The sequence below is a fragment of the Triticum dicoccoides genome, chromosome 3A (assembly GCF_002162155.2).
Source record: "Triticum dicoccoides isolate Atlit2015 ecotype Zavitan chromosome 3A, WEW_v2.0, whole genome shotgun sequence".
In the NCBI taxonomy this organism is placed as follows: domain Eukaryota; kingdom Viridiplantae; phylum Streptophyta; class Magnoliopsida; order Poales; family Poaceae; genus Triticum; species Triticum dicoccoides.
Window position 1 is genome coordinate 595,620,269 of NC_041384.1, and position 71,166 is coordinate 595,691,434.

The 71,166-nt window shown below is 45.8% G+C and overlaps 1 protein-coding gene across 3 annotated transcripts; it reads left to right on the plus strand.

Moving 5' to 3' along the window:
- The first annotated feature begins 32,028 nt into the window (after positions 1–32,028).
- LOC119269439 (GDSL esterase/lipase At3g26430-like) lies at positions 32,029–37,763 on the plus strand. 3 transcript variants are annotated; one of them, XM_037551265.1, is made up of 4 exons: positions 32,029–32,606; positions 35,376–35,430; positions 35,516–35,685; positions 37,013–37,763. In XM_037551265.1, the coding sequence occupies exons 1-4, from the start codon at positions 32,523–32,525 to the stop codon at positions 37,064–37,066; spliced, it is 363 nt and encodes a 120-aa protein (XP_037407162.1). In that variant the 5' UTR covers positions 32,029–32,522; the 3' UTR covers positions 37,067–37,763. The 3 variants fall into 3 exon arrangements, with proteins under 3 accessions (XP_037407162.1, XP_037407163.1, XP_037407164.1); XM_037551266.1 differs by having other exon boundaries at positions 32,029–32,585; XM_037551267.1 differs by lacking the exon at positions 37,013–37,763 and adding an exon at positions 36,523–36,736.
- The last annotated feature ends 33,403 nt before the right edge of the window (positions 37,764–71,166 follow it).

The following is a 71,166-nucleotide window of genomic DNA, read 5'->3' on the forward strand; positions in this document are numbered from 1 at the left end:
CGCCGCTGCCGACCCTCGGCCCGCACCCTCCCCCACTCCACCGTCGCCGACGACCCACCGCACCCTCTCCCCAGCACCCTCCCCGGCCCGCTCCATCGTCACAAATGAATGCAACTAAAATTGCAAAAAAAACAAATTTGATTATATTTTCAAATAAAAATTTTGATGATATTTTCAAATAATAAATTTGATGATATTTTTTCATATTCATAAACATTTTCAAATAACAAATTTGATGATATTTTTTAAAAAATTATTACTGTTTTTATAAAAAAATATTACTGTCATGATTTAAACAAGTTTGAACATATTTAAACACAAATAAATATCAAACAGCATTTTAAATGCATAAAAACAAAAATTGGGGAGCCTCGGAATCGAACCCAGGACCTCCTAGTGTGTGTGCTGCGTGCTGACCAGTCGGGCTAGTGGGCGTGTTCTGATGGAGATAGGGTTAGGTGGAATATAACCTGACCAGTCGGGCTAGTAATTGAAACAAAATTCTAATGGCGCACCAGGTGAAGGTGCGCCATTAGAATCGGCGTACTTATGGCGCACTAGGGGGAGGTGCGCCATTGCTAACCCTCCCCCACTCCACCTATTCCCCTCGCACTGTGGCCTCCCTCCCTCCCTTGCCAGATCCCGCACTCGACCCCAACCCTACGCCGCCGCCCCCTTGCTCCGCCCCCTCCGTCCGCCACGCCTGCACACCGTCGGCGACGCCGCCGCCACTGTGGTCTTGCGCTGCCCCTGCCGCCGCTGCCGGCCCTCCACCGCGGCGCGCCCAGCCGGCCGAACCCTCCGCGGCCCCCGCCTCCCCTAGCGCGGCCATCGTGCGTCACCGCGGCCACTGACCACCCCGTGCTCCGTCGTCGTGCCTAGGAGCTGCACCAAGCTCTGCTACGCCGTCTTGGAGGATTCGTTCGAGCTCCACCTCAACTCCGGTCTCCGCTCCACCTCAACTCCGGCCCTACCCCAACACGGCCCGGATCGCCGACTCCTCCAGCTTCCCCCAGTACACTGCCTCCCTCAAGTGTACGCGCATCCTTCCCCCAGTACTCCTCTTCTGCGATTGGAAATGCTTTCCGTTACGAGCCTGCTAGGGATCCTGCAAGCCACTTTGGTGCTGAAATGTGACATTGCCATGGCTGATTGTTCTGAATGGTTCACCCACAACCAATGGGCATGTTTAAATGCAATGCAAGTGCAAATTTGAAACTTTAAAGGAACTGCACTTTTTTGCAAGAGAGAGATAGCACCTTTTTTACATGTCTCATTGTAGTTGCTTGAAATTTTAATACAATTAGCCTGAAATAACAGGTAAGTTGCCCCCTATGGGTTTACTCTTTTCGCAAACAGCACGATCCACGGCTCATACATGCATGAACTATTTTTTATGGCTATATACTTGAAGTCTTGAAGTACATATGGCGTAGTTTCTTTTTCAAGTTCTTACAGGAAATTGTGTCTTTTTCCCAACTGCTTATCTATGTGTGAAAGGAGCTAAACTAAGTTTTTACAACTATCCCCAGTCACTTAGGGTCTGTTTGGATAGTGTCCACACTGAATCGTGTCTGGCTTGGAGCCTCCCTAAACTGTGCCTGGACAGTGTTTGGTTGCTGTCCTGGCACTGTTTCCATGCCTCGTTAAGCGGAGAGGGGTGTGCAAGTTTTGTCACCTGTTTTTTGTTACATATACTTCGGGTGCTGTTGGGGGCTTCCTGCTCAATGATTTTGCAGGTACCCCGAGAGGCCCTTGAGTTTGCCGGAATGTCGATTAACTTCCGTTCCGGCAAATTCGGGTACTCCATATGTCCTATTTTCAGCAAAGGTCATGCTGAAATTTTTCGTGAATTTTAGCATGACTTTGCTAAAAATAGGGCATATGGGGTACTTGCGACTAATGCATGGGCCGGGGTATCTTAGTACTTAATCTGTAGATTTCCAAAATTGTTCCTTGGCAATTATTGGAAACTAGTTGTATTCCTCTATCTGAGATATTCTGTGTACATGCAATATATATCCAATCAGTGGGAGAAAAAGCCACGAGAAAGTAGAGCTGGACATGTAAGATGCAATCTACTAATGCTTCATTATCACCCTGTTATGCTCAGCCCAACACTCCCAGTCAAGATTGGTGATAGATAGATATCATTCCCATCTTTTGTTACAAGCTAAATTATGTTCCTTGACTCCAAAACCCTTAGTTAGACCATCTGCTACTTGATTAAGTACTAATATACCCCGGCGCTAAATGATGAAAGCTTAGGCTTTTAGGGTGCCTTAGCGTCGACAAACCCTAAATGATTAAACCTTGGCTTTTAGGGTGCCTCGATGTCGATAAAAACCTAAATGATGAAAGCTTAGGCTTTTAGGGTGCCTCGGTGTCGACATAGGTGGCAATAGAGCCAAGTGATTAGGCCCAACCTAGGGTGCCTCGGCATCGATAAACCCTAAATGATGAAAACTTAACTTGGCTGCCCCGGATGCCTCGATGTCGATGAGAACCTAAATGATGTACGCTTAGGCTTTTAGGGTGCCTCGGCATCAACAAACCCTAAATGATGAAAGCTTAGGCTTTTAGGGTGCCTCGGTGTCGACAAACCCTAGATGTTGAGACCATGATCTTGTTCCTTGACAATAACCAACTTTTTGACCAAACTTTTTTCCTATTTAGAGCGAAACATGGCCCACAACGATGAGGCCGGTGGTTCGGGCGGCAAGCAATTCTGGGAGCTGTCCCAGGATATGTCGTCATCATCATCGGACGACGAAAGTCTCCCGGCGAAGTGTGACTGGTGCCACGACGATCGAGGTTTGTGCGACATGCCTCACCTGGACGATGATCGACGCTTCAGCATTAAGCTCGAGGAGACCTTCGAAGTTGAAACAGTACACAACGACGACAAGTGTTATTTTCATAATTAAGCATGACTTCAACTATTTCAACATGTAATTTTCATCTTTTACAATTCGAGTATAGCTTATCCCATGCCATGCAAGACACTATGTCTTGGAGAGGATGGATTTTGAAGACCATGAAATTTCTGAAACAAAGAAAATTCACCTAAGGACTCATCATGATGTGGACTTTGAAGTAAATCTATATAATTCTGAGAGCGTAACCCATTTTGGTTGCAAAAATTGGGAAGCATTTTGCAAGATGTATGGTTTTGATGAGGGTATGCTTATCACCATGGATCTTGGTAATCCTGACATCAACCAAGACAATATGGACATTTGGGTCCTTGTTGATACGCCTCCAGTTCTACCGCTATGTGAGTTTCTCAAACATAGTTATTAGCTAATTTATATTGTTTATTTCAAAATAGTTGACAGATTATTTCCATTGACAGCTTATTTTTATTGTTCAAAGAATGTGCGGGAGATGGTAGACAAAACCCACTACACCGATGGCTCCAAATTAACAACTTACAAGGAGAAAAATCATTTGGTCGGATTTTGTACTGACATTGAGAATTACAATATCTACAATCAAACTCCTCAACATTATGGTAAATATGTGCCACTAGTGCATGTGTTCAACTACGGTAACTACCATGGAGATACCCTGGTAAGATTTTTACTATTACGACATCCGTGCATCTTTTGCATACTTCTAAAACTAGTACATCATTGCTAACTATGAAGTTATTACTATGTTTTTCAACAGATAATCCCAGAGAATTGTGTGCCTCATATGATGTATCTGAAAGGTAGTGTTAATGTTTTGAACATACAGCCAGGTCGTCCTACGAATCTCAACTGTCCATACGAGATTTCTAAAAGAAGTGGAGACATGAAAATCAAAGGATGGAAAAAATGTATGGACAGTCGTAAGGAGCTTCTTGGAAGCAAAAGGAAGCGAAGCGCAAGAATTGGAGACAGGATGTTCTCCATTCTCCATAATGGAGAGTCAGGGTCTATATTGTTTTATGCTATTTTAGCTTAAATAGGGTATTTAGGTCCTGCGTAATACTGATGATCATGTGCTAAGAACAATTAAGTAGGGTTGGTTCGAAGACTATCAAGATGATGATCGTATGACTTGTTATGAATAACGAGTAAAAGTTGTATGATGATGATTAGTAGGACTTGTTAGGATTAGTATTACTTCCGACAAACTCGATACTCGCGGTCTTGAGACTTGTAATGTTTTATCTTTGTTCGGTCTTTTGAATTCGGAGACTAATATGATGAATTGTATTCGGAGACTAATCTTCTATTGTATTCGATGAATCTGATGTTGCTGTGTGCTGTTGTCTATATTCTGTCCAATAATATATTTTATATTCTGTCTAACAATATATTTTGTAACCTGCGCAAAAATCAGAAAAAGAAAAAAAAACAAATATTCATACTAATGGCGCATCACCACCAGGTGCGCCATTAGTATGCCAAAGGATACTAATGGCGCATCAATAGAGAATGCGCCATTAGTATGACAAAGCCATGCTTACGTATGGCCCCCCGGGAGGCACACTAATGGCGCATGTTGTTACATACTAATGGCGCACTAGTTGGTGCGCCATTAGTATACCAGATACTAATGGCGCACCTGTGGTGCGCCATTAGTAAGATATACTAGTGGCGTGCTACTAATGGTGCACTGGTAATGCGCCATTAGTAGGCAAAACCAGTGCGCCATTAGTAGGCCTTTTCCTAGTAGTGTGTGCTTCAAAATAGCAACATGATCTTCATGATAGAGAGTTTCTTATTTTTGTCACTTTCATATACTAGTGGGAATTTTTAATTATAGAACTTGGCTTGTATATTCCAATGATGGGCTTCCTCAAAGTGCCCTAGGTCTTTGTGAGCAAGCAAGTTGGATGCACATCCACTTAGTTTCTTTTGATGAGCTTTCTTATATTTATAGCTCTAGTGCATCTGTTGCATGGCAATCCCTACTCCTCGCATTGGCATCAATTGATGGGCATCTCCATAGCCCGTTCATTAGCCACATCAATGTGAGACTTTATTTTTTTGTCTTCTCACATAACCCCCCATCATCATATGCTATTCCACCTATAGTGCTATATCCATGGCTTGCGCTCATGTATTGCGTAAGGGTTGAAAAGGCTGAAGCGCGTTAAAAAGTATGAACCAATTGCTCGGCTTGTCATCGGGGTTATGCATGATGGGAGCATTTTGTGTGAAGAAAATGAAGCAAGACCAAACTATATAATTTTGTAGGGATAAGCTTTCTTTGGCTATGTTATTTTGATAAGATATAACTGCTTGGTTAGCATGCTTGAAGTTTTACTATTTTTATGTCAATATTAAACTTTTATCTTGAATCGTTTGGATCTGAACATTCATGCCACGATAAAGAGATTACGTTGAAAATTATGTTGGGTAGCATTCCACATCAAAAATTCTGTTTTATCATTTACCTACTTGAGGACGAGCAAGAATTAAGCTTGGGGATGCTTGATACTCTCCAACGTATCTATAATTTTTTATTGTTCCATGCTATTATATTATCCATCAAGGATGTTTTATATGCATTTATATGCTATTTTATATGATTTTTGGGACTAACCTATTAACCTAGAGCCCAGTGCCAGTTTCTATTTTCCTTGTTTTGAAAACCAAACGGAGTCCAATTGACCTGAAATTTCGCGGAGATTATTTTTGGACCAAAAGAAGCCCACGGAGTATCAGAGATGCGCCAGAAGAGTTCCGAGGCACCCACGAGGGTGGGGGCGCGCCCTACCCCCTAGGCGCACCCCCTACCTCGTGGCCGCCTCGGGGACCCCCTGACTTGTTCCCGACTCCAACACCTCTTATATATACCCAAACTTCCAGAAAGAAACCTAGATCGGGAGTTCCGCCACTGCAAGCCTCCGTAGCCACCGAAAACCAATCTAGACCCGTTCCGGCACCCTGCCGGAGGGGGGAATCCCTCTCCGATGGCCATCTTCATCATCCCGGCGCTCTCCATGACAAGGAGGGAGTAGTTCACCCTCGGGGCTGAGGGTATGTACCAGTAGCTATGTGTTTGATCTCTCTCTCTCTCTCTCTCTCTCTCGTGTTCTTGATTCGACATGATCTTGATGTATCGCGAGCTTTGCTATTATAGTTGGATCTTATGATGTTTCTCCCCCTCTACTCTCTTGTAATGGATTGAGTTTTCCCTTTGAAGTTATCTTATCGGATTGAGTCTTTAAGGATTTCAGAACACTTGATGTATGTCTTGCATGTGCTTATCTGTGGTGACAATGGGATATTCACGTGATCTACTTGATGTATGTTTTGGTGATCAACTTGCGGTTCAGCGACCTTGTGAACTTATGCATAGGGGACACGTTTTCGTCTTGACTCTCCGGTAGGAACTTTGGGGTACTCTTTGAAGTTCTTTGTGTTGGTTGAATAGATGAATCTGAGATTGTGTGATGCATATCGTATAATCATACCCACGGATACTTGAGGTGACATTGGAGTATGTAGGTGACATTAGGGTTTTGGTTGATTTGTGTATTAAGGTGTTATTCTTGTACTAACTCTAGGATAGATTGAACGAAAAGAATAGCTTCGTGTTATTTTACTATGGACTCTTGAATAGATCGATCAGAAAGGATAACGTTGAGGTGTTCGTGGTTTCGTACCCTACAATAATCTCTTCGTTTGTTCTCCGCTATTAGTGACTTTGGAGTGACTCTTTGTTGCATGTTGAGGGATTGTTATATGACCCAATTATGTTATTATTGTTGAGAGAACTTGTAGTAGTGAAAGTATGAACCCTAGGCCTTGTTTCCTAGCATTGCAATACCATTTACGCTCACTTTTATCGCTTGTTACCTTGCCGTTTTTATAATTTCAGATTATGAAAACCTATATCTACCATCCATATTGCACTTGTATCACCATCTCTTCGCTGAACTAGTGCACCTATACAATTTACCATTGTATTGGGTGTGTTGGGGACACAAGAGACTCTTTGTTATTTGGTTGCAGGGTTGCTTGAGAGAGACCATCTTCATCCTACGCCTCCCACGGATTGATAAACCTTAGGTCATCCACTTGAGGGAAATTTGCTACTGTCCTACAAACCTCTGCACTTGGAGGCCCAACAACGTCTACAAGAAGAAGGTTGTGTAGTAGACATCGAGCTCTTTTCTGGCACCGTTGTCGGGGAGGTGAGTGCTTGAAGGTATATCTTTAGATCTTGCAATCGAATCTTTTAGTTTCTTGTTTTATCGTTTAGTCTATAAAAGAGAACTACAAAAAAATGGAATTAAGGTTGCCTCATATGCTTCATCTTTTTAATGCTTTCGTGAAAATAAGGATTCCGATAATTGTGCCAAAGTGTTAGAAGAAGAATTTATTAAAATGTTTGGAACTAAATCTTTGGATGATGAGCATGATTGCAATGTTGTTAGTATGCATTTTTTGAATACCCATGATGCTAATGATATGCAAAGCCACAAGCTTGGGGATGCTATGTTTGATGAAGATGATATTTTTTGTCCCCCAAGTTTTGATGAGCAAATTTATTATGATGACAACAAGCCTCCTATTTATGATGATTACATTGATGAAAGTGGGTTTGGAAGAGTGTCAACTTTAGGAAGTAATGATCCCACTATTTTGGAGGGTGTTGAATCTTATTGTGATAACTATGAAAGTGGATTTGGAGAGGTCATGTCTTTATTTAGTGATGAATCCACTATTTCGGAAGAGGTTCCAATTGATTATGAGAACAAAGTTGCTATCTATGATGAATATTGTGATGACATGTATGATATAAAGAACAATGATAACCATGAAACTTGTCATCTTGATTTTAATTTTCAATTGTATTATGCCTCACATGATAGTTATTTTGTTGAGTTTGCTCCCACTACTATTCATGAAAAAAAATAAGGATAGAATTCTATAAGAACATTGTTATCAAGAGTGAATCGATGAACGGAAACAAGATCTTTGGATGTTTGAGGAACATGCAAGACATTTGTCAAATGTAAATTTTTCACGGGGTTTTCAACAATTGAACTACCAATGTGTGTGATATCCATACCAAAACCGGTTGCCGTGCGAATTTGGTCGCCCCCATTGTACATTTCCTGCATCGTTAACTTCTCTAGTTCATCTGTGATGTGGTTTGTTGCTGCACTATCGGCATACCAATTTGTGTCCACATCATAGGAGACGACATGCACCACTTTTTCTTCTGGCTCGTTCTCCTCATAGCACCACCAGTAGACCCAAGCACCTCCTGGATGATGTTTGTAGCATATTTGACACTCAGGGTAATTATGCTGCTGCTCACGCACCTGCTATTGCTGTTTCTACTGTCGAGGGCGTCCTCTGAAGCCGCTACCTCCATTGGAAGACAAGGGCTAACGGTCACCACGGCCACGCCCCCTTCCTCCTTGCTCGCGGGATCTGCCGCGGGACTGTCCACGGCCTTTGTAGACCGCATTAGCAGATGAGTGGAACCCGCCTGAAGCTGAGTCACCTAGCATCTCCATCCTTTGATCAAAGGCAGAGATCTGAGCGAAGAGACCATCGACGATGATGGTGTTCTTGACAACACCGATCGCCGCCACCAAGGAGTCATATTCGCGGTCTAGTCCGGCCAAGATGTAGTCCACCATCTCCGGATCAGAGATGGGACGACCGACAGCAGCTAGTTCATCCCCGAGGCTCTTGATCTTCACCATATATGCCGAGCTTGACATGCTGACCTTCTTGGTGTTGGTGATGGAGATTCTCAGATTGGTAATCCGAGATTGTGACTGCGAGGCGAAGAGGTTTGTCACCGTCGTCCAGAGCTCAAAGGTGGAGTCCTTCCCGACGACATGCGCAAGGATATCTGGCGACATGGAATTCAGAAGATAAGACAAGACCTGCTGGTCTTTGGCCATCCAGGGCCCGTACAGAGGATTCAGCTCTAGGGCCATGGTCTTGTCCGCCTTTGTGACCTCCACCATCCTGGGAGGAGCGTCGTCTGAGTTGTCGAGGAGTCCAGTCACTTGCGCATCTCGCAGGGCTGGGAGCACCTGAGTCTTCCAGATGATAAAGTTTCCTCTTGCGAGCTTCTCGGATGGCGGCGAACCGAGGTTGAGGGCGACGCCAGCAGAGGAAGCCATAGAGACGATGGTATGTGGTTTCTAGGGTTTTGGTTTGTGTCTAGATGTATGAAAAGAGGTGGCTCTGATGACCATGAAAGATAATGAGCGATCCCTACTCCCTCGATGGGGAGCGGCGTCATATATATTAGCGATCGGGCAGGATCCTGCCTTGGCATACAAGAAGATACAAGAGTTTGAGGGGGATACGAAGAAGGAAGGTTGGTTGAGATTACAGATATTTTCTCTAACAACGAGCACCACCATCACCTCCACCCCGCAGCTTGGCCTTCCTCTTCTCCTTCGAAATCGCCTCCCTCTGCCTAATCTTCCTCCCCGTGGGAGCTGCTACTCCCTACCTATCATGGAATTGTCACAGCAGATGTCCTAGGTGTCAGGACTTAGTTGCGAGGCCAACGCATCTATGTGGTAGCTTGAGAGGGGTTGAGCAGGACGAGAGACGTGATGTTTTACCCAGGTTTGGCCCCTCACGCTGGAGGTAAAAGCCTACATCCTGCTTCATTGATATTGATGATGATGATCACGGTTACAGGAGTGCTCTATCTCGAGAGCTATTGTCTAGACCTAACTTGTCCAACTTGTGGAACTTGTCCCTTTTGGGGAGCACTGCCCCTCCTTATATATGTTGAAGGGGTGGGTTACATGTGGAGTCCTATTAGGATTAGGACTAGTCTTCCTTCTAATACAAACCGGATACAAGTCCAGGTCTTAACTCCTTGTAAGATAAATGTTCCTCATGCCTTTCCTCTTAAACCGGACCACCACTAACATAAACCGGCCTGCTGGGCCTTGGGTCTTGTCATCCATCTGGAACACGCGCCGGGTCACCAATGAGTCTTCAGGCTCATTGTTACGACATATCTCTCTCAAGGTAGTTTTGGTGATTGATGACAACATGTTTGCGGACTAATCTTGTGCTTTGAATTATTCACAGATTCTCCCCTCGCACGAGGTGCCTTCTTCCCCTTGGAGTGTATTTCAAGACGGTGTAGCTCTTTCGTTTCTTTCTCGGTGGACTAGTTGCCTAGAGGGCACCGTACTATCAAGAGGGGGTCTGCTGGGATTTTGCATGGGTGGAATCATCACATACACATCAGCTTCTCACCCTCCGAGCTTTTCCTGTCCATTGAAGAGATCTCTCCTCTCTTCCTTGTCCTGTTTGGGTCTAAGCGGCAGTACCGCGCACCCAGCGGTAGTACCGCTGAGAAGCCACAAGTGGCAGTACCGCTCCGCAGCGGTAGTACCGCCGTGGCTCCACAGCAGTAGTACCGATGGGGGCCTGGCACCTCCGCCTGGTCCTCAGCTTCTTTGAGAGATACCTTCTCCCTCTCTCTCTCACCCCAGCAATAGTACCGCACTGCCTGCGGTACTACGGCCGAAGGGTCACAAGCGGCAGTACCGCTCCACAATGGTACTACCGCCCTTGACCCCACTGTCGTAGTACCGTTGGGCAGTCTGGCTCCTACCGCCTCGATTCGAGAGGTCTTTTTCTCGTGTCGGGTTTTGCGGCACTAGTGACGGTTGTAGTGGCGGTAGTACCGTTCCAGGAGCGGTAGTACCGCCCTACCATCGCGGTAGTACCGCATTTGGGTCCGTTCCCTACTTGTCTCCCTAGAGCGGCAGTACCGCTGGCTGTCGCAGCAGTACCATTGTCCTGGCGGTAGTACCGCCCCATCTCAGTGGTAGTACCGCCCTGTGCGGGGCTGGTTGGTGGGGGGCAACGGGATTGTTGCCCCCACTATAAAAGGGAGTCCCCTTCTTCCTTCTCACCTACCTCTTCTCTTCCCAAGCTCCATTTATTGCTCAAGCTCCATTAAATACTCCAAGCTTCATTTTTGCCCGATCTATCTCTCTAGCCAATCAAACTTGTTGATTTGCTCGGGAGTGGTCGAGAAGGCTCCGATCTACACTTCCACCAAGGGATTTTCGATTCCCCCACTCATCCCTAGCGGATCTTGTACTCTTTGGTGTTTGAGCACCCTAGACGGTTGAGGTCACCTTGGAGCCATATTCCATTGTGGTGAAGCTTCGTGGTCTTGTTGGGAGCCTCCGATTAAGTTGTGGAGATTGCCCCAACCTTGTTTGTAAAGGTTCGGTCGCTGCCTTCAAGGGCACCAATAGTGGAATCACGGCATCTCACATTGTGTGAGGGCGTGAGGAGAATACGGTGGCCCTAGTGGCTTCTTGGGGAGCATTGTGCCTCCACACCGCTCCAACGGAGACGTACTTCCCTTCAAAAGGAAGGAACTTCGGTAACACATCCTCATCTTCACCAGATCCACTCTTGGTTATCTCTTACCTTTACTTGTACAAGCTCTTTAGTGTTTCTACCCTTACTTGCTTGTATGCTTGTTGTTATTGCATCATATAGGTTTCTCACCTAGTTGCACATCTAGACAACCTACTTTGATGCAAAGTTTAATTTGGTAAAGAAAAGCTAAAAATTGGTAGTTGCCTATTCACCCCCCCCTCTAGTCAACCATATCGATCCTTTCAATTGGTATCAGAGCCTCGTCTCTTTTTAAGGACTTTACCGTCCAAAGAGTATGGTTAATACCGTAGACGGTGTGGAGGAACACTCCGGTGTGAATCCGATATCGTCTACGGGAGATGGGGGGACTTCGGTCTCTCGTGAGGAGTTCAATGTGGCCTTGGAGACATTGAAAACCTCCATGACGACCGAAGTTGAAAGCATGTTTACTAAATTTCTTGAGGGGCTTAAACTATCCACCGCACCGTTGAAAGTGGGTGATTCCGCCAACAAGGTGTCGGATGCTATCCCCGACAAGGGGGAAGCTAGTAGTGAAAAGGCTCCTTCTTCTAGTGGCAAGAATGGCACCGGCATATTTGCCCATGTGGAACCACCACTTGTTTATGGTGGATCGGTTCCTTCCACTCATTTGAATCATGCCGGTCCTCCCCCTAAGATTGTGAAAAATGAGGATTTTGATTCTTGGGTTTACCGCTTTAAACGTCATTTAAATCATGTGAACACTAACCTTTGGAGAATCATTGAAGAAGGTTTCTATCCACATGATCCAAGCAACTTCACTCCTCGAGAAGCCGCGGACAATCAATTCAATGAGAATGCTCTCTTCATCATTCAAGATGCAATTCCACCCGAAGACCTACCTCATCTTCGTCCCTTCGCCTTGGCCAAAGATGCATGGCATTGTGTCGTGTCTCTCTACCGGGGAAGCGCAAGCATTCAACGCTCCAACTATGAAGTGGTACAAGATGAGGCCGATGAGTTTGCAATGAAGGAAGATGAAGAACCTCGTGAGCTTTATCGGAGAGTAACCAAACTCGCGGTCTCACTATGAGATCACGGGAGCAAGGACATGGATGACAATTGGATCAAGCGCAAATTCCTCAAGGCAATGATGCCCTACCACAAGGCCATGTCCTCCGTCATTCGTCAAAGACCGGATTTCCACACTTTGACCTCAAGCGAAGTGTTGGATGAGTTTGTGGCCATGAACATTTTGGACAAGACCGCCGACAATGCGGTGCTCCATCCTCAACGGGCAAAGAAGCCTAACCTTGCATTGAAGGCCAAGCTCGCCATGGAAGAAGAAGAAGAGGAAGAAGAGGAGAGCAACCCCGAAGATATGAAGTATGCATATCATGAACACATGGCACTTGCTTCAAGGCAATTTTGGAGCAAGAAAAACTCGAGGCCCAACTTTAGCAAAAACAACTCGAGTGGCACAAGGGGCAAGCAACGTGTAAGGACTTGCTACAATTGCGGCAACGCGAGTCATTTCGTTGCGGAATGCCCGTATGAGAAGAGGGAAGACAATGGTGGCAAACTCATCCGAAAGGACAAGGCCAAGTCGTTCCCCAACAAGAACTACTTCACCAAGAAGACTCCTCCCAAGGCTTTGGTTGTGCAATAAGAGTACAATGAGGATGATGACGATGATGAAGATGATGGGTCAGTTTCCATGGCCTCCGTTGCCATTGCAACAACGTCACGGGTGTCGCTCTTCGACTCACCCAACGAGAGCATCACCGCCAAGTGCCTCATGGCTAAAGCCACCAACAAGGTAACCTCCAACATCAATACTACCATCATTAATCATCCTTCCCAAATGGATAGCATTAATGAACTTGAGGGAGCTAATGTGGAGGCTAACGAGTTTGAGGCCTTTATGGGCAAACTCAAGGGAAAATCCAAGAAGCACTTTGTCGCTCTCTTGGAACAACTTGGTGAGGCCAATGACATGATCGAGGCTCATGAAGACACCATCTCTAAGATGGAAGGGCATAGTCATGACTATGCTGATGAGATTTCGGATCTTTCCAATGCTCTTGAGGAAGAGCGTGGTCTTCGTTTGGCTCTTGAGGAGTCACACAACGTTGATCATGCTAAGTTAAAGAAAGATTATGATCATGCCCTCATTGTTTCTCGTGTGCTAAATTCTGAGAAGGCCAAACTCGGGGTTGATCTTGCTAGGCTCAAAGAGGAGTTTGATATACTTGACAAGGCCCACAAGGCCTTGAAGGGTATTCACGCTAGTCTCAAGGAGTCTCATGATCAACTCCAAGTGAAGCTAACTAAGGAGAAAGCAACTTTTCCTCATATGGTTTTAATTGATAATGCAAATGCTACTAACCCGTGTTGTGAGCATATACATCTTGTTGAGGAAAATTCTAAGTTGAAGGAGCAACTTGAGAGAGGTCTTGCGACTTGCATACAAGGCAAGAAGAACCTCAATGATCTCTTAATCAACCAAAAGGGAGGTGTGGCCAAGGAAGGGGTTGGGTACGTGCCCGACTCCAAGAACAAGAAGAAGAATGACAAGACCAAACGACCTCCTCCCCTCATGCAAACCTTTGTGAGGGAGGGAGAGAGTGCCCCTGAGGAGAAGAAGAAGAACAATGTCAAGAAGGGCAATGTCACCCCTCCCAACAAAGCCGGCGATTTTAATCCTTCTTATGTGTTATGTCGTGCTAGTGATGGGCATGTTTATGCCAAATTTGTTGGTTCTCTTCATGAGTACATTGAATGGTCTATTTGGGTTCCTAAGACCCTTGTTACTAACATCGAAGGACCCATTACAAAATGGGTACCTAAAGCCAAGCATTGATCTCTTGTAGGTGTTTGCTTCCGGTGGTGGATCATGGTTTCTCGATAGCGGAGCTACAAATCATATGACCGGAAGCAAGGACTTGGTGGTGGACGTGCACAAAGTTCCATCTATGCCCACCAATGTCGAGTGGGGTGACGCCTCATCCTCTAAGGTATTGGGACTTGGCAAGGTGGTCATCTCTCATGATCTCACGATCGAGAAGGTCATGCTTGTTGAGTCCCTTGCATACAATTTACTTTCCATTTGTCAACTTGCAATCATGGGCTTTGCCACTTTCTTTGATATCGATACCGTGGCCCTCTTGTGGAGCAAGACTCTTAAAGTAGCTTTTGTTGGGCATGTCGAGAATGGTCTATATGTGATTAACTTTTCGGAGCGACCCACTAAGACCGCGACATGCCTAATGGCTAAAGTTAATGTGGGATGGCTTTGGCATCGCCGTTTAGCCCATGTCAATATGAGATCTTTGCAAAGTCTCCTCAAGGGGGGCCATGTCCATGGACTAACGAATGTTAGTTTTGTTAAAGATCGTGCTTGCAGTGCCTGTATCGAAGGAAAGCTACATGAGAAGGCTCACCCTCCCACGACTATCATTTATTCAAAGAGGCCCTTGGAGCTCCTTCACATGGATCTTTTTGGGCCCCCATCCTTCGATAGTCTTGGAGGTAGGAAGTATTGCTTGGTGATTGTGGATGACTACTCAAGGTACACGTGGGTGTATTTCTTCAAGAGGAAGAGCGAGACCCAACAAACCGTCATTGACTTTGCAAATGAAGCACAACGTCAACATAATGCAAAGATCTTGACAATAAGAAGTGACAACGGCATCGAGTTCAAGAACTACACCTTGGATGAATTTCTTAGTGATGAGGGAATCAAGCATCAATATTCCGCACCATACACCCCTCAACAAAACGGTGTTGCAGAGAGGAAGAACCGGACGTTGATGGATGCGTCAAGGACCATGATGGCGGAGTTCAAGTCTCCATACAACTTTTGGGCCGAAGCCATCAACACCGCGTGTCATGCATCCAATCGGCTCTACCTCCGCAAGGGCTTAAACAAGACTCCATATGAGATACTCACCGGTAACAAGCCCAACCTCAAGTACTTCCGGGTATTCGGGTGTAAGTGTTCCATTCTCAAGAAAGGTGTTCAGTTGTCTAAATTTGAGGCTAGAGCTTATGAGGGCATATTCGTTGGTTATGCTACAAACTCTCATGCTTACCGTGTCCTCAATAAATCCACGGGACTTATTGAGGAGACGTGTAATGTGGAGTTTGATGAGAATAACGGCTCCCAAGTGGAGCAAAGTGGCAGTTGTGATGTAGGTGATGAAATTCCTCCTCAAGCCATAAGAAGAATGGGTGTTGGTTTCATCCTACCCATTGAGGAACCCCTTGTGGCCGAAGGAGAAGGACAATGCTCCACTCAAGTGGAGCCATCACCAACCCAAGGCCCACACGCTTCCGAAGAACAAAGTGAAGGCCCTCAACCTCATGAACAATACCAAGGGCAAGATCATACTCAAGACGGTGTTGACACACCAAGTGATGCCCAAGGTCAAGTTCTCTCCCCCGAGCAAGTTCAAGATCAAGAACAAGCTCATGACGGCGCTCAAGATGATCAAGTAACCGCTCCTCAACTCACCACCGAGGAGGAATTAGAGCGTCGTGCCGCCAAGGTTGCTTCCAAGCTCTCCAACAAGGATCATCTCATGACGAATGTGCTTGGAAGCTTAAGAAAGGGGGTAAGCACTCGTAGACAATTAGCAAATTATTGTGAGCATCACGCATTTGTCTCTTATGTGGAACCCCACAAGGTCTATGAGGCGCTAGAAGATCCGGATTGGCTCAATGCCATGCATGAAGAACTCAACAACTTCGAGCGCAACAAAGTGTGGAGATTGGTGCCAAGGCCAACGGGGAACCACAATGTCATTGGAACCAAGTGGATATTCAAGAACAAGCAAGATGCCCATGGGATTATCATTCGCAACAAGGCTCGTTTGGTAGCACAGGGCTACTCCCAAGTCGAGGGTATCGACTACGGTGAAACCTTTGCTCCCGTTGCTCGTCTTGAATCTATTCGCATGTTGATTGCATATGCTTCTCATCATAACTTTAAGTTACAACAAATGGATGTGAAGAGTGCTTTTCTTAATGGTCCCATTAATGAATTGGTTTACGTCAAGCAACCCCCCGGGTTTGAGGATCCCTACTTTCCCGATCATGTGTATCAACTCGATAAGGCACTCTATGGCCTTAAACAAGTGCACGTGCGTGGTATGACCACCTTACCGAGTTGTTACAAGACCGTGGTTTTGAAGTTGGGCTAATTGACCCCACTCTTTTTACTAAGAAGGTCAAAGGGGAGTTGTTTGTGTGCCAATTGTATGTTGATGATATTATCTTTGGTTCTCCTAACAAAGCTTTCAATGAGGAATTTGCCGCTCTCATGACCTCAAAGTTCGAGATGTCCCCCATGGGAGAGTTGAAGTTCTTTCTAGGGTTCAAAGTGAAGCAAAGAAGAGAAGGAACCTTCATCAATCAATCCAAATACACTCAAGACATGCTCAAGAGATTCAAGCTAAGTGACGTCAAGCCGGCCTCCACTCCAATGTCCACCAAGTGCCAACTTGACTTAGATCCCAATGGTAAAGTGGTGGATCAAAAGGTATATCGTCCATGTTTGGATCCTTGCTTTACCTTTGTGCATCTAGACCGGACATCATGTTGAGTGTGGGAATTTGTGCACGGTTTCAAGCTGCACCTAAGGAAAGTCACTTTGTGGCGGTCAAACGAATCTTTCGATATTTGGCTCATACCCCAAACTTTGGCTTATGGTACCCAAGAGGATCAAACTTCAAGCTCGTAGGGTACTCGGATTCTGATTGGGCGGGAGACAAAGTGGATAGGAAGTCCACTTCCGGAGGGTGCCAATTCCTTGGTTGCTCTTTGGTAAGTTGGTCTTCCAAAAAGCAAATTTGTGTGTCTCTCTCGTCCACTGAGGCGGAGTATGTTGCCGCCGGTAGTTGTTGCGCACAACTTCTATGGATGAGGCAAACTTTAAAGGATTACGGTGTCACTTGTGACAAAGTGCCTCTTTGGTGTGACAATGAAAGTGCCATCAAGATTTCTCTCAACCCAGTGCAACACTTCAAGATGAAGCATATTGAGATTCGGTATCACTTCATCCGGGATCACATTAGGCGAGGAGAGATCGAGCTCAACTATGTCAACACTCATGACAACCTTGCAGATATTTTCATGAAGCCCTTGGATGAAGCAAGATTTCGCGAGTTAAGGCATGGGCTAAATATCATTGATTCGAGCAATGTGGCTTGAACCCGTGCACACCCTACCACGCTCAATTTGTTGTCTAGTTTAGGTGTAGGCATGGACATAGGGGGAGTGTTGTTCTCTCAATGAACTCTCCCTCCCCCCATTATGCATAAATTGATCAAGTCTTTCACTTTAGCCATTGTTGATGGCACTTGTGCTTAAAAGACGAGTTTTGGTCATGGGCCCAAGGTTAAAATCTTCGCGGTGCCATACCTTTTGACTCAAACATAGGTGGCCTCGGCCACCGCCCTCGTGTGAAGAGGTGTGTCTTGGTCGTTTGCTGGTGTGTTTGCTGTTTTTGTCGTTTCGTCGAGCTTAAGCCGTGTCTGTTTAGTTGTCGTGGCATGCTGGGCGGTACTACCGCTGGTGGTGCGCGGTACTACCGCTCATAAGCGGTACTACCGGCCCCCAGCATGGTACTACCGCTAGGGGACGAGAACAGGGGGTTAAGTCGGGGCAAGGGGAGGTTTCTTCTCCCCCATACCCATTCACTTCGCCCCTCTTTTCTCTTCCTCTCTCCAGCCTCCTCTCGCCGCGGGAGGGCTCCGGCGGATCTCCGTCTCCGGGGCGTCCCTATCCATTTCCTTTGGTGGAGTCGATCCCCACCTCGTCCTGTTACCATGGATGCCGGTATTGCCCCCGTTCCTTCTTTCGTTGTGTCTCTTTTTCAGTTCTTGTTTCTTAGGGGCAATGGTGGTTGCATATCTAGATTTTTGGCTAAATCTAGGCTTGAGTTGGTTGGAGAAGGCAACTAGACTATCTCAATTAGAGTTTGGTAGGATTATTTTTGAATTTGGTAGGCCGGTAGTGCCGGATCTGACTGCGGTAGTAAGAACCCGTTGTTTCACCGCCTCGTGCTATATGAAACTGTTGTTTCTCCGCCTCAAGCAGTACTACCACTCCTCTTGGAGCGGTACTACCGCTTGACCTAGAGCGGTACTACCGCTCCCTTTGGGGCGGTACTACCGCTTGGGGCGGTACTACTGCGGGCAGGTCACGGTACTACCGCTGAATGCCAATTTCCATCATTTTCCTGCCTTACCTTGATCTTTTGTTGAGTTTGTTGGCTTATGCTCGTTCTTTCTGGTTGTTTTGCGTGTTCTTGTGTTTGGCTCCAGGTGATGACCTTTCCGAGCAGCAAGGCCGCCGTATCAACCCCGGGCGTGCCACATCGAAACGCTACCGCACCTCAGAGCCAGCCGGTGGTTCCTCGAGCACCCAACCACCTCCAACAAGTGCATCTGCAAGTGTTCCTCCACCTCCTCAGCAATCGAAGCGAGCTGCCAACAAGCCAAAAGGGAAGACTGTGACTGAGATGACCAACAAGGAGTTTTGGGAGAAGCGTCGCCGCAACCCCTATGCGGTGGACCAAGAACCCACTTTGGTCAACCGCCCATTCTGGAACCGTTTTCAGTTTGCCATCTACTTTGATGTGATCAAGGCCAAGAAGAATCTTTTTGTTGATGTTCGCTCCATTGACACTGATGCTATGGAGAAGGACCCGGAGTACTTTGGCGAAGCTCTTCAGATGTGCACTCAGCTGAACATTCTCAGGATCATGCAATTCAACAAGGATTTCGATGCGGATTTGGTGGCTCAATTCTATGCCACCGTCCATCTTGGGACGGATGTCGACAGGACTCTCACATGGATGACCAATGGCAAGCTGCTTTCTGTCAAGTGGAAGGCTTTCATGGAGTTACTTGATGTGGTGGATACCGGGCTTGAGACTCCTGTCGGTTTCCGTCCTCACCGCAATGCTACATACACCCACAAACAAGCCCTTTGGCCCTACTGCACTGTGAAGGTTCACCCAGTAACTGAGAAGAAGACCTATGAGCTGTCTCCGTATCTGGACATTCTTCATCGCATATTCCGTGAGACTCTCTTCCCTCGGATCGGGAATCTGGATATGGTCCACTCTTACCTCGTGGACATGCTCCTTTTCTGTCAGCATGAGAAGGAAGCAAGCACTGGAGAGAGCCTGGATATCTCTCATGTCATGTGGTCTGAACTTCTATCTGCCGTGTCTGAGCGCAAGTGTCCTATCTATGGTCCATTCATCATGAGGCTCATTGAGAGGGCCTGGGCACAGACTTATCCCAGAGTGCTGCTAGAGACTGGAGACTTGGTTTCTCATGAGATCAAGCGTCTGAGGAAGAAGGACAACTGGATAACGCCTCACACAGGGGGTCCATCTGCTACTGCTGCCACAAGAGGCCCGTCTGCTGCTGCTGCCATGGGGACCGAGGGTGAGGCTGCTACTGATGCTCATGAGGAGGACTTTGGGCCCTCTAGTGCAGAACCGTCGTGGGCACAGAAGCTTAAGTGCAAGATGAAGAAGTTTTTCTGCATGGAGTCCCATGGTCAGTACATGACTCATGTGGCAGAGAAGCATGCCAGGACGCGCCACAAGGAGCTCATGCGTCAGATGGGAGCAACAGTTTCCAGTGGGTCTGAGGGTCAGATCACTGAAGAGGAGGACTGGATTCATCAGAATTGCCACTGGACCAACTCCGATGCCGAGCAGTTTTCGACCCATGATGAAGATGCAGAGATGTGATGTTCGAGATCTTCCTCCTCCCATCACCTGGAGTCGTAGTGTCACTCTATGCCCTTTTTGGTGTCTCGCTGCCAAAGGGGGAGAGAGTGTAGGGATTTGCTTCTTGTGTCGTGCTTTGAGTCATCTTGTGTTTTCTTGTGTGTTCCTTCTTTGGTTTGGTTTGGTGTGAGACCTAAGTTATAGTCATATGGTGTAAGACATATGCTCCCTATCGCTACCTTATTACTTATGTCATTTCAGAGTACTGTAGTTTATTGTGAGATGCTTGCTTGTCCTGTTTACTCACTTCTCTCATATATATTGTGCTTAGTATTGTTGGACTATAAAATATAGGGGGAGTGTTGATCCGAATGTGTGTGTCGTGCAATCTCTAGGTGCACACATTCTGGGGGAGCCCGTCTATATTTTGTAGTTCTTAGTTTTCTTCGTTTCATTTCTTTTCTTTGCGCAAATCCCTAGTTGTCATCAATCCACCAAAAAGGGGGAGATTGTTACGGCATATCTCTCTCAAGGTAGTTTTGGTGATTGATGACAACATGTTTGCGGACTAATCTTGTGCTTTGAATTATTCACAAATTCTCCCCTGGCACGAGGCGCCTTCTTCCCCTCGGAGTGTATTTCAAGACGGTGTAGCTCTTTCATTTCTTTCTCGGTGGACTAGTTGCGTAGAGGGCACCGTACTATCAAGAGGGGGTCCGCTGGGGTTTTGCATGGGTGGAATCATCACGTACACATCAACTTCTCACCCTCCGAGCTTTTCCTGTCCATTGAAGAGATCTCTCCTCTCTTCCTTGTCCTGTCTGGGTCTAAGCGGCAGTACGCGCACCCAGCGGTAGTACCGCTGAGAAGCCACAAGCGGCAGTACCGCTCCGCAGCGGTAGTACCGCCGTGGCTCCACAGCAGTAGTACCGCTGGGGGCCTGGCACCTCCGCCTGGTCCTCAGCTTCTTTGAGAGATCCCTTCTCCCTCTCTCTCTCTCACCCCAGCGGTAGTACCGCACTGCCTGCGGTACTACGGCCGAAGGGTCACAAGCGGCAGTACCGCTCCACAGCGGTACTACCGCCCTTGACCCCACTGCCGTAGTACCGTTGGGCAGTCTGGCTCCTGCCGCCTCGATTCGAGAGGTCTTTTTCTCGTGTCAGGTTTTGCGGCACTAGTCACGGTTGTAGTGGCGGTAGTACCGTTCCAGGAGCGGTAGTACCGCCCTACCACCGCGGTAGTACCGCATTTGGGTCCGTTCCCTACTTGTTTCCCCAGAGCAGCAGTACCGCTGGCTGGCGCGGTAGTACTGTTGTCCTGGCGGTAGTACCGCCCCATCTCAGCGGTAGTACCGCCCTGTGCGGGGCTGGTTGGTGGGGGGCAACGGGATTGTTGCCCCCACTATAAAAGGGAGTCCCCTTCTTCCTTCTCACCTACCTCTTCTCTTCCCAAACTCCATTTATTGCTCAAGCTCCATTAAATACTCCAAGCTTCATTTTCGCCCGATCTATCTCTCTAGCCAATCAAACTTGTTGATTTGCTCGGGAGTGGTTGAGAAGGCTCCGATCTACACTTCCACCAAGGGATTTTCGATTCCCCCACTCATCCCTAGCGGATCTTGTTACTCTTGGGTGTTTGAGCACCCTAGACGGTTGAGGTCACCTCGGAGCCATATTCCATTGTGGATGAAGCTTCGTGGTCTTGTTGGGAGCCTCCGATTAAGTTGTGGAGATTGCCCCAACCTTGTTTGTAAAGGTTCGGTCGCCGCCTTCAAGGGCACCAATAGTGGAATCACGGCATCTCGCATTGTGTGAGGGCGTGAGGAGAATACGGTGGCCCTAGTGGCTTCTTAGGGAGCATTGTGCCTCCACACCGCTCCAACGAAGACGTACTTCCCTTCAAAAGGAAGGAACTTCGGTAACACATCCTCGTCTTCACCGGATCCACTCTTGGTTATCTCTTACCTTTACTTGTGCAAGCTCTTTAGTGTTTCTACCCTTGCTTGCTTGTATGCTTGTTGTTATTGCATCATATAGGTTGCTCACCTAGTTGCACATCTAGACAACCTACTTTGATGCAAAGTTTAATTTGGTAAAGAAAAGCTAAAAATTGGTAGTTGCCTATTCACCCCCCCCTCTAGTCAACCATATCGATCCTTTCACTCGTGAATCGTCATACCAGTGAACCGCCAGACACGTAAGTCGCCAATCCTCTGGCGGGTTACCAATGAAACGCCTAGTCCGGCCGGGTTATACTTCCGGCCGGTTTACGCCGCGGGGTATATCCCCGACATTAGCCCCCAAGTTTAGCTTGGATTTATCCATGGTAAACTTATACTACAAAATAAACACAAGAGCAAAATTGACAGGTTGTGCCCCGGGTTAAGAATTCTTGTAAACCGGCACCTAAACATCCTTAAGTCCTTGTCATTTCCTTCTTCTAGAAAATCCGGGTCATTAGACCAGCTTCATAATTAATTTTCTTTCAGAAGAAATATTGTACATAAAGAAGCCATTTGAATCGGCCTTCAATGCTCCGACTTGACAAAAATATCGGTCTTTAAATATTCAACTGATACTCAACCGGCTTGAAAAACTTGCCGGTTTATCCAAAATTGCCGGGTTATGAAAACTTTTAATTCCAGGTCATGACTGTTATAAACTCCGGGTCATGATTGTTGCCAACGCCGGGTCAAAGCTGAGAATTTTGAAGATTTCTCTCCCTCATATCCATATTACCTGTAGCCCCCAAGTCTTAAGAGGAGAACATAGTGATAGCTTAAGACTTGTCTCAATATAAATGCTGCCACCTTGAAGAAATCCAGATTGTTCATCTCAATCATTAGTCAAAACTGAATATCCCACATATGTAGCCCCCAAGTGTCGGGTTGTCATGCTTGCAGCAACCTGGGACTTGTAATTGCCTTATGCTCATAAAAAACTTCAACCAGTGTGGCCCCCAAGGGCCGGGTCATTATGCAATAATGAGCGGGGTCTTTGTAAATATAATCATGTAGTTTTTTGCAGTGATGTGTAGCCCCCAAGGGCCGGCTTAGTAAGATAATACTGAACCGGGACTTGATATATACTTCAATGGAAATAACATATTATAAGTAGCTTCCATCGTAGGGCTTGAACCCACGTCCACAAGGTTAAGAGCTTTGTGCTTTACCAAGTGAGCAATGAACCCTTTAATATAATTGATTAAGGCTTGTATACCTTGAATGTTTGACAGGAGCAATTGGTAGCCCCCAAGGGCCGGCTCATTATGATATGATAAGTCGGGTCTTTAATAAGATGAGCAAAAAATGCCTTTGCAATAATGAGCAGCGACATGAGACTTGCATATTTGATATAATCTCAACTTTGAATAATGTAGCCCCCAAGTGCCGGGTCGTAAGCCTGCAGCGACTCGGGACTATTCCTTCCATTGTAGAATAAATTATATCCATTGAGAAAATAATAGCCATTGCGCTAAAGCGACTCTTAAAACCTCAATCATAGTACTGGTTATTGATAACCATAATAAAAATCCAGCCATGTTGGCTATTAAAGATTTGAAGAATATACCCAACGATTTATAAGCGCATGATTCCAATGGCGCAATCCAAATATATACTGGTGACTTATAGTCCAAAGCCAGGCCGGGTTAACAAACACCGGATGATTTCTCATCATACACTGGCGACTTATCGTCTTAAAGCCGGGCCGAGTTAATAAACACCGGTGATTTATAATTATGCTTTACTCAACCTGTTTCTGCATACAGCAAGTTTAAAGTGTGCTGGCGGTTTACCGTCGGACGGGTCATAATGCCCAACATATAACCTGGGTTGATAACCAAGGCTGCACTTAAGAATAATCAAATATGAAATATATCATACCTGTGACATTAAATCACATCATTGGCTGGCCAACTTTATTGTAGTAAATGTGATAACCCCAATCTTGAGTACTGATAACTCCTTCCATATTGTGCTGGTTTATGATAAAACTGTACCGGGTTGTAATAAACACCGGATTATCCATATATAATACTGGCGACTTGTAGTCGAAACCAGTCCGGGTAATAAGCACCGGATTATAACTGATCATGTACTGACAACTTGTAGTTAAAAGCCAAGTCGGGTCAATAAATGCCGGTTTATCAAAAAATATTCATAAATCCCTGATCAAAATAGGTTAAAACCGCAAAATAAAAAAGAAATATGCAAGGCTTTTCTTGGGCTGCCAGGCCCTAAATCGAGGCTTTCATGGGCTGCCAGGCCGCTGAGTTAAACCATTTTGCAAAGCCTTTTTAAGATGAACCTCAATCTTTAACCAATCACCGATTTAACTTTAACAAGTTCAGGGTCCATGGGATTGACTTGTGAAACGTTCGATGGGTCATACCAGGTTTACCTGGACGGAGTGACTTACTTAAAGAGGTAGGATAACCCGGGGTTTTAGGTGTATACACCAGGCTTCCAAGCCATGGCTTGATAGCCCATTACAAGTGTAGATTCTAAGTTCATTTCGATAGCAAAGAATCCCCAAGTAACGTTTTGAGCTATGCTCAGTGGGTGCCTATGTTTGAGTTGTTGTTTTACAACACCCTCTTTGGCCCCGGATTGATTTGGCTTCGAGCCGATCAAGAGGTGTGACTATGGTTCGGATACGACCAAGCCCCCAAGTGATGCTGTGGCATTACACCGATCAAGAGGTGTAGCTATGGTTCGGATACGACCAAGCCCCCAAGTGATGTCGTGGCATTGCGCCGATCAAGAGGTGTAGCTATGGTTCAAATACGACCAAGCCCCTAAGTGATCAATAATATGATAAGCCAATAAGGCAGGATACCCATGTTTGAACCGCGCATCATGGCAGCAGGTCCTCTTCGGCCACCTTTAAATTTTTGCAAGAGATAAATTCTTCTTGAACCGGGGTTTTGAACCGGATATTGAGAGCTTCAAAGCTTTGTGGGAGATATCTTTCCCTTGAACCGGATTGTAAAACCGGAATCTTCATTTTCAGCCAGAAATTTTCTGACGGCCTTTCAACTCGAACTTGTGAGAAGTTAATTCCTTTTTGAACCGGAAATTCTTAAACCGGATTTGAGAGCTTCAGAGCTTCATGGGAGAACAGATTTCCCTTGAACCGGATTTTAAACCGGATATTTGAGAGCTTCAGTAAGACTGACTTCCGTTGAGCCGGATTTTAAACCGGAATCCTTTCTGATGACCCGGAACTTCTTCATTGAGCCGGGATTTTGTAACTGTCATATACTTTCTAAGCCGGAGATTTTTTGTCGGCCTCTAAATTTTTATTATATAACAGTAGCCTCTGGGACCGGGTTATCTTTCCCTCCATCGTCCTGGGGTTCTTAAATTTGCTGAAACTGGCAAGATTTGCTGAGTCATGTCATCGTAGCCCCCGAGTCTCAAGGTGACTCGAGGAGTTGGCTTGAGATTCTCCATATTTGACTGTGATATAAACCGATATATAGCTGAAGAGCGGACCACTGCCATATGTTGAAGCTAGAAGCAAGGCGGCGAGTTAATGATCTTGCAATACTCATTGTATATCCTTGGCGTTGATAACGCAATGTAAATCCACGGAAGCTTGAGGTCAATCGTGGCGGGTCATAAATGACTCCGTATGATTTGTTTCAATAATCCGGCTAGCAGTTCATCCCAGCTGGTTGTTTAAGAAAAACCGTAATCGCGGCGACTTGTGTGCCCTATCCATTGAATTATCCAGTGCAGGTGGGCGAGTCGGCTGTGGCATTATAATCCGGTGCGGACGGGCGAGTCGGCCGCGGCGTTTGTAAGCCGGCGCGGACAAGAGAGTCGGCAGCGGCGTTGTAAGCTGGCGCTGACAAGAGAGTCGCCAAGTCGCATTGATGTAATGATCAATTGTCCTACATCAAAAAAAATATCACAAGACAAAGTACTTGTTCTTTGACAAAAAATAGTATGTGCCAATAAAATAGACTTAAAGGGATATCACCTAATTCGCCTGGACAACAGATGAGTCGGCCCTAGGAGCAGACAGATGAACCGGCCGCGACGTTGTAAGCCGGTACGAACGGGGAGAGCCGGCACCGGCGTTGTAAGTTGGCATGCATGGGCGAGTCGGCCGTATGTTTATGTAAACCAGACTGCGGGGGACGGTGGCCTATGCGCTCTATTGGGCAATTCGCGCGAGCGGGCGTGGTCCTGACGAGTTGATGCAGGCTGGACCGCGGGAAAGGCGGCTTACACGCGTGTCTGTCGAGCGGCGTGACATGGACGAACGCTAATGCATGCACTCTGTATCTGCGGTATAATGGCATAAAAAATTATTCTACGTAAAAATATTAGAGGGCAGAGTAATTGTTTTTGACAGAAAACAATAAGTATTTAATAAGATGAATTTAGATGAATATCACCTGATGTTTTGTGAACGACAGATGATCTGTACATAAACTACCAATACCGATTGATTCATCTAGTGCGTGATCTTCCTTTTCCTCCATACTTTTGTCTGGATGTGGGCTAATATTGGCCTTTTAGCTCCACGTAACATGTATGCAGCACCAAAACATGGCAGCACCTTTCTTTGATAACATTTTGAAATGTCAGGCCTTGTCCTCCCTTCAGTCCGTCGGGTCAAACTCCCCCCTTCTCTTTTATATCAGCAGGCCAAGGCCATATTAGCGAACAGGAGGTGAGACCGACGAGCAGCAGCAGCTAGGAGGTGAAACAGGGCGCCGGAGCTAACGACCCGCGAGACAGGGGCAACACGACCCGGCGGGGGCGGCTTGGCGACACCGTGAGGCGGGGCCGGGTCAAGGCCGTGGCCGTGCAGAGCGAATATGAGGCGGCCCAGCCGGACAAAGATATAGGACACCAATGGAAGCAGTGTGGGGTCGATTTGACCCAGTGGCAGTACGGCGAGGCGAAGCAGCCTGCTGCAGAGGCCGACCAGGCGTGCTACGGTGGCAGAGGCGTCCGAGTTTTGTGCAACGATCGCATACATCTCCGAGTCGTGGTGGATTTGACCAATCAATATTCAGGTCGTATTCCCTCTGCATCGTGGACTCCTTTTTTTATCCAAGCGTATGACCATTGTCTACCCGTAGGAAGTACCACTCCGATTTGAACATGGTAGTGCTCTTTTAAATAATGTTGCTTTGATCCTCGTGCTCATCAAGCAGTAGTAGTACGATGGTTAATGGAAACATCTTTTAGCTTTTGGATTAGTTTCCAGACTTTATAATCTCTCTGGTTGCAGCTCTTCCCAAGATTGAGACAAATATTCTATTCAATTGTTGCCTACTAGTTCTCAATCGATCTCCGTCACGGTTTAGAAGGTATGCTTAGAAATTCTCTGAGACCTAGATGGTTATCTATTGGTTGTCAGATGGGCTACAAAATAGCATTCACACTACGCATGCATATAGAAATTGTATATCGGAAATACTAATTAGCTACTAGAAATAAATGCAATGCGCCTTAAACTTTGTCTATCGTGGAAACGCACGCAAATTTAATTGTGCCTTCTAAACTGTGACGGAGGGAGTACTAGTTTTGATCTCCACTTGATTGTCTTTTGTATCCACGTGGACTAGCAGTACTAAATAGCCTCTGGACTTGAGCTTGTAATCCGGTCGCAGCAACTTACAAAAAACTTGGCGAATCAGACAGCAGAAAACTTTTGTTCGTTTCGATGAAAACTGTTACATGACAGCTTGCGGATTCGGCGAGACCAATCTGATCGTCTCGCATCGGAAGCTCATAGAACGCAAAAAACCGTAATTTCTTTAACCTCAATCTCGTATATTGCTCAGACTGCTTACCACGTAGACGATGTGTATCCTTCTGTGCTGGTTCTCTTTTCTCCAGTCACATCACCATCTTCTCGATCCCGGAAGAAATCCCTCCAAGAACTCAACACCACCGTGCGTAGGCCTCACGGTGGGCGCCAACTGTCGTGGAATTGTCACGGCAGATGTTCCAGGTGTCAGGACTTATTCGCGAGGCCAACGCATCTATGTGGTAGCTTGAGAGGGGTTGAGCGGGACGAGAGACGCGATGTTTTACCCAGGTTCGGCCCCTCACGGTGGAGGTAAAAACCTACATCCTGCTTCATTGATATTGATGATGATGATCACGGTTACAAGAGTGCTCTATCTCGAGAGCTATTATCTAAACCTAACTTGTCCAACTTGTGGAACTTGTCCCTTTTGGGGAGCCCTGCCCCTCCTTATATATGTTGAAGGGGCGGGTTACATGTAGAGTCCTATTAGGATTAGGACTAGTCTTCCTTCTAATACAAATCGGATACAAGTTCACGTCTTAACTCCTTGTAAGATAAATGGTCCTCATGCCTTTCCTCTTAAACCGGCCCACCACTAACATAAACCGGCCTGCTGGGCCTTGGGCCTTGTCATCCATCTGGAACACGCGTCGGGTCGCCAGTGAGTCTTCAGGCTCGTGAATCATCATACCAGTGAACCGCCAGACACGTAAGTCGCCAATCCTCTAGCGGGTTACCAATGAAACGCCTAGTCCGACCGGGTTATACTTCCGGCCGGATTACGCCGCGGGGTATATCCCCGACACTACCCTTTGTCACCTCGTGGATCACGTCATTGACTGCTGCCGGCGCTGCAAGCCAGCGATGGAGGAGCTCGTCGACTGTTGCCGGCGCTGCAAGCCGAGGGTGATGCAATAGCTCGTCGACTGTTGCGACACTGCATACAAGACGTCTAAAGGGTCATCGACGCTACGATAAAGCACTCTTCGGCGTTGTTGGAGTTCAAGGAGGCGCCCTCGTGCTGGACAGAGGGCGGTGTCGCCGGCGCTGTGGCGGCGAAGCTGCAAAGCAACACGTGTGTTGCTGCTACCCGTTGATCTCGCTGGCGATAGGGCTGCGATGTAGCGCGTGTACTGTTGCAAGCAGCGGACCTCACTGGCGATGGAGCTGCAGTTCAAGATGGCAACGGGGCCCCGAAACCCGCGTCCCCGTGGGTTTTTACCCTATTAGGGGACGGGGATGGGCATCTTTTCATCCCCGCGGGGCTGTTGTTGGGCGCATTATACAACCCGACACGTTTCATGGGTTTGCACCCGTTTCGGTAGTCCCCGAACCCGAAACCCGGCAAACCCGACAAAATACATTTTTTTACTGAAATATGCTCCTGTTTGTTGCTGAAATATGCTTATCTTCGTTGTTGAAATGGGCTATAGTTGTGCTGAAATAGGCTTCTTTTAGCTAATGTTATTCCTGAGTATTGTGCTGAAATTTGCAGTTGTTTTGCTGCTGAAATATACTATGTTGCTGCTGAAATGATATCATTGTTGCTACTATGTTATGTTTGCTGCCTCCGAAATATACTATGTATGTTGTTTAACTCTGCTAAAATACACTCTATATAGCTGTTGAACCATCTACTATTGTTTTTGTTGAAATTTGCTCCAGTTGTGCTGCTGAAATGTGCTTGTTTTGCTATTCAAATGTTATTCTTTGTCGCCACTATGTTTGTTTAAATATTTTTATTTTCTCATGGGTTCCCCGTGGGTTCCCCGAAACCCGATGGGTTCAGGGGACGGGCGAAAAACTAGCCCCGCACATGGTGATGGGGACGGGGATGGGTTTGCGATTTTTTCGTGGGGATGGGTTCGGGAAGGCAAAACCCGATGGGTTTTGTCCCCGTTGCCATCTGGAGCTGCAGTGCAGCATGGATGAACTGTGACCCGGTAGATCTCACCGGCGGCGGAGCTGCAGTGCAGCGGGTTCCCTTGAGCCGATGCAGCACTCGCCGGCGCTAGATGCCGCTGCTATGGAGCGCTCGCACGGTGGCTCCCAGGGCTGCATCGTAGTGCTCGGTGGTGTTGCAATGGAGCTCGCCGGCGGGTTCTGGGTGCCGCAGCACTCGCCGACGGCTAGATGCAGCTAGTGGCGCTGCTATGGAGTGCTGGAGGTGGCTCCGACTGCCGCTTTGGAGCGCTCGCCGGCAACTATCGATGCAGTGGGATCGAAGCAGAGTGAGACTTGCCTGCGTTGACTTATCTACGGGCTGATAGGAACAAATTGGACGGTGCGGTCAGGCTAGATCAAAAGGTCAGCGGGGCGGTTTAATTATGTGTGAAATCAACCGACAGATCCGTAGCAGCCGCCATATTGACAGGGCCGGTCCAGAGATTTCGGGGGCCCGGGGCGAGACTAAAACTCGGGGCCCTTAATATAGATATCATAATAATAAAAAATAAATGTATATATATATATATATATATATATATATATGAAATATTACCAATAACACTAAAATGCATCCAAAATCAGTGTGTTATTAATATGGTCACCGCTAGTTTCGTGTTCTTTAAGCTTCTCACTAATATGTCTCGAATGTGCTAATCCATCATATGCTAAGGAACTTTGATTCATGCTAATGCTAAACTTGAAGATCTTAAAGCAGAAGCAAAATACTTTTTCGACATTTTTGAAATAAATTAGCCATTTTCTATTATGTTCCTCTTCATTGCTTCATGTCCTATGATAATGAGCATATGAACAATGCCTTCATGCATCCACTATATGGCATTCAATTTTTTGGTCCTCTCTAGGTCCTTTCTCAACTAATATGTCTTTTACTTTATTATCAAGATCACGCTAAATTCTTGGATCATAAATATCAACAGTTAAAGTGATTGTTCATCAAGCAACGGACTGTGCATGTGCATTAGATGAATTACCTACATTCTCAGAGCCACTTACATGGCTACCATACCATGGCAAATACCTCACACATAATTTTGTGTTCAAATTGTGCATACAATACATGGAAATTTAATTAAAAATACCATGCCATTTTTTACTATAAATCTTCCATGGCAATTTTATTTTGTATGATGGAAATTGCCATGACTATTTTTCTTTTGGGTTATTGCAACAAAAAAACAAATTATTTTCATCTATGGCATTTTCTGTGCTTTTAAAGTTTGATGATATTTTTGTTTCGTAGCATAACAAAATCTGGGCTTTAATCTGGAACAGCAATAAACCAGTTGGGATTTTTTTGCTACCGGGCTGTAGGGTCGACGGGGAGGGGCGTTTGCGCTGGGGGGCCTCTCCTCCGGAACGAATTCGTTCGCATCGATCTCCCCTCAAATACAAACAAATCCTAATCTCTACTCCTAATGTCTGAGGCTGTGTTTGATAGCAGAGCATTGAAAAACTAAAGTATTGGAAAACTGCAATAATTTAACTTATAGGTACAAGATACCATAGTTTTAACATTACAAAGAATTTTGAAGTATTGAGAAAACTACGGACCTGTTTGGCTAAAGCTTGCAAACATTGCTAGCTAGCTAGCTAGACCTTGCGAGCTGGTGAACGACCATGCACAAACCAGTACAACCATCCACTAGCTGAACAACCAATCTGAATGCACTATACACTAGCTCGATGTTACACTGATAAAATGGAGTAGGTTGTCGAAGTACACGCCAACACGTGCAATAAGGACCTGACTAGTCCATCACAACCTGGCAACTCTAGGGTACATCGCAAAACGAAACAAAATCCCAACACAGCTTCATTAGAACGGCGGCGGCTGGTTGGGAGCGAGTCGCGCTCGTTCTTTCCGTGTTCTCAGTTTTTAAAAAAGAGGTTGGAGGTTCTTTTTCATTTACAGAGAAAATACAAAGGTTTTAGGCAAACTGTAATATTAATAATGCAGTTTTTTGTTGTTGTCAAACAGCTCGCTGTAATTAAAACCATGGTATTCTCAAAAACTATAGTATTCTTTAAATACATAGAAAATACTGAATTATCAAACGGGGCCTGGGTTGGTAAATAGTATGCACAGTTTATTTTCGCTGATTTATTTTCGTTCTCCTCCCACGGTCCCGCCTCCCCCGTAACGATCCCGTCACACGTAACCAAGAAAAACCGGACCACGACGTGAGGCCCCTCGCACGAAAAAAAAACGGACGACCGCCATGTAGCGATGCCCCTCGCACGAACCAGGGAGCGAGGCCAATCCAACTCCTCTCTCAATCCAATCCTCCCACGCCCGGTTGCCTGCCGACGAGCCGCCACCGGCAGGGCCGCCGCCGGCCCCGCCGTGCTCGCTCCTCCTCAATACCTCTCCACCACCGTCGTTGCCTGCACCCCTGCCGCGTACGTCTCGCGCGTGCCTTAGCTGCGACGGGCTCGTTTACAGCCGCTGCCGCATGCGCCCGCCCGGCGAGCTCCGCCGCCAGCCGTCACCTCGCTTCCCTACGTCTCCCAGCCTCCGCGCCAGCCCGTCCCCGACCTCCCTTGCGCCCGCTGCCATGTCGAGCAGATGCCGCAGCCCAAATCTTGAGCCAGGGAAACCCTAATCGCCCCAGAACTATAAGGCGCCGCCAGCACCGCATTTCCCAAACCCTTGCGCCACAACCAGACGACAGGTAAGGGAGGAGAAGAGCAGCAGCGAAGATGGTGTCGCTAAAGCTGCAGAAGCGCCATGCCTCGAGCGTCCTCAAGTGCGGCAAGGACAAGGTTTGGATCGACCCCAATGAGGTCAATCCACCCCCTCCCTCTCTCTCCCTCGCCCCGCATCTCGATTTTCTCGCGTATTCCGTAGATCTGTGGGGGAGGTGGTGATCCGTGCGGTTTAGGTGGTTCGAGGCGGGTAGATCCCTGCTTGCTTGTGCCACGCTTGCTCATAGATCGCATGAGCAGCCTCGGGTTGCCGGCATTAGTGTTCTTGGGGTAGCTGATTTTTTAGCTGAAACATCATATAGCTGACCACTCTATGGATTGATTTTGTTCTGATGTCCCGTGATAGCTATGGCACTGTGATGTTGCCACTCTGATCGTGTTTCAGATAGCAGATGAATCAGAGTAATGTGGATGCTTGTAAAACGCGAGTCACTTAGATTGAGCATCCACGCTTGCTCTTATTTTTCCGTTGCGTGGTTCATGCATCTCCAAGTGTTTCACCCTGTTAAATTTACTAGCTTATCTGCTAGGATTTGATAGTACGAATCTATATAGGTCCAGTCAAGTCTAATGTAAGTGTTTGTGCATATAGTTCAATGTTATGGGGTCTCTCCATGTTATGAATATGTTTCCTTGTGGGGCACTGGCAGACTGCAAAACACGTTCAACAAGAGTTCGAACATAGATTAAGCTATCCTTGAAAGCATGTTTCTCCAATAGCTTAGCCATGCTAACTCCTTGAAGTTAATTCTACTGATGAAGCTAATCGAGTTGCTGCTTCTGATGTTGCTTTACCTTCATGGGCAATTGACTTCTAGCAATGAAACTAATTGTTTCGGTGTTCCTTTACCTTCATGTGCACTAACACAACATAGCATAGTTGGATTATACTAAAGTGGTTGTGCCATTAGCTTAGCCATGATAACAACAACAACAACAACAACAAAGCCTTTAGTCCCAAACAAGTTGGGGTAGGCTAGAGGTGAAACCCATAAGATCTCGCAACCAACTCATGGCTCTGGCACATGGATAGCAAGCTTCCACGCACCCCTGTCCATAGCTAGCTCTTTGGTGATACTCCAATCCTTCAGGTCTCTCTTAACGGACTCCTCCCATGTCAAATTCGGTCTACCCCGCCCTCTCTAGACATTCTTCGCACGCTTTAGCCGTCCACTATGCACCGGAGCTTCTGTAGGCCTGCGCTGAATATGCCCAAACCATCTCAGACGATGTTGGACAAGCTTCTCTTCAATTGGTGCTACCCCAACTCTATCTCGTATATCATCATTCCGGACTCGATCCTTCCTCGTGTGGCCACACATCCATCTCAACATACGCATCTCCGCCACACCTAACTGTTGAACATGTCGCCTTTTAGTCGGCCAACACTTAGCGCCATACAACATTGCGGGTCGAACCGCCGTCCTGTAGAACGTGCCTTTTAGCTTTTATGGCACTCTCTTGTCACAGAGAATGCCAGAAGCTTGGCGCCACTTCATCCATCCGGCTTTGATTCGATGGTTCACATCTTCATCAATACCCCCATCCTCCTGCAGCATTGACCCCAAATACCGAAAGGTGTCCTTCTGAGGTACCACCTGGCCATCAAGGCTAACCTCCTCCTCACACCTAGTAGTACTGAAACCGCACATCATGTACTCGGTTTTAGTTCTACTAAGCCTAAACCCTTTCGATTCCAAGGTTTGTCTCCATAACTCTAACTTCCTATTTACCCCCGTCCGACTATCGTCAACTAGCACCACATCATCCGCAAAGAGCATACACCATGGGATATCTCCTTGTATATCCCTTGTGACCTCATCCATCACCAATGCAAAAAGATAAGGGCTCAAAGCTGACCCCTGATGCAGTCCTATCTTAATCGAGAAGTCATCAGTGTTGACATCACTTGTTCGAACACTTGTCACAACATTATCGTACATGTCCTTGATGAGGGTAATGTACTTTGCTGGGACTTTGTGTTTCTCCAAGGCCCACCACATGACATTTCGCGGTATCTTATCATAGGCCTTCTCCAAGTCAATGAACACCATATGCAAGTCCTTCTTTTGCTCCCCATATCTCTCCATAAGTTGTCGTACCAAGAAAATGGCTTCCATGGTCGACCTTTTAACGCATTAACGCGTGTATAAGTCGTCTTGTCTGTTAAGCCATGATAACTCCATGTAAATCTTCTGCCAGTGACAGAGTTTAGGCGTTATTTTACCTTTTAACGCATTAACGCGTGTATAAGTCGTCTTGTCTGTTAAGGTTCAGTTGTCGCTTCATTTTGTGAATGTCAATCTCGTGGACCTAGCTCCCAATTATGTTCCTCAGTTTGTATTAGTAAATTTGTAGTTCACACGCACTTGAATGTCAGGGTATTGCAATCACATCCATTCTTATGCTATATGTTGTTTGTTTATAACAGACAGTTTTTGTGTTAGTTTTAACTCATATTTCTGCGTACTTTGTACCTGTTCTGTTGTTTCAATTCATGTCTAACGTCTTTCATTAACTCTCCGCGGAGGTACTGGCCGGCTGGTACATACGTCAGTGCATCATCTATCTCATACTCTCAGTCACATACTCACATCTACTCCCTCCGTTCCTAAATATTTGTCTTTTTAGAGATTTCAAATGAACTACCACATACGGATGTATATAGACATATTTTAGAGTGTAGATTCACTCATTTTGCTCCGTATGTACTCACTTGTTGAAATCTCTAGAAAGACAAAAATTTAGGAACGGAGGGAGTATGATAATTGGAGTATAATCATCTCCAATTACAGCCTCATATTTTTTTGGACATTCATTTACAGCCCGATCTACTTGGATGTGCAGATCTGGGAGTTTGAACAATTCACCAAGAGAAGCCAGTACATGTATAACAGAATGGGTGAGGAGTAAAGCCATGTCATGTTCCATATTTTCATTCAGATTTCAGAGAACGCGAAAGTAATTTTTGATATTTTCCTCTACAGGTGGAATTTATCATGAGATCCTACCCAAATCTGAGTACTTCTCCAAGGCACTGTACACCTTCCATTTTGCCCAAAACGATCTCACCTTGGGCTACCTCATCAATAAGACTACCAAACAGATTGAGGCCTATGACCCCAATCCGAAGGAGCGGTTCACTGTGGCAATGCAGGTACAATTCAAGCCAATTTGTTGACAATCTTGCCCATAGCCAAGAAAATTTTAGTTCTGATTCTTAAAAAAATCAAGTTCTTGGCACAATTAACATTACATGATCTGTGTTGGCTACATTTTATTCACGCTTGCTTCCAATTCTTGGTTCATGGAAAGAATTAATAATTTTATCTCTGTACTACACATGTAATATAACTTGTACAAGAAGAAGAAGAAGCTTGTCAAGTTTTATCTCTGTACTAGACATGTAATATGACTTGTAGTAGAAGAGTACTAGACATGTACATTCTAAGGCTGAACCAGCCTTAGATTTACTTGTAGAAGAAGCTTGTCAATTTCCTCTCAACGAATTTGCCAGGCTGGTCTCACAACTGAGCCAATTCTATGATGCTCAATATCTTGTTGCTTTTCTCTCTGAATCCTCGGGTTTGAGGCCCAAGCTTTGCCAAATTAGCAATCCGGCATCTGCATCCACTTGCAAGTTGCAATCATTTGAGGCAAGGATATTCATTGTCAAACAAGCACTACTATGCTGCAAATAACAAAAATTAAATTGCATTCAGATTCATGAAGTACTTAGTTTCATCTTTGATAAGGTAGTTTGGAGATATATATTTATATGTGACGGCCTTTTCCTTATTTCGGTGAAAAATCATGCATGTGGCCTTGGTGTTATATTTGGTGCGAGGATTACTTCTCTACTAACGATATTTGGTAGTTTGGACCAAGTTTATAGTTGGACATAGGTTTCAACTTTGCACAGTCTGGTATTCCTTTATTCATTTTATAGATCGTGAAAAGTTCATGTTGCTCTTCTCTTGTGCTTATTATGCAGATTAGATTTTCTGTAGAATCCAAATAAGGAATAATTGGTATTCAATGGGATAGATTTAGGAAGTCAAGATTAGCCATGTGAATGTTGTAATGCTCTAACAAAATTACCTTTTTAGGCTCCTTGATGAGTTAGTTACATGTACATTAATTTTTTGTTGTTGCTTAATTTGTTGTATTGAATATTATGAAAGCTTACGGAATATGCCCATTCGCCACTTTTTTGTACCATATCTCAATACTGATTGAAGTTGAAAGGTCAGATGGATGATGTACTGTTAAAAAAGTTTTGACCTTCAGGCTTATGTTCATGTCTTTATTAGGTCTCGTAGAAAAAACTTTATTGCCATGGCAAAACTTTAACTTTTATTGCCATGGCAAAACTTTATTTCATTCAAGCATGGCAACTCTTTGGTCGTGTAGTATGGATTTCCTAGATTATTTTTCATTAGTGTTTTTTTTCATCACTTGCACTCTCATGGTGTTCACCGCAGACATCGCGCTTAATGGTGATTGCGCACCGGAGACCCTACTCTCGCCGCGGATAGGCAATCCTGTCATGGATAGCTTCATCGAGATCAATTCCAGCTCCCATACCGTTGGTCTGCTGGAGGAGTGCCTTGTGCCCGTAGGCTGTCCAAGTGAGGAAATCATCTTCTCTTTGCTGTCTAACAAGGCTTGGTCCAACGTTCTCAAGTGGTTGCCAACATGCTCGGTTGTTCCATTGAGGCGTGTGTGCAAAGACTGGTCTGCGCTAATTAAGAGCGATTGGTTCATAAAGCTACACACTATCCACGCAAACATGGGCCTAAAGACACCCCGGATCAGGCTCATCTCGGCCGTCGACGCGTTATTCACGTATCTAGATGGGACGGAGCTTCGGGAGAGTGAAATTGCTGCGTTCATGTTTTGTGGCCCCATGAAAGTGGTGTGCTCTAAGCCATGCCATGGTCTCATGGTTGGTAGTTGCACCATGCCGTCCTTTTCATTTGATTTTATATGCAATCCTGCCATGGGTTATTATAAGCGGATGGATCTAGATCCGGATGCAGACTCCACTTTTGCTTCTGGTAGAATCGGACTAGGGTACGATTCAAGGATGAATAAGCATGTACGGGCATGTCTTGTGTACCACGAGAGGAACATGGAGACTCGGAATTATCGATTGGGGTGTTTTGTCCACCTCACCGACACAGAAACATGGAGGCCAATCAGCCCTCCGCCTAGGCCAGCGGCCGAAATGCAGCCTGTCTTTGTTGATGGCAAGCTCTACTGGATGGTTGATCCAAATCTTGGGACAAAGTCTTCTCTAGGGTGTGAAATGTTGGCATTAGATATTAGCACAGAAGAGTTTGAGGTGGTTGATCAGATCACGTCCATCGTCGAGCTCCATGGTACTATTTACGTTGTGTGCTCGGATAGGAGTGCGAACGCAATGAACATTTGGACGTTCGAAGGTGACGTATGGTATATTGGGTGCCGAATAGAGCTTGTGGAGTTTTCAAACGAGTACTCGCCCGAAGAGACTGAGCCGTTGACTGTCGATCCTACGGACAAGAGGTTGCTACTTAGCACAGGCAGGGCGCTGGGGTATTATAGTACAATGACAAAAATAATAGAGACCATTCATCGTCTGGCCGGGACTCTAGATGGCTACAAGTTCGCTCCAGTACTCTGTGAGGAAAGCCTGATATGTCCATATATTCGTTTTGAGAAAGCCACGTATAGTTTAGGATGCATGTAACTACAAACACAGTTGCCCTTAAATGAACGAGCACTGCTATGCAGACGATGTTTTGGAGACGATTTGTGCACGACAACTAAATCAAGCCGTCCATGCATATGACTAAAGTGGGGCCAACGGATGGATTAGCCATCGTTTCCTTGTCGTGCAGGCTGTGCGTCGTCCGCACAGCAGTTTCGTAAATGAACCCCTCTATCTATCATATTTTGGATGTGCGTTAAGAATCATATCATATATAAAGTGAAACTAGATCATTGATGGCGCGCGTTGCGGCGCCCTTTTATTTTGGCTCTTATTTATTAGGGATATAATTTAGTTTGTAACTTTGTATACATTTGCTTGCATTGTTTGAAATATTTTGCTTTCCAATTTTTCAAAATAATATTGTGTAACTAAAGAGAGGAAGCTGATTGTTCCTGTAGCTCGTAGAATGTAACTCATCTTCACTTGGGGCAACATTACAATTTCCATGTGAACATAAGCTTCTATATAAATGTTGGCACTGCCATAAGACAAGACGGTAAAAAAGTTGGATGGCTATGCATAGTTTGCTTGAAGCATACAAGCTTGTTTGCAGTTGCAAACGAACATGGAATTAAAAATAATATAAAATGGCAATGAAAAAATAATGGAAGATGGCAGCATGACAATATACACAATACTTGGGAAACAAGTGACCTAAAAGATCTTATATTTCTATACAGAGGGAGTATATTTTATGGCAGCATAGAGTGAATTGGAGAGGATGCAGACCTCAAATAGGAACCAGAAATACTGCACAAAATTTTATGTACTTTATACAATTATGGAAACATCAGATAGAACAGAGGACGGGAGAAACATAATCATATACTATCCAAGGAAATTAAGAATCTTGATTATTAGATCAAAAGCAAGTCACTACATGCTTACATATCATATTTTTCGTGCTAACACAGATAATAATATCTTCTAACACAAGAATGTTATTTGGCCAACAAACAATTTCTTTATACAAATTCCAATGGCATTACAATATTTTTTCGGAATAGATAAATCCCGAACGTTCGAAATTTAAGCATGTCATCCCAAACGTTTTTTGATGGCAACTTTAGTTGCTGCGAGGTGGCAACTTTAGTTGTTAACACATGGCAACTTTGTTCCAGTTCGATTTTTTGTCAGAAAATTGCCATGTTTGTCAACATCGCCTTAACTGAAGTTGCCATGAAAAGAGTTCGGATTAGCATGCTTAAAAATCAAACGTTCGGGAGTCGGGACTTATTGAGGTCCTATTTTTTCAGTGCCGCTTAAAATTTGTTGTGCCATTTTACTACAGAAAGATAATGCACAGTAAATGTAGCTTGCTAGATCATTATTGTTTCAGCCAGTAGAGGTGGGAAGCTCTACCAATGTCAACTATCATACATGGATACATGCATCTTCGCCGACCTAGTCGCAGCCTCAAAGAAATCACCCTACTTGTGATGATGCTTAGAAAGGTGTGACCTCATGTATGTATTAATTACCTTGCTCAGAATAGCCAAGTGTGTAACCAATCAACCTTAATCCTGACAATACATCAGCACAACATTAACTTGATTTCAGCCGTTATGGAGTCAGAGTGATTGCATGACTCGAGGTGGAGGCACAGGGTAGCAGGCTGGGTTGAAGGCGTGGCAGCTACATACCACCACAAAACACCGACGAGTAGGGGGAGGCAAATCGTTGATGTATTATGGGTGAATTCCTCCACTCGTTGCACGCCACCGGCCGACATATTGAACTTGAAGAACGAAACAAATCCAACAGTACGTAGCTCAAATTCAACCTTGTATAGAACCTGTGATCATTTGAAAATATAAATTAGATAGAGAACACAGCTGTACATGGGATAACATGGCACCGGGGTACAAAAATAACACATTCAATGTTATCATAGCTATGCAAACAACGACTTAATGGCACTAAAATTAACACATTCAATGTTTTCCCCTTGAGGCGCAATTCATTTTGATTAGATAAGCATGCTCCTATAGAAGGACTGAACCCATAAGGGTGAGTGAGACCTAGCATGATTCATCTACACCATGCACATGTTACTGTAGAAAGACTGAACCCAAAGTGTGAGTGAGATCTACTGCATGATTGGTTTGATGCCAAAAATTGACATGCCAACGTTTGGCAAATGCCAAATATTAGCTAGTGCTTGGTTGATTACCAATTTTACTTCTCAACCTCACAAGAAGTTGCCAATTTTTGGCAACTTTTGATATTGCCAATTGTTAGCTTGCCAAGTATTGGGAATGCCAAATGTTGGCATCAGACCAATTAGCCTCAGTATGATTCTAGAACTTTTAACCAACCTGCACCATGAACATGTTACTGTAGGACCGAACCCACAAGTGTGAGTGAGATCTAGTATGATTCTATAACTTTTACCCAACCTGCACCAGCTTCTGAATTCTTCACCACAATGATAATAATTTCAGAACTTGCTTCGATGCGGGCTCCCAACCTCTTGCCTCTTCCTTCACCTGATTTGACAGTCAAAGTTGGAGTGGAGTTTGCAACATGCTGATTATTTATATAACTCAAACCACATAGGACTTTGATATCTGATAGGAAGAAATAGCACCGAATGTTCAGTTACAACTTACAAGCAATACGAGTAGTAAGAAGGGAGCATGAATAGCATTGACTTGACTACTTTAAGCAAGCAAACAAATCAATTTACTTGTGAATACGAAAATTTGTGGAGCAGTAATGGTTGCTGAGCTGCAGCAACACTGGAAGTCACAATTCTCTCTAATACGACTCACTAAGCATGTACTCCCTCTGTAATCAAATGTAAGGCGTTGTAGGCCACTACAGTAACAAACATGTGATGTATTGTTTGATCAGGGTTGTCATTTATTTTCCACTCCTATCCAATCGCAAGGGACATCAAACATAGCAACAAGAAAACTTATCAACCAAAGAACACTTGCTCGTAGTATACCTGCAATCTGTTGGTTCTGTCGAGGTTACATTTGTGTCCTTCTGCTTCGAAATCATTGTTTGCAGACGAAGCAAATCTACACCAGTAAGGCTACGCAAATAAATTGGGTAGCTAACTCATGAGGAACTAAAAAGAGGCGTCACAACCATAGTATACAACTCCCCAGAAACAAAGGTACATCACCTTCCAAATAGGTAATGCCTAAACCTTCTAATCCAGCAGAATCGGGCTGAAATCTGCACAGAACCTGCATTATTTTGTGAGCACAAAGAACAATATCAATAAAAACAAATTCTAAAAATGGAGGAAGAACTGGGGGAAGAGGGGAGGAAAGAAGGATGGAGAATTGGAATGTAATCATCACGCAGTGAGCCGATCCAGTCATCACATACCTTATAATTAAATCAAAGAATACATCGTCACCATAATTAGGCCCTACAAAATGAAATCAACATATCACCGACGACAAGATTCATTTCCCAGTCGGTACTAATTGCATCAATAGAAAGAGCCAAAGCTAACCAAAACACTCAAAGAAAACCAATAGACGCAAGGAAAACCGATAAACAGAGGATGGCACGATCATGGCGGTGGCGGTGCGAGAGGTGAAGGGGAAGCCGAGAAGGAATTCCTTGTGCTGGACTCATCGCTCATGGGCTCGTTCTCCTCACACACACCACCGCCACAACCACCATACGTCTTCGCCAGAGCAGCCTCCTTCTCTTGTCGTCACTGCCAAATCCTATGTTTCGGATCTACCATCGCTTGCTGTTGGGAAAGGGAAAAGGGAGCAAGACTGATAAAGCCACACCGCAAATCTGACCACATCACCATCGGAAGATCAACGAAAGGGACGTGCAGCCAGAGCCAGAGGGAGGTAACGATCGGTCGGCATTTCCTATCGGTTATAGTTGTTTCCGCAAACCGGCGCCTGCAGTGACGCTAGTTGGGCTCGGCCCATCTTCCATTCCACCCACCCGCCTCCCCTGTTTGAAAACTCCCCAGAAACAAAGGTACATCACCTTCCAAATAGGTAATGCCTAAACCTTCTAATCCAGCAGAATCGGGCTGAAATCTGCACAGAACCTGCATTATTTTGTGAGCACAAAGAACAATATCAATAAAAACAAATTCTAAAAATGGAGGAAGAACTGGGGGAAGAGGGGAAGAAAGAAGGATGGAGAATTGGAATGTAATCATCACGCGGTGAGCCGATCCAGTCATCACATACCTTATAATTAAATCAAAGAATACATCGTCACCATCATTAGGCCCTACAAAATGAAATCAACATATCACCGACGACAAGATTCATTTCCCAGTCGGTACTAATTGCATCAATAGAAAGAGCCAAAGCTAACCAAAACACTCAAAGAAAACCAATAGACGCAAGGAAAACCGATAAACAGAGGATGGCACGATCATGGCGATGGCGGTGCGAGAGGTGAAGGGGAAGCCGAGAAGGAATTCCTTGTGCTGGACTCATCGCTCATGGGCTCGTTCTCCTCACACACACCATCGCCACAGCCACCATACGTCTTCGCCAGAGCAGCCTCCTTCTCTTGTCGTCACTGCCAAATCCTATGTTCCGGATCTACCATCGCTTGCTGTTGGGAAAGGGAAAAGGGAGCAAGACTGATAAAGCCACACCGCAAATCTGACCACATCACCACTGGAAGATCAACGAAAGGGACGTGCAGCCAGAGCCAGAGGGAGGTAACGATCGGTCGGCATTTCCTATCGGTTATAGTTGTTTCCGCAAACCGGCGCCTGCAGTGACGCTAGTTGGGCTCGGCCCATCTTCCATTCCACCCACCCGCCTCCCCTGTTTGAAAACTCAAAAAACGAGAGCTGCGAAGCCAGGAATCGAACCACCGATCGCTCAGTTAACCGCTAACTCTAGTAACCACTACACCACCGACCTCACTCTTGAATACAAACTTCCTTTCCTTCTCTTTATACATACAAGAAATGCCCTCCATGTTCTCTCTGTTTTGCCCCTTTCTTTTTTTTTCCTATTTTTTCCTTTTTTCTTAAATGCGTGAAATGTTTACAAATAGACGATATTTGTTCTAATTCATGAACTTTTTCTTTAAATCGATGAATTTTTTTCAATTTCAATGAACTTTTTTCAAACTCGATTACTTTTTTGAAATGAATGAACTTTTAACATTTTGATGAACTTATTTTAAAAATCGATGAACTTATTTTAAAATCAGATGAACTTTTTTCAAAATTTTGGATTTATTTGAAAATTCATGAACTTTTTTGAAATTGGGTGCACTTTTATTAAAAAAATGGATGAATTTTTTTCAATTTGAATGAACTTTTTCCAAATTTGATGAACCTTTTTTCAAATCGATGAACTTTTTATTTTATAGATGAACTTTTTTTGAAAATTGATGAACTACTTTTGAATTCGTGAACTTTTGTTGAATACATGAACTTTTTCAATTTGATGAAAATTTTCCTTTTGAAAACAAATTCTTAAATTTTCTGAATGTTCGCGAACATTTTTTGAAATTACTCCCGAACTTCGCTACTGCGTGGCTACAAGTTGCTCTTAAGTATTTTCACGCTTCTCTTGATCAGTAGTTGCGGGTTGGTCAAGCGTAACCTGTAAAAGAATGCAAGTGTACGAGTTTGAATCCTCGTATCAGCAGTTTTTTGGGGGTTTTCTTTCCCGCGATAATAGGATTCGCTAGCACTGTGTAACACCCACAATGCGGCTATGCCTCTAAGTCGTGCCCCGATACGTGGGAGATATAGTCGCATCGTGGGTGTTACAAGTTGGTATCAAAGCCAGGTTTCGATCCTGGGACCTGTGGGTTATGGGCTCACCAGCTGGATGTAGGAATTGTTAGTTTTGGGTGAGATATTATGCTTCCCCTATATCCCCAACACCTGATTGCACAACTAGAAAGTTTCAGGAGTTTATAAGTGGGATTCAAGTATCAAATAGGATATCTTTCCAACAGACACATGATAAGATATGGGATCTATCATATGTTTGTTTCCGGCTTATTTTGCAAGCCAATCCTTTGTTTTTGTTTTGATTATGGTATTCGAGTTGCTTCGAAGTCAAGTGTTGAATCCATACCTTTTCCTAAGCGGTGTTCTCACATTTCTATGGGAGTACTAACCCTTTTCAATCATCGAGATGGTCACGCCAATTCTTTTTCAACCGACGTGCTTATCTTCAAGTGGATACGATCATTTCGACATTCGCGAGATCAAATTCTCAGTTATTTGCAATGGTGTTTGTTTCACCCGTCCCAAGTTGCATTTGTTTTCCCGCCCTCCCACCCTTTTTTCTTCAAGGACTCAGATTTGTTAATCAAGTATCCATCTTATAGATGTGAAGTCTCTTCTTTCTTTTCTTTCAATGTTCTTATCCGGTGATTCTCACGAAGATACCAACGAAACTTCAAGTTATCATTCTTCGTTCTCTTTTCTTCTCCGATGGGTTCAATTCAAGCTTTGTCGATCATATCTTTTCCTTGTTTCAAATGCTTTCTCATGCCGGTGCACCTCTTAATCATTCACTTCTTGCTATTCATTTTGTTCCGGAGTGCTGAAGATATCTCGAAGATTCGTGTTTCCACTCTGCATTCGTTCGAGCTCTTTCAAGGATGTTATCTCTTTTGAGCCATTTAATTCAACCGGTGCAATCTCTCTTTTAAATCGTTCAACGGTGTATCTTTTGAGTGGGCCCTAACCCACATGTCTTTTCCCAGGATCTTACCTGACTCTTCTAATTTTCTTGAAATTACTCTCAAATTCTTTTCAAAGTATGACGTAAGTATGAATTGTCATCAGCCATATGTCTTTCTCTAAGATTTTTCAAATTCTTTTCATCGTTGGTTCAACCTTTCTATTCTTCACTCCAGAGTGCCTCAACAATTCATGGTGGTGTTTCTCATCGTCATTCTCAACATTTGAAGACCGAAGAAGAGTTTTTCCTCCAAATCTTATCCGTTCTCTCAAAGATTCATGGTTCTAGCGTTATGCCATCCTCTCATAATTGTTTTCGATTATGAGCATTCTTTTACCCTTCCGGAGAAATTCAGGAGTCTTTTCAGTTTGATTCTCCGGAGCCCATCATCTCAGAATTATTCATTCTCAGCTTTCAGCTACTATTCTCCAAATCTTACCGGTGCATCGCTCAAATATCCTCTAATCAGTTCATGATATCTTCGTTCACTTGTATCAAATTCCCTCTAGTATCTTCATTCGGTCTCTAATTCTTCCCGGTGTTTCTTTATCTTTTCTTCGTTCATTTTCAGTTCTTACAGTGGTTCTTTCAAGAGTTCTCTTCCTTCATTATCATATCAATTTATTCGTTGGTTAAATCCTACCGGTGGTCCATTGAGTTTACGCTATATCTCTCTTAATCCTTTCTACGAGAATAAGTAGTATGCTAAATCCATTGCTTGTTATCAATTTAAATTGGTGAAGGACACGCATAACGTAATTCTTATTATTGTTTCATCCAAGTGATCTAGTTTCTTCTCTCCAGAGTTGTTCTTGATGTCACATTTCTCGGTTCGAGTTGCTTTGTCTTTTCTTTCCGGAGTTCCAAGTTTTCAGCTTTATCTCATCGCAAAGCCCCATCCAATCATTGCAAGGCTTCAATCTTATTTTTTTCATCCTTCACTTGTTTTGATCATTCTTTTATTTACCGGAGTTCTTCGAGAGTTTTCTACATGGTGTTTCGTCAAGGATTCCTTTCATTCTTCATTTGTTCTTCAAGATTTCTCTCAAAGTTATGACCCACCAAGCTATACTCTAAAATAAACATGGTGCCCAACACATGTTTTGTTTTGAGGAGTCAAGCATTCTTCATCTGGCATCCAAAGTGCAATTTTCTCTCTCTTATCTTTTGAGGTGGTGTTATGTCACTCTTGACAATTTCCCTTTGTGTTTCATGATTCACAAGTTGCCTGGAATGACATATTGTAAACCCGTCATTTTCAATTCGTTCATGAGATCCTTTGCAACCCATCAATCTCTTCATTGGAGTTATCTTGGGTTATATTTCACCTAAAGCTTTCCCTAAGGATTGTTGCTATTCATGGTGATTATAAATCACCCAAGTTCTTCATTCATCCCCCCGATGAAATAAGTTTCTTGTCTCCTTGTTCATATCAATCCAATCAATCGTTTCTGTTAGTGGCAGAATTTCACCTCATAATTTTGAGTAGTTTTCCATAAACCCACTACAAGCTTTTTTGTTTCATTGTCGGTTTTCCTACAACTCTGTTATAACCTTCTTGGAAGGGTGCCTTCCAAGGTCATTTGTGGCAGAAGTTTGGCATTTTCTTCTCCATTCTATTATTCCAATGATCTATTTTCTATTCTTTTTTCCGGAGGCAGTGTGTCGTTGATCTCATCAAGTATCCTCTCATCTTGTCAAGTTCATGTTGAATTCTTTCCATTTATAGTCGGAGTGCTGTCTAAATTATATCATTCTTACTCCTTCTGTATCTTGTTCTAACCGGAGTGTTGTGTCTATCATTCCTTTTCTGACCAGAGTCGCATCCAAGTGCTTTCATCTTGCCAAGTTCATATTCTATGCCTTCCATTTTCCAACCGCAGTGTTGTCGTAATTGATCCTTATCGTTCCTTGTACATCTCGTTTCTACCGGAGTGCTTGCATGTATTTCTTTTACATTGCAACCCTTTTCTTATATGTCTCAACCTACAAGGCTCTAGTAAGGTTCTTGTTCCTCTTTTCTAATGGAGTGTTTTCAACTTTGCTCATCTTCGTTGTATTCTTTCTTTCAAGTTGTTCAGCCTCTAAGGTTCATTGGTTTCACTCATTTGCCAAAATAAGCAACTTAGTTTTACCTCTCCTCTTCCTCTTCCGTTTCCCTCCGGTGCCATCCCTAGATGTCGAGACGAGATCCTCTTGTAGTGGTGGAGTGTTGTAACGCCCCAAGACCAAAGCTTCAGATGACTTCCAGTAATTTCGTTGCCGCCGTGTGTTTATTTTTCTTGCTCTTTTATTTTTGCATTGCGTCATGTCATCATGCCATCAAGTCATTAATCTTTGCATCTCAACTCAACCAAATAAATTGCATAGATCGTTGATCTATTTAAACCGAGGGAATTCACATGGTGATTCTCTTTATAACATATCCTCCCAATATTAGGGGGCTATAATAAATATTCCATTCGTATGGAATCAACCCAAACAAACTTGCATTTTAAACCTCTTCCGTTTCCAGATTCTGGAGTCCTTATCTCATCTCTTTTGGTCTCCATTTAAATTGCTTCCAAATTCAAATAGTTTTGAGTGTTATTCAAACTTATTTGAATTTGTATGTTCTAAACTCTCTCTGACCTTTTTTCATTAAATCCTCTATATTTTCTTGTCTCGAGGAAAATATGTCACGTGTGGGAATTCCACTCCTACCCTTTCATTCTTTTCCTCTAAGTTTTTCCTATTCTAAAAAAATTAAAAAAGGAAAGAATTTGGAGGAAGAGAGAGCAGCACAGATCAGTACCCCTGCTACCCTCAGCCCCCAGGCCGGCCTATCCCTTTCCTCCTAAGTCCCAAGGCCCAACCAACTCTAACCCTAGGCGCCCGAACCCTCTCCCCGCTTGATCCTCACTGAGGGAGTCCTAGATTAGGGGGTGTCCGGGTAGCCGGACTATACCTTCAGCTGGACTCCAGGACTATGAAGATACAAGATTGAAGACTTCGTCCCGTGTCTGGATGGGACTTTCCTTGGCATGGAAGGCAAGCTGGCGATGCGGATATTTGGATCTCCTACCATTGTAACCGACTTTGTGTAATCCTAACCCTCTCCGGTGTCTATATAAACCAGAGGGTTTTAGTCCGTAGGACAACTTCATCATACAACAATCATACCATAGGCTAGCTTCTAGGGTTTAGCCTCCTTGATCTTGTGGTAGATCTACTCTTGTACTATCCATATCATCAATATTAATCAAGCAGGACATAGGGTTTTACCTCCATCAAGAGGGCCCGAACCTGGGTAAAACATCGTGTTCCTTGCCTCCTGTTACCATCCGGCCTAGACGCACAGTTCGGGACCCCCTACCCGAGATCCGCCGGTTTTGACACCGACATTGGTGCTTTCATTAAGAGTTCCTCTGTGCCGTCGCAATCAGGAAGGATGCCTCTTCCCGTCTTTAAAGACGGCGCCATTACTAAGGGAGCCTTGGCTGTCGGCCAAACTCTCCGGCTAGGCGGTTTTCTCATGACCGCCTGTTCAGCCGTTGCGCCGATGGTGACCTCTCGGGTCATCAAAAGCAATCTTCACATCAGCTCGGAACTCGTCGAGCAGTTAGATCCAATGGAGCTCTCTTCCGTAAACGAGCTCTTGGATCGCATTGCCGCCTTGGGGGTCACTACGGATTATGACCAGGTTGGGCTTAAACCCGATCTAAGAGAAATTAATTCTCCCCAAGTCACCCATCACGTTGCCATGGTAGAGGCACAGTGCGGTGACTCTTCATCTATCTTAAGGACTAGCTACATCCGGATTCCCGATCCCTCCAAGCTGGATACCCATGGAGGGGAGGATGTAACTCAAGACCTGAACTTAGAATCAGGCAACGGGCTAGATTCACTGGACGACATCCAAGAATCCAAACTTCAGAGTTCGGAAACTCCTTGGCCTTTGAGTCTTAGATTGGGTGAAGTTCCGGATTTAATTCCACCCACCCACCCGAACATAAGCGATCTATCCCAAATCAGGCAAAAGCCCGAAGAAACAGTACATCATTACTGGGCAAGGTTCCTCCTGGTTATGAACAGGATAAAGGACTGCCGCGAGGAAGACGCAATCTCAATCTTCTGCAATAATTGCACGGACAAGGGAATCCTCAACGCCACAGGTCATCATGATCTTACACGCTTCGCTGACTTGGCGACCATAGTACAAAAGTACTGTGCGATGGAAAGCGCCCGGAAAACCGAAACTAAATTTTGGGACAATCCGGCCCTGAATAGAAACCTCGTCCGAAATAAAAGGGTGCATCATCATCAGACACCCGGGTTAGAAACCAAAAAACCAAAACCCTCTACAGGGCATGGAACCGTACTGGAGGGGTGGCTTAATGGACCCTGTAAAATTCATAGTACAGAGGACACCACACCAACTCATAGCCTTAGAGCATGTTGGATACTCTGGCAGGTGGCCAAAAGGGGCGAAGATCTCCTAATTCCGGAGGCCGCAGAAAGCCACCTCAGGGACTCCAGTACAGTCTTAACAGTCTTCGAGACTTCCGCATCAAATAATATGCGAAAAAGAACACTCCGCAGCCTCGCCGAAGTCTATCAAGTAGCAACCATAAACCCATGGAGTGACATGGCTATTACTTTTAATGCCAGTGATGAACCTAAATTCCGAACAGCTCGAGCACCAGCCGCATTGGTACTCAGTCCTATAGTGGACGACTTTCGCCCAACCAAGGTACTCATGGACGGAGGCAACGGATTGAACCTCATTTATGAGGAAACCCTTCAAAAAATGGAAATAGACTGGAACCGCATTGAGCGAAGCAGCACAACCTTTAGAGGAATAATCCCCAGTCGGGAAGCGCGCTGTACAGGAAAAATCACACTAGATGTGGTGTTCGGCACGCCGGATAATTATTGGTCCGAAGAGGTCACATTCCAAGTGGCCCCGTTCAGTAGCGGACACCACGCTCTGCTGGGGCGGGAAGCATTTACAATCTTCCAAGCAATACCCCATCACGGGCACATGAAGCTCAAGATGCCCGGGCCGAACGGAATCATCGCTCTCGCTAGTGATCCGGACATATCACTCCGCGCCGAAAACAAGACAGCCGCATTGGCCCTTGAGGCACTGTCCGAAGCCCTAGCGGCTGAGGAACTGATACGCTGCGCTCCACGGTAAACAGGGACGATGTGATACTCGACAAAAGATCCAAGTCCACCTCCTTTAAACCAGCGGATGAAATAGTCAAATTTTAGGTCCATCCAACGGACCCCAATAAAACAGCTTCCATCGGGGCACGATTAAACCCCGATGTAGACGCCGCACTGCGAGAATTCCTACGGGAGAACTGGGACATTTTTGCCTGGCACCCTTCAGACATGCCAGGAATCCCACGCAGGCTGGCCGAACACACCTTAAATATCCTAAAAGGATTCAAACCTGTCAAACAAGCCCTTCGGCGTTTCTCTGAGCCCAAGAGACAGGCAATGGGAGAGGAGCTAGCCAAACTATTGGAGGCCGGATTCATCAGAGACATAAAACATCCGGACTGGCTAGCAAACTTGGTGATGGTACCAAAGAAGGACAAATCCTGGCGCCTGTGCGTTGACTTCAAAGACCTTAACAAGGCTTGCCCAAAGGATCCCTTCCCCCTCCCCCGCATTGATCAAATTATCGACGCCACTGCAGGAAACGATTCGTTGTGCTTCCTCGACACATACTCCGGTTACCATCAAATCAAGATGGCCGAGTCAGACCAAGCCGCAATGGCATTCATCACCCGTACGGCCCATTCTGCTTCAACACAATGCCTTTCGGGCTCAAAAACGCCGGCGCAACATATCAGCGCATGATTCAGACATGTTTGGCTAACCAGATCGGCAAAACAGTAGAGGCATATGTGGATGATGTGGTCGTAAAAACAAGACATGTCGAATCTCTAGTAGATGACTTGAGGCTTACATTTGACAACCTCCGAGCATATGACATCAAGCTAAATCTGGAAAAATGCGTTTTCGGTGTTCCAGCCGGAAAGCTCTTGGGCTTCATTGTATCCGGTAGAGGAATCAAGCAAATCCAGCCAAGATCCGAGCTTTGTCACAATTGGATATCCCAAAGGACCTCAAACAAATACAAAAATTAACCGGATGCGTGGCGGCTCTAAGCCGCTTTATCTCCCGTTTGGGAGAAAAGGCGCTACCCCTCTACCGCCTCCTTCGGCGCACCGAACACTTCGAGTGGACGGATGCCGCCATGGCCGGACTCAAGGAAATAAAAGCCATATTGGCAACAAACCCTGTTCTGGCCGCACCAAACATCGGCGAACCAATGCTATTGTACATTGCAGCAACCCATCAAGTTGTCAGCGCAGTACTCGTCGTCGAGCGGGAAACGGACGGACACAAATTCCCCCTTCAAAAGCCGGTTTACTATGTGTCCACTGTCCTCACCTCATGCAAATCATGGTACCCACTTTATCAAAAGATTGCATATGCGGTATTCATGGCATCCCGGAAGCTACGACACTACTTTCAAGAGTGTTCAATCACGGTAGCATCGGAAGTACCACTCAATGATATTATAAACAACCGTGATGCAACGATCCGGATTGCAAAATGGGCCATCGAGCTCCTCCCGTTCGACATAACTTATAGGCCACGTCGAGCTATCAAGTCGCAAGTTTTGGCCGACTTCGTCGCAGAATGGACGAAGGCCGAACTCCCTAAAGAGTACGACACATATTCAAACTGGATCATGCACTTCGACGGTTCCAAAATGTTGGCCGGACTAGGGGCCGGCGTCGTTTTGACGTCCCCCACAGGAGACACAGTTCAATATGTACTCCAGATTATGTACACGGACTCCAACAATGCAGCTGAATATGAGGCCCTTTTACATGGTCTCCGGATGGCAGTATCCATGGGCATTCAACGCCTAGAGGTGCGCGGGGATTCAAACCTCGCGATATTCCAAATAAATGGAGACTTCGATGCCAAGGATCCAAAAATGTCAGCTTACCGCAACGTCGTCCTCAAAATGTCAGCTTGGTTTGAGGGGCTCGAATTTCACCATATAGCCCGAGAAAACAATCAGGCGGCAGACGTCCTGGCATGCATCGGCGCAAAACGCGATGCGGTCCCCCCAACATCTTCCTGGAAAGGCTGTTCAAGCCATCCGTAGTATGGGAAGGGGAACATGGTAATATTAGCCCGGACCCAACCGCACTGTCCGACGCCGAACAATCTGACATAATCGGAGGCTCTGCCAATGAAATCACAACCTCAGCCCACGTACTAATGGCCGTTATCGCCCCGTGGACAGAACCATTCCTAGCCTACCTTACTAGGCAGGAACTCCCAGAGGACCAAAACGAGGCACGCTGTATAGTGCGGCGATCTAAAGCCTATAAAGTCCATGAGGGAGAACTTTATAAGAAAAGCACTACCGGAGTCCTTCAAAGGTGCATCTCCGAAGAGGAAGGGCGGAGCCTGCTGGCTGAAATTCATGCCGGACTCGGTGGTCATCACGCCGCAGCCCGGTCCTTGTAAGCAAGGCTTTCTGTATAGGCTTTTATTGGCCGACGGCCCGGGCGGACGCTCAGGACTTGGTCCAACGATGCGTCGGTTGCCAGCTTTTTGCAAACCAAAGCCATATACCACCCACCGCCCTCCAAACTATCCCCATCATTTGGCCTTTCGCGGTTTGGGGGCTTGACATGGTGGGACCCCTTAAAGGCGGAACCCACAAGAAAAAATACTTACTGGTCATGGTGGATAAGTTCACCAAATGGATAGAAGCCAAGCCTGTTAAGACGGCCGAATCCAGACCTGTGATAGACTTTATATCCGGGGTCGTACACCGTTATGGCGTCCCCCATAGCATCATCACCGATAACGGCACAAACTTTATGGCCGATGAGGTAAAACTCTGGTGCAAAAACATGGGCATCAAGCTCGATTATGCTTCCGTCTATCACCCACAAACTAACGGTTAGGTCGAACGTGCAAATGGTCTCATCATGAGCAGCATCAAACCCAGATTAGTGCGGTCCCTCAAGGAATCTAACACGCACTGGGTAGAGGAGCTCAACTCCGTACTCTGGGGGCTGCGGACCACGCCGAATCGCACCACCGGATACACACCATTTTTTATGGTGTACGGCGCAGAGGCAGTCTTGCCCTGCGACATAATTCATGACTCACCTCGAGTGCGCATGTATGAAGAAAGGGAAGCCGAGCTCGATCGGCAGGACAGTTTGGACGCCTTAGAGGAGGAGTGTGACGTGGCAAAAGCCCATTCCGCATTCTATCAACAACAGGCTCAAAGATATCAAAGCAGAGAAGTGCGGGCCAAAAACTACAACGTTGGTGAATTAGTTCTACGCCTGCTGGACAAGAAAAAGGACAAGCTGAAGCCCAAGTGGGAAGGTCCCTTCATAATCGACCAAGTCCTGACCGGTGGAGCATACCGCCTGCGAGATGCGTCGGATAACCGACTCGAGCCGAACCCATGGAACACAGCCCGTCTCCGAAGATTCTATGCCTAGCGCCGGACTCTGTGTTTGTCTCCTTCCTCTGTCCATTTTTTACATTTTCTGTCTTACATTTCTCTCCTTCCCCTCTTTTCTTTTATAGCCCTTAAAGGCTCCTTAAGTGACGTGCTACTCGCGCTCATTAAACCTGGGGGCTTCTTTAACAGAAGCTTATTTATACGGGCTTCACACCCACCACATGTGTCAAACTTCCGCATGTACCTTTTCTTCACCATTATATGCATCGATATGACTTAAGTTTTGGCCACTGCCGGATCAGCCGGATGTGTACCTCAGACTGGGTGAAGCCGAAAGCTAGCGTTCTTAAGGAAATATTCGGTCGGTGAACTAAAATATGACCTATTTTACTTATTTATATATATGCCCCCAGATGATTTTCCTGCGTTTGCAGTCCGGACATGCACTTTAGGGCATGCCTCCCAGAGAAAGGAACCCCTAACGGAACTATTCTCTCTGGAAGATGTTTCTTACTAACCATGTAATATAACATAACTAGTTGGGAACTTGTCTGATAAAGCACTAATGACCCCTATGCCTGGTCTCCATGCATACCCTGGTTCTTACATAACCGGTAGGGTATTCGGACACACTCCGGACCGTCAGGTCCTGAGGTTGAAGCGAAAAGGTCGGCAACGACAAACGATCTACAATCCGGCTAGAAGGCATTACACATGTCAATTAAAAATTACATAGTCACTCTGACTGATTGTATTCCTCTTCAATACCATCTAGGAGGCTGTCTAACTTACAGTCCTGCTGGGAATACTTTGCGGCCAATTCTACTTGGCCGTACACTAAGCTTACAGGGATCTCCTTCCCGTCAAGCCCCACAGGTCCGACCTTGGCCATTTGGTTTGGGTCAGACTTCGTGTACCGCGTCTTCACCATGGCCCAGGCCTCCCTAGCGCCTTGTCGGCAGGCCAATATCTTCCACAACCGGAAGCGCCGCCGAGCTCCCTTAAGCTTCTCCGAAAGCTCTCCAAGGCCCTTGGGCATGGAGTGGGAAGGCCATAAGGCTTGGGCAACGCCTCACATCGCCTGCCGAACTCGCTCGTGCAGTTGCAAGAGCTCGGGAAGAAGGTCACCCGTAGAACCGGGCATCTCCTCTGCGGGACGACCCGTTAGCATACCTACAGACATTACTCTATTAGTCGACTTCCTCGCCGAACTCTTTTCTTTCAAAGATTCGCTTAAGCACTTACTAAATATGCCGCGTCGAAGCCGCTGATTCTCCTTAGTAGAGTCCGACAGCTGGCCACGAACATCTTTAAGTTCAACGTCCAGCTTGGTGTTGGCATCCTGAAGATCATTCTTCTCCCGCCTCACCCTTGTCAGCATACTCTCACCGGCCTTTAGCCGGCGTAAGAGTTGTTGCCTCTCCGGATCCAGTCCGGCGCCATCTGCAATATGATTTGTCAGATTTACACCCACGCCGCACTTTGCAAAATACTAATCTTTCGAAGTGTATCTTACCAGAGGGGGTCTCTTTGGGCTCCCCTGCCGCGGCTAGTGCGGCCTCCAGTTGGGCTTTGCACTCTTCCAGCTCCTGGGATAGTACGGTATTCTTCTCTGTAAGAACCTGCATAACAAATGATCCTTAAATCAGTTACTCTAACTGTTTCAAGTCTTGGGGGCTACTGGTATATATATTTACCAAAATTTTCTTACCCATATGTCTTTTACATATTGCTCTGTGGCTCTGGCTAAACCATTTTGAGCGGCACGGAGGTACGCATCTCCTGAATTGAAGGCATCTAATGCCTCTTAGGAGAAACAAGCATCGCGAAGAACTGTCCGGCGACGCCTGTGGTTCATGGCACACTCCACCTCGGAATTGGTGGCAGACAGCCTGTCCGCATCCTCTGTCGTAGGAGTGTCCGGTGCGCGCCTTGTGTTCGCTTCCGCTTCCGGGCCAGGCGTTGGAGCCTGGCTGGTGGAGGCGCGATTGGCAACCTCTCCGGATATAGTCCGGCGAGGTCTCTTCGTCCTGAAGATATCACGAACGTTAATATGCCCTGAAGGAATAACACCAGGGAAAAAGAGGGTGCGCTATACCTTTGCGCCGGCGTCTCAGTCCGGACTACATTCCTTTTTACCCCACGGGGCCCTGCGGCCCCTCATTGGCTAGCCGCCGCAGGTTCGGCCTCCCGCCTCGGAAACCTCCCCTGCAAAACACGGTCATTGTCAGAAAAACTAAAATGCGTGAGAATGGGTTCCTTCTCAAGGGGATGAGACTCCGCTCTCTGTTACCTGGGAGGCCGGGATTAACCCTGGGTAATCAGTCGTAATGGCCACCAAGGTATTGTCCTTGCTTAGCTGATGAAACACCCCATCAATCAGCTCCACCGATATGTCCGGATCCTCTTCGGAGTCCGGATCGAGGGACCGTTCTGGATCCTCGGGCTGTGGGGGACGGCTGTTTATATCCTTTACTTCCTGACGCAGTTCCCGCGTTGAAATCGTTAGACTACATATTTAATCATGGTAAGCACAATTGTCCACTTACCCAACTCGGAGGGTTGTACATAGTAAATCCGCCCTGCGGGTTGACGCAGAGGAATTCCTCCTCTTCTCCCTTGTACAAAGAGGATAAGATCTTTACTAGAGCGGCAGCTGAGGCTGGCCCCTTACGACCGTAACGGGTGGCGTCATCCTCCCCGTTAAAATCCCACATGGGGTGGCCTCTATATTGAAGTGGCTGCACCCCCCGCATAATGCATGCGGCCATGACTCCAATCATGGTTAGTCCGGAATGAGCCAATAGTCTTATCCGACCCATCAGGTGAAGGACGTCCCTGTCGCCTTCTCTCTGAGAGCTCCGCGGACGCCAGCTTAGGCGTTTCTTTAAGGGAGCACTGTTGAATTCGGGGAGACCAACCCGGATAGGATCCAGTAGCGGGACATCATCTATATAAAACCATTCCGAAGGCCAGTCCTCAAACGCCTTGTTTGGGGTTCCGGATAGATATCCGGTCTCGGCGATACGCCACACTTCGGCTCCGCCCACTAGATATATAGACCCTGTTGGGGAACGTAGCAGAAATTCAAAATTTTCCTACGTGTCACCAAGATCTATCTATGGAGAAACCAGCAACGAGGGGAAGGAGAGTGCATCTACATACCCTTGTAGATCGCTAAGCGGAAGCGTTCAAGAGAATAGGGTTGAAGGAGTCGTACTTATCGTGATCCAAATCACCGGAGATCCTAGTGCCGAACGGACGGCACCTCCGCGTTCAACACACGTACAGCCCGATGACGTCTCCCATGCCTTGATCCAACAAGGAGAGAGGGAGATGTTGAGGAAGACTCCATCCAGCAGCAGCACAACGGTGTGGTGGTAGTGGAGGAGCGTGGTGATCCAGCAGGGCTTCGCCAAGCACCGCGAGATATGAGGAGAAAGAGAGGTAGGGCTGCGCCAGGGAGGGGTCAGAAACTCATATGTTGGCAGCCCCAAGTCCTCAAGTATATATAGGGGAGAGGAAGGGGTGCGCCCCACCTAGGGTTCCACCCTAGGGGCGGCGGCCAGCCCCAATCCCATCTAGGGTGGCGGCCAAGTGGAGGGGGAGAGGGAGGCGCACCAGGCATGGGCCCTAAGGCCCATCTGCCCTTAGGGTTTGCCCCCTTCCTCCCCTTAGGCGCCTTGGGCCCTTGTGGGGGGGCGCACCAGCCCACATGGGGCTGGTCCCCTCCCACACTTGGCCCATGCAGCCCTCCGGGGCTTGTGGCCCCACTTGGTGGACCCCCGGACCCTCCCGGTGGTCCCGGTACGTTACCGATAAAACCCGAAACTTTTCCGGTGACCAAAACAGGACTTCCCATATATAAATCTTTACCTCCGGACCATTCCGGAACTCCTCGTGACGTCCGGGATCTCATCCGGGACTCCGAACAACATTCGGTAACCACATATATCTATTCCTTATAACCCTAACATCATCGAACCTTAAGTGTGTAGACCCTACGGGTTCGGGAACCATGCAGACATGACCGAGACATTCTCGGTCAATAACTAACAGTGGGATCTGTATACCCATGTTGGCTCCCACATGCTCCACGATGATCTCATCGGATGAACCACGATGTCGAGGATTCGATCAATCCCGTATACAATTCCCTTTGTCTAGCGATATTGTACTTGCCCTAGATTCGATCGTCGGTATCCCGATGCCTTGTTCAATCTCGTTACCGGCAAGTCTCTTTTACTCGTTTCGTAACACATCATCCCGTGATCAACTCCTTGATCACATTGTGCACATTATGATGATGTCCTACCGAGTGGGCCCAGAGATACCTCTCCGTCACACAGAGTGACAAATCCCAGTCTCGATTCGTGCCAACCCAACAGACACTTTTGGAGATACCCGTGGTGCACCTTTATAGCCACCCAGTTACGTTGTGACGTTTGGCACACCCAAAGTGTTCCTACGGTATCCAGGAGTTGCACAATCTCATGGTCTAAGGAAATGATACTTGACATTAGAAAAGCTTTAGCATGCGAACTACACGATCTTGTGCTATGCTTAGGATTGGGTCTTGTCCATCACATCATCTTCTATATCTAAATAGCTAGCCCCCACTAACATATTTCTCTCAACATGCAAGCATGCCACATCATCAAGCAACATGCATGAGAAAAGGCCCACCACAACATGCATTCATGCACATGAAAATGTCCACCTCAACATGCAAACATATATTAGATATTTTACAATACATTAATCAAACACGATAAAGCGTATGGATTTGCAATTTTAGTTTACGTAGTATCACTATTCACATTCCATAGAAATCACATATCATCGAAATGTATTGCAAATATTCCCGCAACAATGTGCGGAGTATCATCTAGTTCTTCTAATGATGTGATCCCGTTATCAATGACATCCAATGTCCATGGTCAGGAAACCGTAACCATCTATTGATCAACGAGCTAGCCAACTAGAGGCTTACTAGGGATATGGTGTTGTCTATGTATCCACACATGTATCTGAGTTTCCTATCAATACAATTCTAGCATGGATAATAAACGATTATGATGAACAAAGAAATATAATAATAACTAATTTATTATTGCCTCTAGGGCATATTTCCAACAGTCTCCCACTTGCACTAGAGTCAATAATCCAGTTCACATCGCTATGTGATTAACACTCAAGGTCACATCCCCATGTGACTAACACCCAAAGAGTTTACTAGAGTCAATAATCTAGTTCACATTACCATGTGATTAACACTCGATGAGTTCTAGGTTTGATCATGTTATGCTTGTGAGAGATGTTATAGTTAATGGGTCTGAATCTTTCAGATCCGTGTGTGCTTTACAAATCTCTATGTCATCTCCCAAATGCAGCTACCACGTTCTATTTGGAGCTATTCCAAATAACTGTTCTTCTATACGAATCCAGTTTACTACTCAGAATAATCTGGATTAGTGTCAAAGTTTGCATTGGTGTAACCCTTTGCGACGAACTCTTTTACCACCTCCATAATCGAGAAAATTCCTTAGTCCACTAGTTACTAAGGATAACTTTGACCACTGTCCTGTGATCCATTCTTGGATCACTCTTGTACCCCTTGACTGACTCATGGCAAGGCACACTTCAGGTGCGGTACACAACATAGCATACTGTAGAGCCTATGTCTAAAGCATAGGGGACGACCTTCGTCCTTTCTCTCTATTCTGCCGCGGTCAGGTTTCGAGTCTTACTCAATGTTCACACCTTATAACACAGCCAAGAACTCCTTCTTTGCCGATCCATTTTGAACTCCTTCAAAATCTTGTCACGGTATGTATTCATTTGAAAGTACTATTAAGCGTTTTGATCTATCCTTATAGATCTTAATGCTCAATACTCAAGTAGCCTAATCCAGGTTTTCCATTGAAAAACACTTTTCAAATAACTCTGCATGCTTTCCAGAAATTCTACATCATTTCCGATCAACAATATGTTAACAACATATACTCATTGGAAATTCTATAGTGCTCCCACTCACTTCTTTGGAAATACAAGTTTCTCATAAACTTTGTATAAACCCAAAATCTTTGATCATCATCAAAGCATATATTCCAACTCCGAGATGCTTACTCCAGTCCTTAGAAGGATTGCTAGAGCTTTGCATACTTGTTAGCATCTTTCAGGATTGTTAAAACCTTCTGGTTGTATCACATACAACCTTTCCTCAAGAAAATCGTGAGGAAACAATGGTTTTTGACATCCTATCTGCAAGATTTCATAAATAATGCAGTGACTACTAATATAATTCCAACAGACTCTTAGCATCGCTACGAGTGAGAAAGTCTCACCGTAGTAAACTCCTTGAACTTGTCGGGAAACATCTTAACGACAAGTCGAGCTTTCTTAATGGTGACATTTACCATCATTGTCCGTCTTCCTTTTAAAATCCATCTGTACTCAACAGCCTTACGACCATCGATCCGTTCTGCCAAAGTCTACACTTTGTTTTCATACATGGATCCTCTCTCGGATTTTATGGCCTCGAGCCATTTATCGGAATCCGGGCCCACCATCGCTTCTCCATAGCTCGTAGGTTCATTGTTGTCTAGCAACATGACTTCCAAGACAGGATTACGTACCACTCTGAAGTAGTATGCATCCTTATCATCCCACGAGGTTTGGTGGTGACTTGATCTGAAGTTTCATGATCAATATCATAATCTTCCACTTCAATTGGTGTAGGTGCCACAGGAACAACTCCCTGTGCCCTGCCACACACTAGTTGAAGAGACGGTTCAATAACCTCATCAAGTCTCCACCATCCTCCCACTCAATTCTTTCGAGAGAAACCTTTCCTCGAGAAAGGACCCGATTCCAGAAACAATCCCTATTCCTTTCGGATCTGAATTAGGAGGTATACCCAACTGTTTTGGGTGTCCTATGAAGATGCATTTTATCCGCTTTGGGTTCGAGCTTATCAACCTGAAACTTTTCCACATAAGCGTCGCAGCCCCAAACTTTTAAGAAACGACAACTCAGGTTGCTCCAAACCATATTTCAAATGGTTTCGTCTCAACGGAATTACGTGGTGCCCTATTAAAGTGAGTGCAGTTGTCTCTAATGCCTAACCCATGAATGATAGTGGTAATTCGATAAGAGACATCATGGTACGCACCATATCCAATAGGGTGCAACTATGATGTTCGGACACACCATCACACTATGGTGTTCCAGGCGGTATTAGTTGTGAAACAATTTCCACAGTGTCTTAATTGTGTGCCAAACTCGTAACTCAGATATTCATTTCTATGATCATATCATAGACATTTTATCCTCTTGTCACGAAGATCTTCAACTTCACTCTGGAATTACTTGAACCATTCAATAATTCGGACTTGTGTTTCATCAAGTAAATATACTCAGTATCTACTTAAATCATCTGTGAAGTAAGAATATAACGATATCCACTGCGTGCCTCAGCACTCATTGGACTGCACACATCAAAATGTATTACTTCCAACGAGTTGCTTTCTTGTTCCATCTTACTGAAAACGAGGCTTTTCAGTCATCTTGCCCATGTGGTATGATTTGCATGTCTCAAGTGATTCAAAATCAAGTGAGTCCAAATGATCCATCTGTATAGAGTTTCTTCATGCATATCTACCAACAAACATGGTTCGCATGTCTCAATCCTTTCAAAAATGAGTGAAAAGATCCATCAACATGGAGCTTCTTCATGCGTTTTATACCAATATGACTCAAATTGCAGTGCCACATTTGTGTGGTACTATCATTACTATCTTATACCTTTGGCATGAAAATGTGTATCACTACGATCGGGATGGTATTATTCAGATAAACAGAGTAACCATTATTCTCCTTAAATGAATAAATATCGCGATAGACATAATCCAATCATGTCTATGCTCAACGCAAACACTAAATAGCAATTATTTAGGTTTTAATACCAATCTCGATGGTAGAGGGAGCGTACGATATTTGATCAACCTTGGAAATACTTCCAACACATATCGTCATCTCACCTTTTAGCTAGTCTCCGTTTATTCCGTAGCCTTTTGTTTCGAGTTACCAACACTTAGCAACAGAACCGGTATCTAATACCCTGGTGCTACTAGGAGTACTAGTAAAGTACACATTATAATGCATATCTAATATACTTCTATCGACCTTGCCAGCCTTCTCATCTACCAAGTATCTAGGGTGGTTCTGCTTCAGTGTCTGTTCCCCTTATTACAGAAGCACTTAGTCTCGGGCTTGGGTTCAACTTTGGGTTTCTTCACTAGAGCAGCAGCTGATTTGCCGTTTCATGAAGTATCCCTTTTTGCCCTTGCCCTTCTTGAAACTAGTGGTTTCACCAACCATCAACAATTGATGCTCCTTCTTGATTTCTACTTTTGTGGTGTCAAACATCGCGAATATCTCAAGGATCATCATATTTGTCCCTGATATATTATAGTTCATCACGAAGCTCTAGCAGCTTGGTGGTAATGACTTCGCAGAAACATCACTATCTCATCTGGAAGATCAACTCCCACTCGATTCAAATGATTGTTGTACTCAGACAATCTGAGCACAAGCTCAACAATTGAGCTTTTCTCCCTTAGTTTGCAGGCTAAGAAAATCGTCGGAGGTCTTATACCTCTTGACGTGGGCACGAGCCTGAAATCCCAATTTCAGTCATTGGAACATCTCATATGTTCTGCGATGTTTCAAAAACGTCTTTGGTGCCTCAATTCTAAACCATTTAGCATTACGCATTGAACTATCGTGTAGTCATCAAAACGTGTATGTCAGATGTTCGCAACATCCACAGACGATGTTCGAGGTTCAGCACACTGAGCGGTGCATTAAGGACATAAGCCTTTTATGAAGCAATGAGGACAATCCTCAGTTTACGGACCTAGTCCGCATAATTGCTACTATCAACTTTCAACTGAAATTTTTCTCTAGGAACATATCTAAACAGTAGAACTAAAGCGCGAGCTATGGCATAATTTGCAAAATCCTTTTGACTATGTTCAGGATAAACAAGTTCATCTTATGAACTCCCACTCAGATAGACATCCCTCTAGTCATCTAAGTGATTACATGATCCGAGTCAACTAAGCCGTGTCCGATCATCACGTGAGACGGACTAGTCATCATCGGTGAACATCTTCATGTTGATCGTATCTACCATACGACTCATGCTCGACCTTTCGGTCTCTTGTGTTCCGAGGCCATGTCTGTACATGCTAGGCTCGTCAAGTCAACCTAAGTGTTTCACGTGTGTAAATCTGTCTTACACCCGTTGTATGTGAACGTTAGAATCTATCACACCCGATCATCACATGGTGCTTCGAAACGACGAACTTTCTCAAGGTGCACAGTTAGGGGGAACACTTTCTTGAAATTTTAATGAGGGATCATCTTATTTACTACTGTTGTTCTAAGCAAATAAGATGCATAAACATGATAAACATCACATGCAATCAAAAAGTGACATGATATGGCCAATATCATTTTGCTCCTTTTGATCTCCATCTTCGGGGCTCCATGATCATCATCGTCACTGGCATGACACCATGATCTCCATCATCATGATCTCCATCATCATGTCTCCATGAAGTTGTCTCGCCAACTTATTACTTCTACTACTATGGCTACCGGTTAGCAATAAAGTAAAGTAATTACATGGCGTTGTTCAATGACATGCAGGTCATACAATAAATAAAGACAACTCCTATGGCTCCTGCCAGTTGTCATACTCATCGACATGCAAGTCGTGATTCCTATTACAACAACATGATCAATCTCATACATCACATATCATTCATCACATTCTTCTTGGCCATATCACATCACATAGCATACCCTGCAAAAACAAGTTAGACGTCCTCTAATTGTTGTTTGCATGTTTTACGTGGCTGCTATGGGTTTCTAGCAAGAACGTTTCTTACCTACGCAAAACCACAACGTGATATGCCAATTGCTATTTACCCTTCATAAGGACCCTTTTCATCGAATCCGTTCCGACTAAAGTGGGAGAGACAGACACCCGCTAGCCACCTTATGCAACTAGTGCATGTCAGTCGGTGGAACCAGTCTCATGTAAGAGTACGTGTAAGGTCGGTCCGGGCCGCTTCATCCCACAATACCGTCGAAACAAGATTGGACTAGTAACGGTAAGCATATTGAACAAAATCAACGCCCACAACTACTTTGTGTTCTACTCGTGCATAGAATCTACGCAATAGACCTAGCTCGTGATGCCACTGTTGGGGAACGTAGCAGAAATTCAAAATTTTCCTACGTGTCACCAAGATCTATCTATGGAGAAACCAGCAACGAGGGGAAGGAGAGTGCATCTACATACCCTTGTAGATCGCTAAGCGGGAGCGTTCAAGAGAATGGGGTTGAAGGAGTCGTACTCGTCGTGATCCAAATCACCGGAGATCCTAGTGCCGAACAGACGGCACCTCCGCGTTCAACACACGTACAGCCCGATGACGTCTCCCATGCCTTGATCCAGCAAGGAGAGAGGGAGAGGTTGAGGAAGACTCCATCCAGCAGCAGCACAACGGCGTGGTGGTGGTGGAGGAGCGTGGTGATCCAGCAGGGCTTCGCCAAGCACCGCGAGATATGAGGAGAAAGAGAGGTAGGGCTGCGCCAGGGAGGGGTCAGAAACTCATCTGTTGGCAGCCCCAAGTCCTCAAGTATATATATAGGGGAGAGGAAGGGGTGCGCCCCACCTAGGGTTCCACCCTAGGGGCGGCGGACAGCCCCAATCCCATCTAGGGTGGCGGCCAAGTGGAGGGGGAGAGGGAGGCGCACCAGGTATGGGCCCTAAGGCCCATCTGCCCTGAGGGTTTGCCCCCTTCCTCCCCTTAGGCGCCTTGGGCCCTTGTGGGGGGGGGGGGCGCACCAGCCCACCTGGGGCTGGTCCCCTCCCACACTTGGCCCATGCAGCCCTCCGGGGCTTGTGGCCCCACTTGGTGGACCCCCGGGACCCTCCCGGTGGTCCTGGTACGTTACCGATAAAACCCAAAACTTTTCCGGTGACCAAAACAAGACTTCCCATATATAAATCTTTACCTCCGGACCATTCTAGAACTCCTCGTGACGTCCTGGATCTCATCCAGGACTCCGGACAACATTCGGTAACCACGTATATCTATTGCTTATAACCCTAGGTTCATCGAACCTTAAGTGTGTAGACCCTACGGGTTCGGGAACCATGCAGACATGACCGAGACGTTCTCCGGTCAATAACTAACAGTGGGATCTGTATACCCATGTTGGCTCCCACATGCTCCATGATGATCTCATCGGATGAACCACGATGTCGAGGATTCGATCAATCCCGTATACAATTCTCTTTGTCTAGCGGTATTGTACTTGCCCTAGATTCGATCGTCGGTATCCCGATGCCTTGTTCAATCTCGTTACCGGCAAGTCTCTTTTACTCGTTTCGTAACACATCATCCCGTGATCAACTCCTTGATCACATTGTGCACATTATGATGATGTCCTACCGAGTGGGCCCAGAGATACCTCTCCGTCACATGGAGTGACAAATCCCAGTCTCGATTCATGCCAACCCAACAGACACTTTTGGAGATACCCGTAGTGCACCTTTATAGCCACCCAGTTACGTTGTGACATTTGGCACACCCAAAGTATTCCTACGGTATCCGGGAGTTGCACAATCTCATGGTCTAAGGAAATGATACTTGACATTAGAAAAGCTTTAGCATGCGAACTACACGATCTTGTGCTATGCTTAGGATTGGGTCTTGTCCATCACATCATTCTTCTAATGATGTGATCCCGTTATTAATGACATCCAATGTCCATGGTCAGGAAACCGTAACCATCTGTTGATCAACGAGCTAGCCAACTAGAGGCTTACTAGGGACATGGTGTTGTCTATGTATCCACACATGTATCTGAGTTTCCTATCAATACAATTCTAGCATGGATAATAAACGATTATCATGAACAAGGAAATATAATAATAACTAATTTATTATTGCCTCTAGGGCATATTTCCAATAGACCCCTCTTGAGAGCGGGGCACCAAGCAGAATAACCTCTTCCACAGCGCGAAATGAGCCTCAACACCCAAGAATAGCTCGCAAAGGGCGGCGAAGCCCGCGATATGAAATATAGAGGCGGGCGTGAGATTGTGCAGCTGGAGGCCGTAGAACTTAGAAGCCCACGGAGAAATGGATGAATTGGAAATCCAAGTCCTCTCATTAGATAAGGGATGAGGCACACCCTCTCTCCTTTGGAGGGATTGGGGGTTCTCTCCGCTTGCTCTCCACCATTATATGTGGCGACTCCGGCTCGGACCGGGACCATATAGGCCTGAGGGAGAAATCCCTTGGCCTGAAGCGACACTAGCTCGCTGTGCGGGATGGAGCACCTCTCCCAGTCTCCAGGTTTAGGACTGGAAGGGCGAGAGGAGGAGCTGCAACGGCTGGCCATGTTGGAATGGACCTTTGCTGGAGGCGCTCTGATGATTACTCACGGGGAGGAGAAGGTGTGGTTTGGATCTGAATCCCCATCCCATTAAATAGGCGGCTTGTTTATGCGGCTAGGGGTGTGAATGTAAAAACACCCCGACTTTTCGCATTCGTTTGACACGTGGAAGACGACCATTATTGGGCGTGGAAGCCAAGGTGCGCTACATTACGAAAATCGGACATTATTCAGCAGGTACACGGAATTTGGAGAAGAACCCGCCTTGCAATGCCGAAGACAATCTGCGCGCCGGACTTGTCGTCATTGAAGCCTGGTCAGGGGCTACTGAGGGAGTCCTGGATTAGGGGGTGTCCGGGTAGCCGGACTATACCTTCAGCCGGACTCCAGGACTATGAAGATACAAGATTGAAGACTTCGTCCCGTGTCCGGATGGGACTTTCCTTGGCGTGGAAGGCAAGCTTGGCGATGCGGATATTTGGATCTCCTACCATTGTAACCGACTTTGTGTAACCCTAACCCTCTCCGGTGTCTATATAAACTGGAGGGTTTTAGTCCGTAGGACAACTTCATCATACAACAATCATACCATAGGCTAGCTTCTAGGGTTTAGCCTCCTTGATCTTGTGGTAGATTTACTCTTGTACTATCCATATCATCAATATTTAGGGTTTTACCTCCATCAAGAGGGCCCGAACCTGGGTAAAACATTGTGTTCCTTGCCTCCTGTTACCATCCGGCCTAGACGCACAATTCGGGACCCCCTACCCGAGATCCGCCGGTTTTGACACCGACACTCACCCTCTCCCTCTCGTACTCCTGTGCCGCTACCATGCTCTCATGCACAGAGTCATGCCTGATCCCCTCGCCCTCTCCTCGATTCCCTCATCCCACACGCACGCACCAGAGAGGGGTCCCGATCCCCATGGCCACGCTCCCCCGCGCCTGATTCCTCATCGGCGATGAGAGCCACCAGCAGGACCTTGCAGGCCGCGCCCTCCGGCGACCCCGTTGTCGGCGACCACGACCAGGACCAGCCTTGTCCCGCTCCCCTCCTCCCTATCTCCCTTCCTCCCTCTTGTGCTCATCTCTCTCTCCTTGTTCTCTAGACAGGGAGACCCCCATGGACGCTGCAGGAGCTTCACACGACCCCGCCGCAGGTCGACCGAACCAGCGGGAACCACTTCTGCGAGCAGAGCCGCCGGACTAGCAAGCCGGTGCCTCGCGCCTTCTCCTCTCCTTCTATTTCTTTTCCTCCCTCTCTATATGTTCTCTGAACTTTCCTCGCCATGGACCTACAGATTCCCACCGCGTCGGAGCTCCCTTGCGCCGGATTCGAGACCCCCTCGCCCTGATCTGCCCGTTCTCGACGCTCGCGTCACCATCAGCCACCCATTGCCGGAGTTCCTTGCCAGGCCCACGCCCGCCTGCCTCCACCGCAAGTTCTACGCCACCGCTCCTCTGCTTTCTGTCGAACAGAGGACCGCGCCTGCTGCTTCCCCTGCCTCACATCGAACCACTCCAGTTGATCGCTGCCTTGCGCGTGGCCCAGATCCAGCAGGCCCAACGCGCCCGGCCAGTCCTGTCGGCCTGTTCCACCGCACCCTCTCGCGAGCCGCTTTCCCTACTAGGCCTCAGCCCAATGTGAGCTGACCCAGGGCCCTTTTTTTCCTTCCACTGTTGGGCCAGCCAGCAGATTCGGCCTAGTGTAGTATTTTTCAGATCTGCGGATTTGTCTATTTTCCAGAGAAAGACAGTTTTACAGAAAAGACCCTAGCCTTCATGCATATAATTACTCATTAACCGTGCATCGGAATTAAACAAACTTTATATGAAAAATGCTTAGAATTGCATCTAGACTCATAATATCCAACTTTCATGCATGTTTAAAATGTTTAAAATGCTGTTTGATTAAATTTTCTCTAATAACATGCTAAAATGATTTAATTCATAACTAAATAACCGTAGCTCCATTTTAAATAAACTTTATATGTAAATGGGGTAGAAAAATTCCTATTTTAACATGGTGTACCTACTTTGCATGTTTAATAACTCTAAAATAGTGTTATGGGCAGAACATTACCATATCCATAAATTGCATATGGGGATTTTCCGGACTTATTGTTTGTTATTTCCGGCCTCATTTAAACTTGCCTAGATAGATAGCTTCTTTATGTTTCACCTCTTGCCATGTTAACAACATTTAATATTGTTGAGTATTTAACCGAGAGGGAACTAAATAAGTCATGTGGTGTTTCGTCAATATGCAACTCGTCGCATATTGAGCTCCACTTAATTTGTAGAATTGTTTCTGCACTTTGCTTTGCCATGCCTCATTAAACCGGACATGCATCATACTTGGTTGTGCATCATGCCATGCTTATGTGATGGTTGTTTACTATGTTGTTTGCTTCTTTCCGGTGTTGCTTCTTCGGGTTAGTTCCGATAACGTCGCATTTGTGAGGATCCGTTCGACTACGTACATTTGTCTTCTTCATGGACTCGTTCTTCTTCCTTGCGGGATCTCAGGCAAGATGACCATACCCTCGAAATCACTTCTATCTTTGCTTGCTAGATGTTCGCTCTATTGCTATGCCGCGCTACCTACCACTTGCTATATCATGCCTCCCATATTGCCATGCCAAGCCTCTAACCCTCCTTCCTAGCAAACCGTTGTTTGGCTAAGTTACCGCTTTTGCTCATCCCCTCTTATAGCGTTGCTAGTTGCAGGTGAAGATGAAGCTTATTCCATGTTGGAACATGGTTATGTTGGGATATCACAATGTCTCTTATTTAATTAATTCATCTATATACTTGGTAAAGGGTGGAAGGCTCGGCCTTATGCCTGGTGTTTTGTTCCACTCTTGCCGCCATAGTTTCCGTCATACCGGTGTTATGTTCCTTGATTTTGCGCTCCTTACGCGGTTGGGTGTTATGGGAACCCCTTGACAATTCGCTTTGAATAAAACTCCTCCAGCAAGGCCCAACCTTGGTTTTACCATTTTCCTCACCACCACCTATACTTTTCCCTTGGGAGTCGCGCTCTCAAGGGTCATCTTTATTTTAACCCCCCTGGGCCCGTGCTTCTCTAAGTGTTGGTCCGAACCAGATCCACTTGCGGCGCCACCTCGGGGAAACTTGAGGGCTGGTTTTAGTTGTACGTAGTGTTCATCTGGTGTTGCCCTGAGAACGAGATATGTGCATCTCCTATCGAGATGTCGGCGCATTGGGCGGTCTTGCTGGTCTTGTTTTACCATTGTTGAAATGTCTTGTAACCGGGATTCCAAGACTGATTGGGTCTTCTCGGGAGAAGGAATATCCTTCATTGACTGTGAGAGCTTGTGATGGGCTAAGTTGGGACACCCCTGTAGGGTTTAAACTTTTGGAAGCCGTGCCCGCGGTTATGTGGCAGATGGGAATTTGTTAATGTTCAGTTGTAGAGAACTTGAGACTTGACTTAATTAAAATGCATCAACCGCGTGTGTAGCCGTGATGGTCTCTTTCCAGTGGAGTCCAGGAAGTGAACATGGTTCTTGTGTTATGGTTGTGCGTAAGTAGTTTCAGGATCACTTCTTGATCATTTCTAGCTTCACGACCATTGCGTTGCTTCTCTTCTCGCTCTTATTTGCGTATGTTTAGCCACCATATATGCTTAGTGCTTGCTGCAGCTCCACCTCACTACCTTCTCGTACCCATAAGCTTAAATAGTCTTGATCTCGCGGGTGTGAGATTGCCGAGTCCTCGTGACTCACAGATACTTCCAAACAGTTGCAGGTGCCGATGATACCAGTGCAAGTGATGCAACCGAGCTCAAGGAGGAGCTCGATGAAGATCTTGATCGTTGTTTTTTTTCGTTTCCCATTGATCAGTAGTGGAGCCTAGTTGGGACGATCAGGGATCTAGCATTTGGGGTTGTCTTCCTTTATTTTGGTTTCATAGTCGGACCTTGTTTGTAATTTGGATGATGTATGTTTAACTTGTATTTGTGTGAAGTGGCGATTGTAAGCCAACTCTTTATCCCTTTCTATTCAGTACATGGGATTGTGTGAAGATTACCCCTCTTGCGACAAACCTACCATGCGGCTATGCCTCTAAGTCGTACCCCGACACGTGGGAGATATAGCCGCATCGTGGGTGTTACACACTGCTCGTAGTGGGCCGGCCCAATAGCGTTGGCTCGCGGGCGCCAGGGAGATTCCCTGGCGCCTGAAGCACCGAGTAGGAGGTCCCCGATCGGTCTCCTTTCGGGTTGGGATATTGACCAATTAGGCTGGGAGAAACGGCCCAAGTAACCAGAGGGCTCAGTTTTTTCTTCGGGAGCAGCAGCCCCTTGGACAGTGGCCCAGTTAGCTAGAAGATTAAGATTAGACGGTCAGGATGAGCCAGATTTCAGATCTAATGGCCAAAATCTCCAAATGCATGAGAGGCTAAGATTAGGGCGGTTATACTGTCCTAAATGTGTCATAAGTTCATGAACTTAAACTGATTGCATGCTTTAGGTCAATAACTAAGAAGCCGATCAATTTGGATCGATCGAACGCGTCGCCTGCATCACGCGCCTCGATTCCTCTGTCATCGATGAGGCCATGACCAATGACCGATCCCCTTCTCTGCATCGACCGCCGTGTGGAGCGCTGTTTTTTGGGAGACGGGGACCGGAGTATAGCACCGATTGTTGTGGACAGTAGTTCGCTAGCTAAATGGGCTAGGTAAGCGGCCCAGATTGATGGGCTAAGGTCCAGTTAACCACGTTGCATGGATTATTTTCCACGTGAGTAGCCATCCTGAGGACAACTAGCCCACTTAGCGATGGATTATTGGGAGATGCAGTGATCAGACGAATGAAAACGATGTGTAGACGAGATTTGACGGCCAAAAATTTTGAGACGCTGAGAGAGCTCACTTTAGGCTCGGTTTTACTGTCCTTAATGTGTCATTAGTTTATTAACTTAAACTGATTGCATGCTTTAGGTCAATAACTAAGAAACCGATCAATTTAGGCCATAATCTCGTTTATTTGCTTAAATAAGGCTAAAACCGATCTGGAAGGGAAAAATAGGTCACGTGACTGTCACGTTAGCATAGCTTAGACCGTTGGTGCTTTGGTTAATTTGTGCAAGATGTTTTTTGCAAACGACAATCAGAATAAAGATAACGACTCAAGGAAAAATATAAATAAACAAAAGGACGCTACTAGGCAGCAATCGCTTGCTGAGTAGA

Excerpts from the sequence above, each read along its gene's own strand:
- LOC119269439 (XM_037551265.1), top strand. The coding sequence starts at position 32,523 with ATGGTGTCGCTAAAGCTGCAGAAGCGCCATGCCTCGAGCGTCCTCAAG. Across the intron at positions 32,607-35,375 it reads TTTGGATCGACCCCAATGAG|ATCTGGGAGTTTGAACAATT; the intron begins GTCAATCCACCC and ends TTGGATGTGCAG. Across the intron at positions 35,431-35,515 it reads GTACATGTATAACAGAATGG|GTGGAATTTATCATGAGATC; the intron begins GTGAGGAGTAAA and ends TTTCCTCTACAG.